This window comes from Xiphophorus couchianus, chromosome 8, assembly GCF_001444195.1.
Source record: "Xiphophorus couchianus chromosome 8, X_couchianus-1.0, whole genome shotgun sequence".
Classification (NCBI taxonomy): domain Eukaryota; kingdom Metazoa; phylum Chordata; class Actinopteri; order Cyprinodontiformes; family Poeciliidae; genus Xiphophorus; species Xiphophorus couchianus.
The window spans coordinates 2,416,573-2,488,661 of record NC_040235.1 but is presented as its reverse complement, the minus strand read 5'-3'; the positions used below and the strand labels follow the sequence as shown (position 1 = coordinate 2,488,661).

Below are 72,089 nucleotides of genomic sequence, written 5' to 3'. Positions count from 1 at the left end.
TAAGAATATGTTGGTCACTTTTATTTCCTTAATTCATTAAATGCTAATGAAATGCAGGCAAACAGTAGACTGCAGCTAAGCTAATTATGCTAAATGGTTGATAATCTCACACAGTCTACTCAACTCTCTTGGAGAAAAACTGGGTGACAACTTGACACTCTTGTCTTTTTCTTTCTCTTTTTTTGAAAACCTGACTTTATCATTTTTCTTAGCACCATAGTAACAGCCACAGTCTTTCCTGTCTTCTACTGACTGCTGCTGAACACTGTCGCTGTCAAGCGGGCTAAGCAGGAACAAACCATTTCATGCAGATCCAGAGGGGTGTTCAGTGCAAATATGGATGTGGGCTTTTTGGTCTGGGAGGGGTAACATCTAAACTATTTTTAAAAGCACAATATGATTAATTTCGTGGGGTTTTTTTATTTCTATGAACACAAAAAAAGCTATTTTGAACAAAATAGTTGAATGCCCTGTCGGTCAGAAACCCTTGGAATTGTCCTAACTTTTCCCCCCTATATGGCGCTGCTGACTTGGACAGTTCAGAATCTATAAGAAATTAGAAAAAAAAAACTATTTATAAACAAATTAACTCATGTTTTAGACTGCCTATTGCTAGCAGATCTATTTTGACTCAAAGTGCAGCCGTTCTGAATGACGGCCTAATTGCAGCCATTCTCCCGGTACTGTGTAGCGGCTCTTTTACCTGTATGCAGTACTTTTACCCCTGGGTAGAAGGAAATTATCAAGTCTAAAAGGGACAAAATGAACACCGACATTGAATCAAAAGATGCTTTGACATAGTTTTAGCACAAGCGCTGCAAAAACATAGGTTTTTTTAATTTATTATTCAGATATCTTTATTAGCTTCATGATTTCTCTATGTTTATCTAATTTTTGTGGCAAAGCAATGTCCTCAAAGGAATTTCTAAACCCTGAGGAACACCTTTGATGCAGTGATTAATAGGATTAATCACTGATAATAGCAGTAGTGTGAGGTTGGAAAGCTGCACGAAGATATATATAAGTCAGGCCACCCAGTGTCCGGAGTTTTAGTCGTATGTTTGAATATGAAGCCAGTGCAGATGTTTTAACCAGGGATTGTTCTTTTTACACAGACAATGGAAAAAGTTCTGAAGTAGTGAGGAAACTAGAGAGTGTACTAATGAGACTGCTCATTAGTCTTAAGAGACTGCTCAATATGAGCAGTCTCTTAAGATCATGTAATGCTCAGTACAGCCTCATGGGTAGTAATGAGACTGTACTGCTCATTAGTACAGTCTCCAGTTTCCTTGCTGGATTTGACAAGGTCTTTGTTTTAACAAAGACATAATAGCAGGAAATATCTGGGTTTCTAGAATGTAGTCTACTTTTTTGAGTAGTAAAAAATTTTAGCATACAACCAAACACAGAGGGAGCGGCCATGATTGTCCAAAAGAATGGAAATATTCTAACTGCTTTGCTGTTAACAAGTGACACTTTTTTAAATCAAACCAACAGATTAAAAGAAGTGTGGTCACAAACAGGCCTAAAAGTCTTTCTGACTTGTGTCTATGGAAATAAGAGAGACTAAATCTTTTACTCTTTTAATTTTTAAACAACTAAAGATTGACTGCATCAACAAATAGCAAAATGCAGAACTGTGTCCATAAGAAAAAGACCATTAAAAGGTTTTCCTTACAAAGGTTAGGAGATTTCTAAAGTAGATAACAAAGTAGAGATATTAATAAAAGTAGAGTTTCTGTCTGGTGCATCTGCTCAAAAATGTTTTATTTCACATACTTACAAGAGCTTCCTGGATTCTGATAAAGGGAGGAAGGAGTTGGTACTGGATCAGGACCCTCCATGACATTCTGTAAAAGCATCACCTAAAACACGGACGATCGTTGCAGAGTCTGTGGAAGGTCCCCAGAGGAACACATGTACCTCTCAATTGACATGTTAGTCAAGGTAGAAAAATCATTGTGGTTCCTAAGTGGAATAGCAGCTTCTGGGGCCCTGGGTGGAGCATAGAGGAGTGTGGAGGTTGAGCTTTCTTCGCACCCTTAAAATGCATAGATGAAGCTATTAGGTCTACTTTCTCATCGCAAACATCTTATATTTACATTTATACCCCACATTAGCAGTGGTGTATAAAAGAAACATTTTTGCAAATGTTCTACTTTTAAGACTCGAGGAGACAGATCTTTTAAAGCTGTGGCGCCTCGCCTCTGGAATGAGCTACCTTGTACCATTCGATCTCTGGATTGTAAAGACACTTTTAGGAAACAACTTAAGACACACTTTTTTAAACTTGCTTTTTAGCTTAATACTGTGTTTTATTGTTTTGTATGTTGCTTTTAATTTATTTTATTTTTTACACTTTGTGCAGCACTTTGTGACCCTGGTCTGTGAAAAGCGCTATAGAAATAAAGTTTACTTACTGCTGCTAGTGGAGCAATGCATTGTGGAATACATTGCTAGCTCTTACAGACTTAAGTCCACAGAAGGTAACAGGTGCCCACATTAGAGATCTCCAATCATGGTTTACATAAACAACGACCACACACAAAAAACACTCCCTTCTTTATTGCAGAGACAAATACTAGTTAAAATGGGACCTATGTTAACTGGACTGGGTTGGTTGTTGACAATTTGATGCTAGCATGATACTACCCATCATGGTAGCATCATTCAGGGGGATGAAGCGGTGGAAAAGGGGTGGAGCCAGTCTATATAGTGGGTTTTTACTTATATTTGTTTTCAATTAGTTTTTGTGTGCTCTCTCCTTTTTGTGTCCTTGTGAACTGGTCAGCCAGGATTTAAGCTTCCCCTTTCTCTCACTTAGATAGGTCTGTTTGTGCTGTTAGTGCTGTTGGTTTTTTTTTGTTGTTTTTTTTGTCAGTTCAATAATGTTGACCTCTTTTATGGGTCAACGTTACATTGTATTATTTGTTTCTTTGGGTTAATTAAAAACATTTTTGGACTTAAACCTGGGCCTGACTGTCCTTTTGCTGCTCGGTCCATCACAGATGTTCTTCATGGTTGCATTGTGAGCCGGTCCAAGGAAGTTGTGGTGTTTTGGAGGAACATGTTGCTGCCAGCAGAGTTGAAAAAAAAGCATGCAGAAAAGACAAAGGAATTCCTGTGTGGCTTTTACAAGCATTTTGATGGCCTTTACCCAAATGGTTTTCCACAACACCTTAATCTAATCATATCTAGGCTGTGAAGAGTGTAGATCCATTTTTTTTCTGGAAGATAGTTTTATTGAAAGAGTTTCTCTGCAACTACTTGGTCCTTGATCTGTAAATAGAAAACTACTGATTGTATGGCCATAAGCTTACAATCAGTCAAAGATTTTAGGCACCTACCAACAAGTGTTACCTGAGGAAGTCTAACCTCAGACATATTATTGGATGCATAAGGACACAGTCACCTGGGGTATGATAAAATCTTAATAGGCAGGTGTCACCAGAAGAAATGTCTCTAAATGTTATTCAGCTTCTCTGATGCGATGCAGAGCATGATAAAAAGCAAATGTGGGATGGTATGACATGAAGTGAGGCCTGCAAAATTGAAAAAGAATATGCACAAAGCAAATTGATGTACAATGTGTGGTCCATTAGCCATGGGCACTCTGGGGGCCTGATGCTGGCAGAGCTGATTTCCAGATGTGTCTTCAGGCTCTGACTTATGGCAGTGTGTCTGCACAGTTGGGGCTGCTTTGGCTATCTGTTTGTATGACTGAAGAAGTTTAAATGTTGACTCAGTCTCAGTTTCCAAAGCACTTCTCTTTTCACTATAGCAGGCATCACTGACCCTCTGTTCATTCCTCTTATGCACAAGCTTAGAGAACTTCACATCATCTATTTGCTCTCCAAACCGCGCTCATAAATGAAAACATATAGTTTCATAATCACTATGTTTCATAACTTATTGGCACATACTGTATGTGTCAGCATGTCTACCTCAATTTATTTGTTGTGAAAAGGCAAGAAAAGGCAAACATATCAATCGACTTCCCTTTGTCCATAATCTGACACAAAGAATTACTAGAAAAAAGGCCAGAGTTGACCATAAATCACTTCTTTATGTACAATGTCTTCATTCAGCAGCCTTCAAATGTTTTTCAACAGGTGCCTCTGGGGTTCAGGGTTACTGTTGGTGCAATGTACGAATAAGGATTATTTACTTTATAAGGACCCACTATGAATAGCTGCAAACATTATGCAAATTGTCCAATATTGGAATATCACAAAGTAGATTTCAGATCTTATTGGTAACTCTACATTTCAATGACAGTTTAGATTTGTCAAACAGACTTATGAAGGATAAGTAGTGGAGAATTAATTCTTGGCTTGATTTGATTAGCAAAAATAATGGCAAGACATCATCCCAGAGGAGCACAACTTCTTTGATGAGCAAATGGTATCCCTTTAGGGACACACAACTCAATATGGCACAATGTGAGGGGCTACCCCCATCTCTGGAGATCTGCGCCTGTTACTCATTGTACACTCAAAAAAATTAACTTTGGGGGTTATTACATTAACAAAAGAATATCATGTACTTTTAACACAATAATTTCATGTTTCAAACAAAAATGTGATAAAATCATGTTGGATAAACAAGAAATTCAACAACTTAACGTTTATGAAATGTAATCATGTTGAAATAACATGATTCATTATAGACAGACTGATCTTGTGCTGAAGACCAGTGGTCCCCAACCTTTTTGCCACCACTGACCGGGTCACATGGCATAATTTTTTATTTTCTGCCCCGATTTTCCCGTTATGACAATCTTAGAACGTTCCAAGTTCTATTGACGCTGCGATAATCCTAACTGATAATCCTGCTGTGTAGTGTGTTACGTAAAACGTCAGGACCACACTGATCTAAAATCAGGCCTGTCGCAGCGTGTGGGTTTTTCCCTGACTGGCAGAGAGAACACAGCCTGTTGAATGTGACAGTTAGCCAATCAGAAAGTGCGGTGACCTAAGCACAGAAGGGAATCCCAAACAAACAACAGCTAACATGGCACAACTGAGATTCCGGTGGACATGGAGATTATATGTGGAAACAACGTCACTATTTATTAAACATTTCATAAAAGGAATATCCATAGAAATGATAACGAGAGGAGTAGGAGCGAAATTGCAACCGCAATTGGTAAACCCGTTAGCTTTTCAGTTATTTATTATTAACATAACATAATTAGATGATAATGATAAGGTTATTTATTCAGTCCGGGCTTGATGCTGACACTAGCCACATGCATTGCAGGTAGATTGTGACTAGTAAAACATTGATTAATGACTGGTTTTAAAATTAGTTAACTGGACTTGTGTTCGTTATTTTGTGCTCATTGTTCTCAATGTAATTGTAAACATTAAAACAGCAAATACTGTAATAACAAGCCATGGGGAGACAGTGGGAACATTCTCATAAGTTGGAGCTGTGACTTCCTGATCTTGCGGCTTGATGGTATCTAGGAATATTGCAGCATAGGTCATCTGGAGATGTTGTTTTTTACTAGGCCTATGGTGCATTCCACCACTCCATTGGCTTGTGGAGTGTATGGTGATGAGTAGATTCGCATTACTCCAAACCTCTGTCACCATTGGTCAACCTGTGAGTTACGGAAATGAGTCCCATTATCCGTATGCAGTTCTCTCGGGATCCCCTGGGCACTGCATACTTGCTCCAGCATGCCGACAATGCTGTTGCCATTTGTTTTCCTGGCTCCCTTCACGGTTTGAAATACTGACATGGAGTCCACCAGCACCAAGAGGTACTTCTCACCTCTTTTTCCTGTTATTACCATGGGGCCCACCACATTCATGCAGACTGAGCCCCAGGGAACCGTGCTGTTGATGGTCAACCCTTCCATCCGCTGCCCTCGGCAGCCTGCGTTGTATTGACCACACACCTCGCAATCCCTCAGCACGGGTTGGACTTGTTTCACTGGGATCCAAAGTTGTTGCTTTTCCAGTTCCTTACGGGTAGGTCGTACGCCTGTTTGTCCTAGGACCTCATGCACACACCGTACGACCTCATCCACGTACTCTTCTGGGACCTCCCGTCCTCTAGGAGTGCTGTCCCACTCCTTGAAAGACGATTTTCCTTTGTTGGACGTAACAGTCCACTTTATCAATTCCACGCCAATGAGCTCCCTCATGCGTGTGTGCTCTCTGATGCTTGACCTCAAGCTCTAGATGCAGTTTTATCTCAGCAATCTTCTTCCACAAGTCTCTGTGTGCCACTGGCTTGCCCTTAGCTGTCTCAAACCCATTTTCTTCCCAAATGGACAAATCTTCTCTAAGGACTTGGGCACAATAATAGCTGTCTGTGACTAACCTGGCACTTTTGATTCTTCTTTTCACCAGTTACAGTAGTCCTTCCAGGATTGGAGTTACTTCTCCTGCTTGGGCACTGCCAGGGGCTTTTCCTTTTTGTTGACATCTCTCTTTACCGTCCTGCTTCAGGATGAACCCCCAGAATGCAATTTGGCCTGATCTCTTTCTTGATCCGTCTGTGTAGAGCAGTGTTGTATAGTAACGAAGTAAAAATACTTCACTACTTTACTTAAGTATATTTTGGAGTACTTCATACTTTCCTCGAGTATGAAAATTTTTGATGACTTTCACTTTTACTTCACTATATTTCCGAACTTAATTGCGTACTTTTACTCCGATACATTTTCAATGTGTGGTTTAGTTACTCGTTACAAAAAAGCGAGAGAGAAACAAAGTGTTTTGACCCCACCTACTGATTAGCAAGTAGCAAGCAGGCTACAGAACAAAGTTGGTAGCCTGCTTGCCTGGGCTTGTTCATCACCTCCAATAGGATACACCTGTTTCGCTTCTCCCATTAAACACAAAGCAAGTCTCGCAATCAGCAGCAGCCACATGGAGGAGGAGACGGAGACCACAACGACTGCAACTATGTCGGACACGGCTCCAGGGGAACCACCAGCTGGTGACGAGAGCCCATGGCCTTATTTAAACACAATATACTCTTTCGTGGGTGTTAAAGATTCGTCGTACCGCATGCAGTTTATGTTATTCCTGCCCGAAGATGTGGAAATTCTATCTTAGAAAAACTCCCCGTCCAACTTGAAGAAACACATCGAGGTAACGTCTTATGAAATGGTTATAATCCTCCTGTTTCAGTAACTATAGCTTGGTCACTAGACACTATTGTGAAATCTTGACCATAACATTACCTGTATAAATGAACTTTGTTTGGCATCGTTTCAGTTCCACGCGCGGTGTATTTAGCTTAGGCCTAATGTTGACTGTAGCAGGCTACCTAGACTCCTCTGTTCAAGGGGGGACAGAAACCATAGCGATAGCAATTTAGACTAAATTTAACGAATATAGGAAAGGCATGCAAGTTCAAAACCAGGTTTACAGATGCTAATAAGCTGCATTTCCCTCCCAATTCTTTTTTTCTTTTCCATAATGACCAGTTGTGTGCACCACCTACTGACTGTAGGATTGACTGATTCACTGATTTGTGAAGTAGAGTAATCGTAACAGATCTTTTTCTTCATGTTGGCCGCATTTTCTGTACTATTTATTTTTCTCATTTTCAGCACTGACCTTACTTGAAGGGAAAACTTAAGGTTTACAAAAACTTTGTATTTTCTGTCCTGGAGGGTATACTAAGAAGCTGGTTCAGTTGTAAAGCAGGTTAAGTTAACCTTGTGGTATAGGTAAAGCACCTAATTTTCTTAACTAAATGATGCCTGCAGGTATATCTATTAACAGGTTTAATTTTGCCTGTACTTGGTTGTGTACATTATTTTAAGTGTATTTGACAAGTTTACCAAAATATAAAAAATGTCATTCAAACTGCATTTGCTTTGTTTTACTTTTTACTTGTACTTTTCATTACATTACTTGAGTACATCCATTTTTACAGTAATTTCCATACTTGAGTACAAGAAGTTTCAGATACTTTAAGACTTTAACTCAAGTAACATTTCAGTCAGTGACTTGGACTTTTACCAAAGTCATATTTTGGAGACGTACTTGTACTTTTACTTGACTCTGAGATTTCAGTACTTTATACAACACTGGTTTTCACAGTAGGTCAACCTGTATTGGTTAAAAATTACAGGGGAGCGGAGAAGTGGTTGAATGGAGTTGTACAAGGAATGTTGGGTCCTGTAACTGACAGTGTGGAAGTGAACGGGAAGTGTGTTAAAAAACATGTAAATCAGATTCTGGGTGTAAATGGAAATTCAGCTCATTTTACACAAACAGACTCTTGTGCTGGAAACTTTTGGATGATGATGATCTTGATACAACCAAAGTCGTGGATCAACAGATGGAAGAAAAAACTGTTGGGAATCAACCAATAGACTTGCCATCATCTACAGTACAGTCGAAAGGAACATTTGTCCAGTGAGGAACTGGCGACCTCCTGATAGACTGAACTTGAAATTGCAACTCTAAATGAGGATAAGAAAAAAAAGTGTTTCTTGATTTCAGTTATATTCATAAAAAAAACTGAAAAAATGTTTAGTTGATTGAGAAGTACCAGTATTGATTTTACAGGGGAGGAGCTGTGGTGTACCAGACACAGGAATAATTGAACCTCTGGATTAAGATTGTTGAGACACTATTGGTCTGATTATGTTCCTATGTGTTGGAGGCTGTTTGGTTGTATAATCTGAAGGTAAATGAAATATAACAATTCGCCATTGGTGGCGCTCTTGCTCTGCACAAGAGAGGTGAGCTGTCCTGTGAAGAAGAAGAGATGTTCCCTGTTCGAAAATAAACCATGCCATGTGCTACTTCCAGTTATCTGCTTGAACATTATTTTATTTGACCTAATGTATCATACACAACACAGGGGACCACTCCTAAAGCAGGAAGTGGACTGCAGCACAGGGCATTCTGGGTAACTACAACCAAAGCAAACATGCAAATGCGGTCTAGTGGGAGAAATGGCTTGTGGTCTTTTACAAATGACAAAAGAGAAATCCTCCAACCACTAAAATCTAATTCCACTCAATTTTTGTTTACATTTCATGAAGAAGGAAGTTGCGGTCAGTTTGTTCTTCAAAGGTTTTCAAGTCATTTTGTTCAGTGGTTCTTGGCGCAGAGTCACCACAGGCGAGGAGGTCAGCAGGATGTTCATAGGTTTTGGATTCATTTGCCACAGTGCAGTGAGAGCAGCAGAAAATATAGTAAATGTTGCAAATTTAATTCCCAATTGAAACAAGGTTATTGGACTATCAGGTGTGAAAAAGATATAATTATCCAGTTTTTCTGATCTAGTATTAAATCTGATGGGTAAATTGTTCAAATTAAAACATCCTACCTTACCTGTTTTTTTCCTATAAGATGGCTGTTCTGCATTCCAGGCTCAGGGGCCCCATAGAGGGGGAGAAGGTTAGGACAATTCCAAGGGCCCCTGACTGACAGGGTGCACCCCACAAAAAAGGGATTTTATTCTTTTAAAAATAGAAATAGAATTTTAAAAAATTGGGGTCCTGTCCATAATAAAATGAACAATATAATTTTTTAACTTGTTTTCGCAGTAAACAATAAATGTTACCCCTCCCAGACCAAAAAGCAAATATCCATATTTGAACAGAACACCCTCTTGATCTGCATGAAATGTTTCGTTCCTGCTTGGCGCTCCTGATGTTGATGGTGTTCAGCAGCAGTCAGTACAACACAAGAAGGACTGCAAGTCACTGTGCTGCCAAGAAAAATAATGTTATTGATAAAATGATTGTGTTTTTTATCTCTTTTATCTGCTTACACATACACTGCTGCTGTTTACATAACCATAACACATAAGACCGACAGTCACACAGAAACAGAATGGACTGATTACACTGCCCTTTAGGGAGGGTACCGAATGAGGAGAAGATAAAAGCAGAACTACAATCTACTGTACAGTACAAGCTACAGTCTTTACTTCAATTGGTGTCACGCCTGAGGTGAGCTAAGTGTGGCCCAGCGCTGGACGGTGAATGGGCTGTATCTGTTCAATTTGTATGACATGTAACATTTGATAATTTTTGCAATAGATAGATAGATAGATAGATTGAGAGGTGGTTTTTAGCACTGTTAATCACAATCTTGTATGGTGCCGCTTATCCCTCCTTCCCTTTACCCCTCGCTCTGTTCTGTTGGGAATGCTCAGTCTAGTTAGCATAGCTACTATTGACAGCAGATAAATGGTTTTCCTGTAAAGGTAAGTTAGCAGTGAGTGAATGACATTGATTAACAACGCTATGACCCTCCTCCTGGTTCTGATTAGTTGTTTTTGGTCAGAACGGGGCATTACTTTAGCTAGCAATAGTAGTTCAGGGAGGATTTTTTTCACAGATTAACTTTAACAAATTGGGAAAAATATATTCTTTGTGAAACTTATATTCAGTAGCTTTAACAAAATGCAACAACATAGGATTTTTTGAGAAGTCTGGATTACTTTATTTATATTTTGCACATTGCCTATGACTGTTGCTGGTGGAGAGAGACATTTCAGTAATCTAAAACTAATTTTTTTTTTTTAAAAAAGAACCTATTCGCACACTGTATTTAGACTGTTGCATGTAAAATTCACTAACATTAAATATTGTGCAAGTATCAGTATTTTATCAAAGAAAACCGGGTAGTTGCAAGCCTTTAAAATTGTGTGATGCTTCTGATGGGTCACATAGACTCAAGAAATTGTAACAGCAGCTGCAATTCCTGGCCATTTCTGGCAGCGCCCTGCCCAGGCTCCTCCTGACGTCAGCACTTTTGGAGAAGAGCATGACTGCATTCCAGAGAGGAGTACTCCAGCCCTGGTCTCACCACTGCTCTCATTTATCAGCAGAGACAGCAAGCAAAGTTCTTTGCAGACAGGCTGATTGATTGGGAGAAAACCTACAAGTTCTTAGTGTGTTTGCTTTTTTTTTTTTTTTTTAGATTTTGGATAGAAACAAAAAGTATTTTCTGAGCAAGTTTATTTTTCAAAATTCAACAGAGAATGACATGAACTGGAGGCCACATGACGAACAAAAATATTTATGAGGTACATCTGCTGAACAAGAATCCCAGATACAAACATGCACTAGTGGAGGACTGGTGTGGAATGTGAGTTATCCACCTCATGGATCTTGTTCAAAATGACTCATTATGCAAAATCTTTACACCAACCTTATTTATGACACAGCTGTTTTGGTGAGAAAAGGTTTTTTCCACTTCAATTCCTTCATCCATGTTCATATTGAATATGTATGCTGTCTGGGACTACAAATGTTTTGTTTGTACCTGATTTTGCCTGCAGGACTTTACGGTTAAGAAAAGCAAAGCATTGCATCTGTTGTGTCTTTCTTCAGCATATAATGGCACAAACTTTGACCAATAAATGTGCCTGTAAATACTCCTAACGTAAAGGTAATTTTATCTATATAGCAACAAGGCAATACAAGGCAATGCTTTACAGGAATTAAAAGGAAATAAAATAACAAACAAGCCAAAGGAAAGAAAAATAATCTAATGTTGATCTAAACTAGATACTCCTATTCAGGGTTGGTAGATAAGTATAAGTAAGTTTCCTCTGGTCTAATTGCTTTTCTGGGTTGGAAGAATAAGAGTCTAAAACGTAGTTGCTCAGGTAGTTTTTCTGGATTCTAATTTTGTTCTAATCCCTGTTCTGGGTTGCTAAATAAGTGTAAGTTAGTATTCTCTGGACTTTCTAAGTGTGCTCTAAATTTGTAAAAGTAATGAGTACTCCACAGTTTCTAAGTAATAACAAAAACTAAATGTTCCTGTTCTGGAAGAATTCTTTTCTGGATTCTAAGTTTGTTCTAATTCCTTTTCTCTGTTGCTAAATAAGTGTAAGTAAGTATCCTCAGGATAAGTATAAGTATTCTCTGGACTTTCTAAGAACGCTCTAAATTTGTAAATGTATTTTGTAAATTTGTAAATTTATTATTACAGTTTCTCAGTAATAATAAAAGCTACATATTCCTGTTCTGGGAGAATTTTTTCTAGATTCTGAGTTTGTTCTAATTAATGTTCTTTGCTGCAATAATAGGAGTCTCTTTGCATAATAATCTAAAAATGTATCTAAGATGATATCGGTCTAGATCAGTGGTTCCCAAAGATTTTCTGGCCCCCCCTATGGATTGCAATAAAATCCCCCCAAAAAAGACAAAAAAATCAACTGGTCACATGTCGTTCAACCAGACATAAACCTATACACATATTTTATTTTCAAACTCCACTGAAGATTACTTCACACTTCAGGTTGCAACAAAACAAACTACACACCATCTTTACAGTCAAACAGTACTGTTTTTTTTTTTTTTTTTCATCCATACCGCTTCCCACTCTCCCCTGGCAACGGCACTGCGCCCCCCCAAGGGGGCGCGCCCACACTTTGGGAACCACTGGAATAAATAGTGAGTACGCTATAGTTTCTAAAATATAAGCTAAAGCTAAAGACTAATAAATTAGAGATTCTGGATTCCAGGTTTGTTCTAATTTCTTTTCTGGGTTAAAAGTGAGTAAAAGTGAAATAAAAAAAGGAAATGACACATTAGGGCAAATGGCAACATTCAGACAAAACAAAGGGCAAAACAAAGAAAAAGCCCAAACTTTCTCTGTTATCTCTGCAACTGGAAAATACATGTTAAGCTACCTGATTATTGGTCAGAACGTGATATTAATCACTTTGGAAGTAAATATTTTTGATTTAATTACTTGTTCGGCTTGAATTTGTACTAGCTGTACAAATAAATGAATTGCATTTTTCTTTTTCAGGCAGATTACAAATTAACCAAATGTTCTTATGGTATAGTGATAATAATTGTGATAAATCAAATTTAATATTTATTTAATATTCTCAGATATGAGAATATAGAGTTTAACTACCAGGTGTAGTAAGTCATTTAAATGCAAAAGTTTCTTCTTATAAGGAGACAAAAAACTTGCCATAACTTGAAACATTTTCATTTTAACAATATTACTTTGTCACTCAATGCTGAAATCCATTTCTCTGACGGATTATGACTTGTTATGACTTTTATAGTTATTCATATTAATATATCATGTTATTATACAACTTTTTTGAGAAAACATCCATCCATCCATCTTCTTCCGCTTATCCAGGGTCGGGTCGCGGGGGCAGCAGCTTCAGAAGGGAGGCCCAGACTTCCCTCTCCCCGGCCACTTCTTCCAGCTCTTCCGGGGGAATCCCGAGGCATTCCCAGGCCTGCCGAGAGACATAGTCCCTCCAGCGTGTCCTGGGTCTTCCCCAGGGCCTCCTCCCGGTGGGACGTGCCCGGAACACCTCACCAGGGAGGCGTCCAGGAGGCATCCTGACCGAGCCACCTCAACTGGCTCCTCTCGATGTGAAGGAGTAGCAGCTCTACTCCGAGACCCTCCCGGATGACTGAGCTTCTCACCCCATCTCTAAGGGAGAGCCCAGACTCCCTACGGAGAAAACCCATTTTGGCGGCTTGTATCCGCAATCTCGTTCTTTTGGTCATGACCCAAAGCTCATGACCATAGATGAGGGTGGGAACGTAGATCGACCGGTAAATCGAGAGCTTTGCTTTTTGGCTCAGCTCTCTCTTCACGACGACGGACCGGTATAGCGCCCGCTTGACGGCAGACCCTGCGCCAATCCGCCTGTCGATCTCCCGCTCCCTTCTTCCCCCATTCGTGAACAAGATCCCGAGATGCTTGAACTCCTCCACTTGGGGCAGGACACCCCCCCTGACCCGGAGAAGGCACTCTACCCTTTTCCGGCTCAAGACCATGGCCTCGGATTTGGAGGCACTGATCCTCATCCCGGCCGCTTCACACTCGGCTGCGAACCGCTCCAGCGAGAGCTGCAGATCACGACCTGATGAAGCGAAAAGGACCACATCGTCTGCAAAAAGCAGAGATGAGATCCCAAGGCCACCAAATCGGATCCCCTCAACACCTTGGCTGTGCCTAGAAATTCTGTCCATGAAAGTGATGAACAGAATCGGTGACAAAGGGCAGCCCTGGCGGAGTCCAACTCTCACCGGAAACGAGCCCGACTTACTGCCGGCAATGCGGACCAGACACCGGTCATACAGGGACCTGACAGCCCGTATCAAAGGGCCTGGTACCCCATACTCCCGGAGAACCCCCCACAGGGCTCCCCGAGGGACACGGTCGAACGCCATCTCCAAGTCCACAAAACACATGTAGACTGGTTGGGCGAACTCCCAACTGACAACCTTGCGGCCACAGCTCCGATCGGCCGCCTCAACAATGGAGGCACGGAACACGGTCCACTCAGACTCCATGTCCCCTACCTCCCCGGGACGTGTTCGAAGTTTTGCCGGAGATGGGAGTTAAAGCTCCATCTCACAGGGGATTTTGCCAGACGTTCCCAGCAGACCCTCACAACACGTTTGGGCCTGCCAGGTCTGACCGGCTTCCTCCCCCACCACCACAGCCAACTCACCACCAGGTAGTGGTTAGTGGATAGCTCCGCACCTCTCTTCACCCAAGTGTCCAAGACATACGGCCGCAGATCCGATGAAACGATGACAAAGTCGATCATCGAACTGCAGCCTAGGGTGTCCTGGTGCCAAGTGCACATATGGACACCCTTATGCTTGAACATGGTGTTCGATATGGACAATCCATGATGAGCACAGAAGTCCAACAACAGAACAACGCTCAAGTTCAGATCGGGGGGACCGTTCCTCCCAACCACGCCCCTCCAGGTCTCACTGTCATTGCCCACGTGAGCGTTGAAGTCCCCCAGCAGAACAAGGGAGTCCCCAGGAGGAGTACTCTCCAGTACCCCCTCTAAGGACTCCAAAAAGGGTGGGTAATCTGAACTGTCGTTGAGCCTGTAAGCACAAACGACAGTCAGGACTTGTCCACCCACCCGTAGGCGGAGGGAGGCTACCCTCTTGTTCACCGGGGTAAACCCCAATGTACAGGCGCCGAGATGGGGAGCAACAAGTATACCCACCCCTGCCCGACGCCTCTCACCTTGGGCAACTCCAGAGTGGAAGTATGTCCAGCCCCTCTCAAGGAGACTGGTTCCAGAACCAGAGCCATGTGTCGAGGTGAGATCGACTATTTCTAGCCGGAACCTCTCGACCTCACACACTAGCTCCGGCTCCTTCGCCACCAGAGAGGTGACATTCCACGTCCCACGAGCCAGCTTCTGCAACCGAGGAACGGAGTGCCAGGGTCCCCTCTCTCAGCCGCCACCCATCACACAATGCACCCGACCCCTTTGGCCCCTCTCACGGGTAGTGGGCCCATGGGAGAGGGGGCCCATGTTTCCTCTTCGGGCTGAGCCCGGTCGGGCTCCATGGGTAAAAGCCCGGCCACCAGGCGCTCGCCATCGTGCCCCCGCCCCAGGCCTGGCTACAGAGTGGGGCCCCGGTGACCCGTGTCCGGGCAAGGGAACACGGAGTCCAATGGTACTGTTCATCATTGGGATCTTCGGGCTGCTCTTTGTCTGGTCCCTCACCTAGGACCTGTCTGCCTTGGGTGACCCTACCAGGGGCATGAAGCCCCAGACAGCATAGCTCCTAGGATCATTGGGGCACTCAAACCCCTCCACCACGATAAGGTGGCAGCCCAAGGAGAGGAACATTTAAAATATAAAAATACTTTTAATGTAAATTCACAACCAAATATCATTCAGAATCTGACCACTAGATGGTCCCAAAGCACCTTGATCTTGATCTTTGCTGGGTAGAATATGCATCAACATACAACATCCTGGATGACCAGCTGAAGTTGGATGTGATTTAGTGGCAAAGGTTTAAATATTTAAGATTCGAGATGCGAATGATGATAGAAATTTAAAATTGTAATTAACTGGAGCCTTTAATCAATCAATCAAATTTTATTTCTATAGCATTTTCAGGCAGCAAGGCATTTCAAAGTGCTTTACATCATAAAAACACAAAGTCATGTAACATAGAAACAACAATCAAAACATGACATTAAGTCAATTGTCGTCATTAAATTTGTAGTTGATTATGTTTCAAATAAAACTCTAAACAGGTGGGTTTGTAGTCGAGATTTGAAGGCACTCAGTGTTTCAGCTGTTTTACAGTTTTCTGGAAGTTTGTTCCAAATTTGTGGAGCATAGATGCTGAAAGCTGCTTCTCCATGTTTGGTTCTGGGGATGCAGGGCAGAACCAGAACCAGAACCAGAAGACCTGAGAGGTCTGGAAGGTTGATACAACAACAGCAGATCGTTAACGTATTGTGGTGCTAAGCTGTTCAGTGATTTGTAAACTAACAACAGTATTTTAAAGTCTATTCTCTGAGCTACTGGGAGCCACAGAAGAAGGACTTTAAAACTGGTGTCATGTGCTCTATCTTCCTGGTTTTAGTGAGAACATCAGCAGCAGCATTCTGGACCAGCTGCAGCTGGAGGCTTGATTTGTTGGACAGACCTGTGAAGACTCTGTTGCAGTGATCAATGCCACTAAAGATAAACACCTGGATGAGTTTCTCTAGATCTCACTGAGACATTAGTCCTCTAGATGTTCGTCAGGTGATAGAAGGCCGACTTTGAGACTGACCAGAACCTTCAGAGCCACATAAAGACAGAGTCCATCACTACTCCCAGATTTCACTAGTTTTAGTTGTAATAACTGAAGCTGTGCATTGACTCTAGATCTATAACTCTAGATCGTTTCTCTTTAGGTCCAAAAATAATAACTTCAGTTTTGTTTCTGTTCAGCTGGAGAAAGTTTTGGCTCATCCACACATTTATCTGTTCTAAGCATCTTTTCAGTGATTGAATGGGCTCTGAGTCACCTGGTGACATCGTAATGTAGAGCTGTGTGTCATCTGCATAGTTATGGTAGCTAATATTATTTCCTGTTATTACCTGAGCTAGTGGGAGTATATAAATATTGAATAATAGGGGTCCTAGGATTGAACCTTGGGGTACCCCACGTGACCCTTGACCTCTTTGATGAGAAGTTTCCAATGGAAACAAAGAAATCCCTGTTCTTTATGTAAGATTCTAGCCAGTTAAGCACTGGACCAGAGAGTCTGACCCAACTCTCCAGTCGATTCAGTAAAATGTCATGATCAACACTAAGGTCCAACAGAACCAGAGCCAGCTCTGTGGTTCTCCCACAGTCCGTATTTATATGGATGTCACTGAACACTTTGACTAGGCCAGTCTCTGTGCTGTGATGAGATCGGAAACCAGAGTGAAAGACATCCAAGCTGTTGGTTATCGTTAGGAAGCTATTTAATTCTTTAAACAGCTTTTTCAATAACTTTGCTGATGAACAGAAGGTCAGAGGTCAGAGGAAGGACTGTAGTTCTGCACTAGTGATTTTATCAGTGGTTTGATTACTGCTGTTTTCAAAGCCTGGGGGAAAACACCTGATGAGAGCCATGAGTTACTATTTGGATCAGATCAGTAACAATAACAGGCAGGACTTTCTTAAAGAAATGTGTGAGTAAAACATCCAGACAGCAGGAACTTGAACTTAGTTGACTTATAATTTCCTGTAGGGTTTTATAATTAAGTAGTTGGAATTGGGTCATTTTTCCTGTATTTGTTTTGTTTGGGTTCAGCATTGGTACTGGCTTTATAGTGGATCTGCAGATTAATGCTCTGATTTTTTGAATTTTCTCTGAAAAGCTGGAAAACTTGTTGCAGGCAGCATTAGATTGAAATTCAGGTGGCAGCATAATAGGAGGGTTTGTGAGCCTGTCAACTGTTGCAAATAAAGCTCCAGCATTGTTATTGTTTTTGTTTATTACATCTGCAAAGAAAGCCTCTCTTGCATGTTTTATTGTTAAATGATAGTTACGTAGACTTTCTTTATAGATGTCACAATTAACGTGGAGTTGAGTTTTACTCCATTTTCATTCTGCCCTACAACAGAGTTGTCTTGCAGATCTAACTGTTTGTGTATTTCTCCATGGAGATTTCTTTTTACCAGACACAACCTTCATTTTAATTGGGGCAATGGAATCAATGATATCTGAAACTTTAGACTGAAAATCATTTACCAACTTATCTACATCATTACAGCTTAAGGGTGAGGAAGAAGAGTAGATTCGATTAAATGTTTCTGCTGTGTTTTCTGTGAGAGAACGTTTTGTGATGGTTGCTGTTTGTCCAAGTGGGTTAAAAGATAAAGAACTTTCAAAGATAACAGGAAGTGATGCGACAGGGCGACATCAGTTACAGAGACATTGGAAATATTCACACCCTTACTGATAACCAGGTCCAGTGTGTGTCCTTGAGTGTGTGTTGCTTGTTTGACATGTTGTGTTAAACCAAAGTTCTTTAATATATTCAAGAGCTTTTTTTGCCCCTCTGTCTTGGGGGTTGTCAACATGAATGTTGAAATCACCAACAATTATTAAACAATCATAATCAATACATATGAGAGATAGAAGCTCATTCAAGTCAGTAAAGAAATTTTCCATGTTTTAGTTTTGTATAAAGTTAGTGTCAAAGTTCATTTGTGGCCTTTAACCTCAATTCCAAGATACTCAAAAGAGGTGAAGTGACCCAAGGAAATTTTACTACAATTTATGGTATTCTTAAATGTTGAAGCCACGCCTCCTCCTTTTATATGTTTTCTATCCTCACTTAAAAAATTGTAGTTAGGAGGCAGGTCAGGCTTTTTAAAGATCGGAAACCAGGGATCGGCTAGAAAACTGCAATCGGTGCAGCTCTACACACATATTTATGACATTCTTTGATTAAATATATTTCTCTTCAGTGTTACTCCAATAGCTGAAAATGTAATTTATACCAGATGAGTCTTTCTCTCCTGAGAACAGGTACTGGACTGATTCTGTGCATTTAAATGACTTTAACAGAAGTTTCTCATAACTTAGAAGTTGATGTAAAAATAATGTTTGTTTTAGCCACTAAATGATTTTGCTGAGTAGCAAACAACAAATCCCAACTGCAGCTTAGAGCAGCTCATCCATGTAGCAGCCATGTAGCCTGACGTAAAAACATTTATTTAGACAATGTCAAACATTGAGAAGTTTGAATTATTCTTATCAAACACGGTGTTTTGAAGCCAAAAATACCTCAGAAATATCCAGAGCCATCATGAGAATCGACTCATTTACAGTTTAAACTCAGTTTCACACAAACACAAAGACCCTAGCATAAATGTTTGACTGTTGAACCGTTCAAGCTAATTTTCTATTAGCAGCTTTACTAATCTCTTACATTACATTACCAAGACATATTAAAACAAACCTTTATCTTGGCTTTTTCTATTCTTCCTCTTTCTTTTCTCCCTCCCTGAAGGATAAATCCTTTTTTGAGACACAGTTTTGCTAACTTAACTTTGGATATTTGGATTCTCTGAACGGCAGCTCATGTTACCACGAAGCGTGCGGTACCTACCACGGCCACCAGGGGCCCCCAAGAGCAATAAACTTTTTTCATTTTACCCGTAAAATATTTATTTCTACATACATTATCAAAATATATATATATTTATATATTATTGTAAAAACAAATTGCTTCATAGTGAAATTGTGTGTTTTTGATATTATAATGACATAGAAATTATTACAAAAAAAAAAAATCAGCTCGACTTTAGTGGTCTTGGGGCCCTAAGTGGCTGCTTAGTTTGCTTATGCCTTGGGCCGGCCCTGTCATCTTGTTCCCTAAAACTGTAATGCAGGTCCTGGCTTCAATGAGCTGTCCGCATGTGCTGGCTGACACAAGGACTACTGGAAAATGTCACAGGTGTCACAGAGTTTTTACTGTCACTTCTGTCAGTCCACTTTTCCATGACTTTCCACAAATGCAATGGAAACATTGTGTAATGTACGAACAGGAAAAAAATCTGCAGCGGACCCTTTTCTGATGATTGGTTGGTGGGTTGGAAATCACAACATGCCATTTAAGAAATCCGTTGTGCTCTCTGAACACTACTTCTTCTGGTCTGATATGAATTTCAACTCTCCTCTATGCTGAATTCAAAGCCATCACAGACATTACGTAATGAGGGAAAAAGTGAAAGCATGCCTTCAAAGTGTGCTGCACGTGTCGAACGTCAGCCATGTCATCTGAAGAGGTTTCTTTCAGCACTTAAGTGCACAGGATGAATTGTTCTCAGCCAGGTTAAAGAAATGCACGAGAAAAGGAGACAAAAAGTCCATGTGAAACATTCCTTAGGGGTTAAGCCTAGCTTTGCTCTGCTGAAGCAACGCTGTTTGCAGAAACACTAAAATCTCTAAGAAGATTCCTAAGAAAGGTAAGATGGATTTTTGATGTCAGGTTCCCTGTCAGACAGAGATAGTGTCCTTAGCAACATTCAAAAACAATACAGCACAACTTGGATCTGGGCGTCCAGCAGCCAGCACTGTTGCAATCATAATTCTTGCTTTGAAATAATGGAATAGCTCAGTAGTGAGACATCAGCTTTTTTAACTAAAGCTGATGTCTCACTGCAGAGGCATTAGCAGAGATGTCATCACCAAAACCTCTGCTGGTCACAGACAAATGCAAGCAAGACCCTTCCATTGGGTTAAGTAATTTCTGTACCTCTTTTAGAAGCATGTCATGATGTATTCTTTAATGCTGATCGCTCACAGCCTGTGATGTCATCCACATTGCTACAGTACTGTTGTTTTCCAGAAAGCATAATGGAATAACTATTGAATGACAAAGGCAACACAACAAAGTATCTCTACATCAGAGATGTGATGTCTCATCTGTACCAACTGATGTTCCTCCAACTGGCTTTTACAAAACAATTCCATCACGGCAAAGAACCTAAAGATGAGTCTTTAAACTGGCTTAGCAGTTCATAAATCACCAGGAGGAAAGAGATTGAGCTCAGCTGATTAGATCCAAATTAATTTAAAAAATGTTTTATTCATCCCGAAAGGAAATTAAATGTTGTCATAACTCATATCATCCAAGTATCTTCAAAGAGTCGTTGTGGATGGTGATGCTGTTTGCTGGAAGGATCTCTCTAAATCTGTGTGTGGCCATATAGAAATCTGGGCAGAGAAACGTTGGGAGTCAGAGATATAATTATTTTTGGAAGAGTTGCTTTGAACTTCCTCTTTCGGTCTCTGCTCCCCGGTCCTGCTCTGCATCCAGGAACTCCTCAGTTTCCACTCCTTTGTTATTGTAGTTCTGGTATTATCTGAGCTTTAAGGGATGCTAATCAGCAGCACATTAACAACACATTGTTGCCATGATTCCAATTCATAACAGCTGTCTGAAAGTAAAAAAGTAAGAGCAAAAATATGTTAAGCTGCAGAACATCTAAAACCAGAGGCAAACCAAATCTATGCATTTTCACACTTTAGAAGTGAAATAAAGTGCTAATGGAACTAGCAGTTTTTATATATATTAAAAAAAGGATTTTAGAACAAGCTCCTATATTTTGTTGAAAAGTTTCTTATAAGTTAGTTTTGTCCTATTTCAAGTCCACTGAAATAGAATAAAATTATTACTTGTACTACAAACTAGACACAAATACTTGGGTATAATTTTGTGTTTTTGCAGGCTGCAAAAAATTTGAGTCTGGGACAAATTAACCTCACAACTGGACGACACACACCACTGAAGCTGCATTGGAATGGCTTAGATCAAATAATATGTTCCAGACTAAACAAATCAAAGTCCAGACATAAATGTAATCGGAAATCTGTGGTAGGACTTGAAATTTGCAGTTCCTTATCCAGTCTGGTTCAGTTTGAGCTATTTTGCAAAGAATGGGTGAAAAATTGAGGTTGCACAGCTGTAATTGCTGTGAATGTGGGCTCTAATTTATCCATGAGTCTTTGTATTTCCTCAGTGGGGCTGCAGACTGAAGCACACCACACTTTCCGGGTCTTAGGGTGTGTGACAACCACAAAATAATGTTTTTTTCTACTATGCAAGAGGTGTCAGACCTCTGAACACCATGATGCAACACTCCATCAAGTTTTACTGTTTTGAAGAGTCACCGGTACTGAAAAAGCTCCACATAAGCAACGTCCAGTAATCTGTTTTGTCTTCATCATGGCTTGTGCGTTGTCTGTTGATCAGCAATCAGCAAAAATGTGTTACAAGGTCAATAGCAGAGAATAAAGAAACATTTGTTCTGGAAGTGATATGTGTTGCACTAATATGCCCAAAATATCATACTTGTTACACCTGGAAAAAAAGATTGCATCAAGTGTGTGGATGACAAGGATAAAAATGGGTTAAATGTGGGGATAAAGACAAACATGTTTCTAATTATGCTGTCATGTTGGTATTTAAGTTCATTAAAATTCAGCTTGGATTCTTTTGTATCAACTTTTCTCTTTGCCATTACCAGTGCTTGATTGAAACCACTCTGTGGTGTGGAAGCTGAATTAAAAGGCATAGTTTGGGATTCTGAAGTGGGATTACCTAAAATATCTACACTACAGTGATGTCTGACAGTGTCTGACCTGCTTCCCATATAGCAAAATGTGAGTAAATCAACACTGAAATATACTGTAGCTAGGCAGAAACATTGAAAATACTTTGAAGCCTGACATTGAAACAAAATTGAAAGTGACTCACATGTTAAATCAATGTTAGGGTTTCAACCATAACTGACACCATATCAATGTTGATTCAACCATCATATAAATTTGGATCCACATGTGTTACTTTTATATTGAATCAAAGTTAAGGAATAACTATTGATTCATGTACACGTTTTAGTCTGATATGTCTACATCATAACATACCATGAAAAGTTTCTTCACTGATGTTAAACACACCATTTTACTGGCAGACGATGGGGATATAATACCCATTGTCTGTATTATCTTGTATTGCCATATTTCCAAAAATGTGTTTACAAGCTTAAAAATGATAACATGGCATTAATATAACATTTTGTTTAAGAAAACAGGGATAGATCTGTAAACATATTTGACTCCGTTTTGACTGTCAGAACAACATATAGCACAACATACATTGTGCTGTATGAACCAGGGAAACAGTATGCGTTGGGGTAACCCAAGTTTCACTCTGGTTGGCGTCATGTCGGTTCCTTTATGCCTCACTCTCTCTCTGGTGTGTAATGTAGCCACTTCTTGACTGTTTCGCTGTAGGACTTATCAGTCAGCTTTGGGTCAAACTGCTCAGCAGCAGCTGAAAAATACAGAAATAAGAGAAAGGAAGGTGCTGGTTTGGGCCAGTTAAAAAGACGATATAGACAGGAGGACAAAATTGTTTTTACCCCTCGGTTAATGAAAGAAATTTCTGTGACCACAAAGGTCACAGAAATAACTTGAATCTGACAAAGGTAATAATGAATAAAAATTCTATGAAAATTAGCAAATGAAAGTAAGACATTGCTTTTCAAACATGCTTTGACAAAATTATTAAAGAAAACAAACTCAGGAAACAGACCTGGACAAAAATGATGGTACCCCTGAATATAAGGTGACCAAAGGGACCATGTTAAATCAAGGTGTGTCCACTAATTAACATCACAGGTGTCTACATTCTTGTAAGCAGTCAGTGGGCCTATATGTAGGGCTACAAGTAGTCACTGTGCTGTTTGGTGACATAATGTGTACCACACTCAACATAGACCAGAGGACGCAAAGGAAAGAGATGTCTCAAGAGATTAGAAAGACAATTAAAGCTGCGCGCAGCCTCTCAGCCAAGCGCTGCTCCAGCCTATTGGCCACCGCGGGGGTTCGCGCACCGCCGCCCGCCAGCCACCGCAGACGGTGTCACGCCTTTCAGTTTTTGAATATGATAAAGCCCCCTCTTTAGGGGAGCAGAAAAATAATAAGAAACAGTACGATTACAATAGGCCTTCGCAGCGCTTTGCTGCTCAGGCCTAATTATAAACAAGTGCGTTAAAGGTAAAGGTTATAAGACCATCTCCAAGCAGCTTGATGTTTGTGACTACAGACACAAAATATTCAAAGATCCATGGGACTGTAGCCAACCTCCCAGGACATGGCTGCAGGAAGAAAATTGACAACAAAACCAAGACAGATAATATAAACGGTAGCAAAAGAGCCTTAGAAAACTTCTAAAGAAATTAAAGGTGAACTTCAAGCCCAAGGAACATCAGTGTAAGATCACACTATCCAATGCTGTTTGAGTCAAAGTGGACTGGGAGATGACCAAAGAGAACACCTTTGTTAAAAACAAATCATAAAAAAGCCAGACTGGAATTTGCCAAGCTACATGTTGACAAGCCACAATGTTGGGTCTATTTTGGCTCCCAACCTGCAAGGAATCAACCAAGAACACCAGTTGCTTTTCTGCAGAAAAGGGGAGAGAAGCCAGACATGGAGAGCAGCCGTCAAACCACTGTCTGGGATCAACTCCGCCGGCTCTCAGTCCTCAACTACCTTTTATTGAAACAGAGTATGACCTAATCACATGCACATTGTAGCTCTAAAAACTGCAACGTGGCCTAATTGATTACACATCATTTAAATACAAGCTCTTTTCTTTAAGACTGAGCGTGACTATTGACGTGGCATTGTTTCCTGTGTCTCTGCGTATATCATCTCAGCGAGTCACAAGCTTCTGGTCACCATGTCCTGGAACAGTTAATGTACCATGAAAGAAAAGAAGCCTAATAAAAAACATGAAAGAATAATAATATGAAAACATAACGTTTCAGATAAACTCATTTTCCCAACACACAAAGCTTATGGGAGAATGTCCTATGAACAGATGAGACAAAAAATTAACCTTTTAGTAAGGCACATTAGCTCTATGTTGGCAGACAGAAAAATGAAGCATATCAAGAAAAGAACATTGTCCCTACTATGAAACATGGAAGAGGCTCTGGGGCTGCTTTGCTGCATCCAGCACAGGGTGTCTTGAATCTGTGCTGCATATAACAAAATCTCAAGACTATTGTTAAGGAAAAATGATTATTTTTGGTGCTTAATACAGTTAATCTTACGACATGTGTAAAGGTATAGCCAACACTCTTATTTGGAATAGTTTTGTGTTGAGCATTTGGGAAGGAGCTGAAATAGCAGGCATTCAGCCAAGCAGGGGCCTCCCCCACAGACAGAGCAATAAAATTTACATTCAAATGGGGAGAACTAAGGAAGTTTGGGGGAAGAGACGTCAGAGGTGTCTGTGAAATCTCATCTTAGGACTTTTGGCATCAGGGATCTGCTCGTACCAGACAGAGATGAGCACTAAGTGGTCCGCCCTTTTGCTTAGACAAAAACCAGACACCTTTGCCATAAATGAGGGGAGTTTCCAAGTTTCTCTGAGGGCTAAGGGAGTTTCTAGTTGGTCAATGGGAGGAACGCCTTGGCTGCATAAATTAAATAGGGAAACACCTATTTGGTATAAAATTACGTACACGGAGCACACCAAGAGAGAGAGACAGCGGCCGCTAATTTTTGCCTTTTTTTGTCTTTGTTTTATGTTTGTTTGTCTTCCCCTTGTGTGTCGTTATTTGTATGAGAAAAATGCATATCTCTGTTTCTCTGCAGCTTTGTTAATTGATTCATGCGTTGCTTTGTGTGAGATTAAACTCTGTGATCTGTGACGTCAACACGCTTTGTTGTTGTTTCGTTTTAGCAGAACGCTGCCGCTCGTCGAGGATCCCGGAAAAAAAATTAAAGAGGAAAGAGCCAAACGTTTTGTCCAAAGCTAGCATTAAATTACCTCTTTTTTAACAATTGGGGGCTTCGTCCGGTTCTGACATCTTGGCGGGCAGATCGGCCTGTTTCGGCTCGACGGCTTGATGCGGTAAGATACTATTTGATTATTTTTTGGTCGTCTGTAGCACCGTGTGGTCGGGCGGAGTGGCTTGTCGCGGCTAGTTGCAGCCACGCGAGTTTCGAAGCTGCAGGGGTGGATAGATTTGCTCCTAAAAGAGTCTGTTGTTTAGTAATTGGTCAGGAAAAATACACACTACAGGGAATCGTGGCGGGTTCAGACAGAGGATTTTGCGCTAACTCTGCCGTAAAAATGCTGGGTTTATTAATTATGTTCTTTGCCCTGGGAATTCATTGCTGTGTCCCTGAAAAAGCAATTTGGGAATTGTGTATCAATTTGGTAGTTTGGGCTTGAATCGGCCCGGAGATTTGACTCTGCTCCAGCGGACTTATATTGGCCTACATCGGTTAAATCTTGAAAAGTATGTTTAAATTAATTTTTCTCTGGTGAAACATTGAAAAGGAGTTGAATCACTCTTGAAATAGGACTTATATTGGACACGAGCTGAATCGCTCTATTATATAGACTTATATTGGGTTTCGAGTTGTATCACTCGGAGGACTAAGTTTTATTAAGGAAGAATTATTGTTAAAACTTTGAACAAAACGTTTGGCTCGTCTCTTCCTTAACACAGCCGGGTTCTTCTCGGCGAGCAGCGGCCAGCTGTAAAACGAAACTAACAAGGCGTGTTGACGTCACAGATCACAGAGTTTAATTCATAAACAAAGCAATGAACAACAAAGCTGCAGAGATACAGAGATATGCATTTTCTCACAAAATAACAACACACAAGGAGAGACAAAAAACAAACACAAAACACACAGACAGACAAAGGCGCCCACGTGGAGAAAAGATGGAAAAAACTCTCTTTTCTTTCTCTTTACATGTCCTCTTAATACAAAGGGGTGTTTCCGTATTTTAATTTATGCAACGAAGGCGTTCCGTTGTTCAACCAATCAGAGAGCCACCTTGGAAAAACGTCAACCTTCCCCTAAGTTTTAATGACCAAACTCAAGAGTCATTTTAGTTGTTAAAGTTATAAGTTAATTTCACAAAACCTATTTTACTCTTTTGGACTCAGCATCTCCCAAGATTTGAATCTTTGCCTTATCACGAACAATATTTAAAAGGTGTATCCGAAATTAAACATAGATGTTTCCAAGATTCGAAATCTGTGATCAACTCCAGATGCAGCTCAGAGCCCCTGGGAAACCCCCAACCTCCGACCTCTAGGCAGGGGAAGATATTATTTATGGCCTGCTAATTTAAAGCCTTTCAAGAGAATAGTGTTTTGTGGCTGCTCTAAGTTACAGCCCTGCCAGGAGAATGTTTATCTCTGCTTAACATTTGTCCAAATAGGAATGTTTATCTCTTAAACGCACATGGCATGAGATTAGCCATATTAAACACTCAACAATATCCATATTTCCTTAACAGTTTACAAGTTGAAAAATTCACAGGATTAGGCCGAGTTGCATCACTCGCGGAGAATATAGGACTAAGTTTATAAGTTTGGAAATTAATGCAGTTTTTAGCCGGCATTTTATTTTTTTTCCCCTCTGTCTCTTCCGTTTGTCTGAAACCGTGTTTGTGTTCTCTGTATTTCTCTGTGTGTGCGGGCTGCCGTGGAAGTGTGTGTGTGTCTGTGTGTTTCTGTGTGTATCTGTGCGTGTGTATGCACTAATTGTCTGTGCGGAACGCTGTGTTTGAAAAGCACTGTTTGTGTGAATTTGCGTTGCTTTTGCTGCGTTTTATTGTGAAGTTATTATGGACACTGAGTTGACAAACGATGCTATATGCCATTCATGTAATCTGGCTCCGCGGATAAGTCTGCGGGACCAGATTGCGGACTTAATTAACATATATGATCAACAGCTTGGTCTGGATTCGCTTAATGTGAAGGAAGTAAATTAAACTGGGACCAGATAACGGGAAATTATTGGTTGCTGTTAAATTTTAACATAGGTTTGACATGTCTCTTTTTAAACGTGCACGGGATTTAAAAAGATTCCTGAAGATTGGAGTTTAAAATTAATTAAACCAGACTCATGAAAATATGTTAATAAAACATTGGACAATTTATGAAGCTTCAGTAAATTTGATATAAATTACAGACAATTTGTTAAAAATTACAGTAAAATTTGATAGAATAATGACCACAGACTGACACTTGGGGACTGATGAAATTTTGACTGACTATAAAACCTGGCCAGATGTTTTGTGTTTTGTGTTTTTGTATTGTGTTGCAATTCATGTTGGTGTGAAAGATTGTGTGATTGGAGATAAAATACCACTGGGTATTTTATGTCATATAAATACAGAATTTTTGTGCTGTTACGTGGTGCAACATTTCCAGTTTTTAGAACGCCCTCTGTGTTAAATTGGACTAAATTATTAAAATTAAGCAATAACAGCAGTAAGTGTGACCTGCAGTGTAAAGATTGGAAGGTGATTAAAGGATAGAATCTTGATAAAATAAATCATCTGAACAAATTGAAAATAAATTATGGGTTCTAAGGTTAAATAAATAAATAAAGAAAGAAAGAATAAGCCAAGAAAATTAGGTCACAGAGGATTGTAGAAATGCTGTCTTGGCAATTTAATAGATAAATACATACATGATTAGGTAGAGAAATAAATAAAATAAAAAGTATATAGCATTGACAACTAAAATATTAGCTTAAATGTTAAGTATTCCTTTTAGGCTGACGAGGTAGGAGGAAAATAGAATAAAATACAATGAGTAAAATAGGACTTTTTTCATGAGTTGAGGATAAGGAAAAACGAAGATTTTTAGAGAAACAGGCTCTAACTGTGAGAGGAATTGCTCAGATAACAACAAACTGCAGTATGCAACCGATTCTAGATAGTTTCACAATCAGTCTTTTTAAAACTGACCAAAACTTTAGCATAGATAAAATATTATTAAATCTAGAGGACTTATTGATAATTAAGGCAGAATAAAATAGAAGTAACTCTCTTGTTAAATAGCAATTGATTAAATACAGAAAAGTTTGCTAAAATTGACAAGATTTGTTGTTGAAGGATAACATTGAGTTAGAAATAACTTATGGGTTAATGAAAGAGGATCTGGTGGAATTATTGTAGAAAATAATGTCGATCAGGGGGACTTGCAGCCCCCCTTGCAACGGTTCAGCAGGAGAGCCACAGGGCTGTGCTGTTACTTTTACCCCACTAGATTCAACTAATTAACATGTGAAGCCTCTTTGCTTGGCACTGTAGATTATAGGAAGTTGTAGAGAGTCTTTATCATTACATTAGGCAGGATTTTGATGTAGTTTGGTTTCCTAGATTAAGTGAAACATTTTCTCTTTAGAGTAGATAGTTTAAACATGCAAATACATAGTGAGCAAGGAATAATGTGGAAAATGTTAAATATAAGTTTTTAGCATCCAAACACTGAGTCTGTGACAGCTGTCCTGACTGTCACACACGGATACTCTTGGTAATGATTTTCTGTTTTCCTTTCATATTACTTTATATATTGAGTAGTGAGTAGTTTAGATTTGTATCTTTAAATTTGTTTTCATTAGTCTGACTCTTTAGTTAGCTATTTGTGTCAGTTCTTTGTCTATTTTGTTAAATATAACAAATTAATTTCTTTCTTTTGAGTTACCAGTTTCCTCTGGACCTGTTCACCAGGGGACAGGGAAATTTGGTCCTTAGTTTAATTGTTTTCATTTGTTGATTTGGTAATATTCTGACCAGTATTTGTCAAAATTTATCATTTTTGGATTTTCTTAATTAAGACTATATTTTGAATTTTTTCTTCAACGTCTCTCTGGCTGGTTTATGCAAAACCTTCACAGAGTCTTAATTGGTAAACATGCTTTGTCAAATGCTAGTGAAAATTTTTGAGAAGTTGGTAAAATGATTTATTTGAGAATCATAACAGTAATATGAAATAATGAGTTTTACAACTGTAATGTGAAATATTTTGGGAAAATAGTAATCTTGAAGGTTTAAAGCAGGGGTCCCCAAACTTTCTCCTGTGAGGGCCACATAACTTGTCCCTTCTCTGATGGGGGGCCGGGGTCAGTTTGTAACAGAAAAAGTCTGACGATTGTAAGAGTGCTAAACATAAAAATGTATTGTTTTTCAGAAAGCACAATCAAATAACCTTTTCTGGATTCTTCAGAGAACAAAAGTCAGGAAATAACACTATTTATGAAATAAATAATAACCAAATAACACTGGGTTCTCCACATAAAAAAAAGTCCATGGAACATAAACTTTCTGTTGTGCTGGTCACAATCTTAAAAGGTCCAAGTTCAGCTTAGTTGTCAGAGCAGAATCTCTTACTTCAATGGCTCATATGAGCAGGCTCTCAAAGTTCTTGTGTTCCTTCCTTATAACCTTTTTGTAGGTTCCAATAGCTTGTAGACATCGCTGTTTGTAGCTCATCAACTTCCCTGTGAAACCCACAAAGCAAGCAGGCTGAGAAACTGAACTAAGTGATACAGCACCTCCACAGCACAATCAGTACTACTACCAGTATGGTTGTGGAGATGGATTTTATCCCAGTAGATTTTATTATGATTATATTTTTATACTCAGAATGACTCATCTCATTCAAATCAGAAAAATGACCTTACCTTTGTTCATCAATGTGAACTGTGGGCGTGCATCTGACTGGTGAGAAGTTGAATGTCAGGTTCCATTCTAGTCACTGCCAGTCTCAAACACTGATGCAGATGTTCATCTGTCAATCTTGATCTCATTGACGTTTTCAACAGTTTCATACGTGAAAAGGTTTGCTCGCAGATATACGTGCTGCCAAAAAGTGTGGACATCTTCATTGCGTGTTTTCTGATGTTAGGGTACGTGTCGTTTGGGAGGGCGGCATAGAAGTCAATGAGACTGTTGGGCTTGAACGCATCTTTCAGAACATCACAGTTCTGTAACTCGGCCAACTCAAACTGATAAGAAGGCTGGGCTTCATCAATGTCGGCAACAAAGGGGTTCTGGAAAAGACGTATTTCTTTTGCATAAATATGTAGTTCACGGAATCGCACACCGAACTCCACCTTTAGCATTTCCAGTGCTTCCACACACTTTTCAGCTGGAAAAGGGACCGCTGGGTTCTCTGCAGAGAGATTTTGTGTAGCAGGGAGATGGATGAAACGGTGCTTTTTCACTTGTCCCAAAAGTAGCTCTAGTTTCACCTCAAATGCTTTGATGTGGGAATACATTTCACAAATGAGTTTCCCCTGGCCTTGTAGCTGCAAGTTAAAGCTGTTCAGCATTTCTGTCATGTCTGTTAAAAATGCGAGATGCCATTTCCATTCTGGGTCTTTCAGCTCTGGCACAGTTTTGTTTTGTGAATGAAGAAATGCGTTAATTTCAGGTAGCAGCTCGTAAAAACGCTTCAGAACTCTGCCCCGGCTCAACCATCGGACCTCTGTGTAGTACAGCACATCCCTGTGCGCAGATTCCAGTTCAGACAGGAATTCTTGGAACTGCCTGTGTTTAAGACTCTTTGCTCTGATGAAGTTTATGCACGACACCACAACCTTCATGACAGAATTCCACGTCAACACTTTGCAGCACAGTGCTTGCTGGTGAATTAGGCAGTGGACTTGTAGCGGTGCGGTGAGACTTCGTTCTTCAAACTCCCGGTTCATGCGTCCTATTAGACCCCGAGACATGCCCACCATATTGGGAGCCCCGTCAATTGTGATGCTGGCCAGCTTTGACCAGTCCAGGTCCAACTCTTCCATGGTTTGGTACACTTTTCCGAAAATATCCTCCCCGGTTGTAGTCCCTTTGAGACTTTGGAGGGCTGCCAGCTCCTCGCACATCTCAAATTTTGCAGTAACTCCACGAATAAAAATGAGCAGCTGCGCGGTGTCCTGCACGTCCGTGCTCTCATCCAGTGCTAACGAAAAAAATTCAAACTCTTTCGCCTTCTGCTGCAGCTGGGTATATATATTACCGCCGATTTCTTCAATGCGTCTGGTGATTGTACTGGCTGATAGACTCACGGCATTAAAGACGTCTTTCTTCTCGGGACACACCTCCTCCGCTACAGCTCTCATGCATTTCTTGACAAATTCTCCGTCAGTGAAAGGTTTACCGCTGCTTGCTATCAGTTGAGCAACCCGAAAGCTGGCCCGAACAAATGACTGGTTCAGCTGAACTTGGCGTACAAATGTATTCTGCTGAGCTAACAATCCACTTTTTAGCTTTGAGAGTTTGTCTGCTCGCATTTGGCCTTGCAAGCTATCATACTTGTCTTTATGATGGGATTCATAGTGTCTCCGCAGATTGTATTCTTTGAATACCGCCACCGCCTCTTGACAGATGAGACAGACAGCCTTTTCTTTGCATTGGACAAAAAAATAATCGTTTGTCCTTTGCAGGTTAAATGCCCTGCATTCTGAATCAATTTTTCTCTTACCTAATCTTTTCGCCATTATTCTGTTTGCTCTTTGAGAGGGGCGGGTTTAAGATTTTTTGATGGGGGTTGCCAGATAGGCAACAACCATCCACCCTTCTGGGGTCTGTTATATGTTACGCATATATGTTGTTATACGTTATATGTCATGCATATAACTGATATATGTCAATTATATGCATGTATAAAATAGTTACTAACTAATAGTTAATAATAAATAAAGCTCATTACTAAGGAACATTTTATTGCAAAAGTCCAACTTATCAAATAAAAATGCACATATATGAAAATACTCTGGTATTGTTCAGGGGGCCGGACCAAATGTGGAGGCGGGCCGCATCTGGCCCGCGGGCCGTAGTTTGGGGACCACTGCTCTAACCCTCCAGCTGTCTCTCGCTCTCTCTCTCTCTCTCTCTCCCCTCCTCCCTCTTGCAGCTTGTAGTTTTCGTCAGCATCCTTCAAAGTGTTCTCTGCTATGCTTAATGTCTGCCTGTTTATCACAAAATGTCCCAATTAAAAGCAAAATGAGAGTATCATGTTGTGTTTCATGTTACTTCATGTTATTTTGCTCAATTAAAACAAAACAGCACACCTCAAAAACAACTGCTTATTAACTTATGACCAGAGATTTTACTGGTATTAAGTGATAGAACTAGTACGCATGGCTTCTTGTAAAAGACAGTGGTTGCTGGTCGAACTGTTGCATTTGATTTATAATCTGGGACATTTTACACAAGTGGTCCAGACATTAAAAAAAAAAAGCCACTTGCATTGGGACAGGATGAACAAAAAATTGCGTATCATTTATAGACTTTAAAATAAAAATTGTTTATTCAATGTTTCTAAATGCCAGCAGAGCTGGAAAGAGGACAATTAGGCTACCCAAGTTAGTTTTGATAAAAATTTGCACTTAGTACCTCATTAAAATTTTGCTTTATGAGCAAAACAGCTCGTAAAGGAAAAGAGAACATGTTGGTGTCAAGCTATTTTTATTTAAAGGAGCACATTTATAAATAAAATAGAAACACAACATATTACATGTATTTTTAATGGGACATTAATTTCCAATATTTTATGTCAGCTGCTGTTTGTTCCTTAATCAACTCTAAACTAAGCACCTGATTATCTGTTTTCAGTTTTAGGGGAGGGTTAGGGTTAGAGATTAAACTCTTGCCTTTCTCATAGTTACAATTAAACTAATGCCTTAAGTACAGCAAGATATTTTCTTTTTCTCAGAAGTTAACTTGAACCACACTTGATAGGTTTTCCTTACTCTGTCTTTCATTTGATGCAACACCATGAGATCTTAATATAAACCTAGCTGAAAGATCAATGCCATTTTTTCTGGTATTTCTTTGTTTTATCTTTACTCATTAATGATATGATATGAAATGTAACATAGTAACTTTACTCAAAACAAATTCAAGTAAAAGTAAAAGTTCAGATTTGGTAAACAACTTAAAGGACAAATTGGACAAACTGTAATTACATCAGTATGAATAAAAGTAACTAATTACTTTCCACCCTGTATGGTAGAAAATATATATTTTTCACATTGTAAAGTGCTTCTACTTTCTGTGTTATCCATACAGGGAGTCTATAGTACAGTAAAAGAGTAATGTTTTTATTTGTTTTGGTTTGCACTGATGATTTTTGTCATAGTACCGGCAAGAATTTAAAACTACTTTCACCCCTGCCTCTAGCCAGTAAAAGTTCTCCAACTTTAATGACATATCTAGTCCACAGATCTCTTCAGCTGAATCAATATTAAAATCCCGGGTTGTTTTGTTGGGTTTTAGATGTTGTTCATTTCTCTATTTTAGTTTCTTCTTTTTCTTTTTAGATCAGCTATGTTTTTGTTTTACTTTAATTCAGTCCTTTCTTAGTTATTATAGTTTATTATGCATTGTCTCTAGTCATTACTTGCACTCCAGTTCTATTATGTCCTTTAGGTCCAGTTATTCTATATATTAGATTAATTTTCTAGTCCTCAGTGTTATCTCCCTCGGCCCCTGCCTCTCTTTCCTCAGTCTGCTATCTGCTCTCTCCCATGATATTTGTGACCAGTTAGTCAATTACCTGGTCCTTTGTTTCAGCATTAAACCTCCCAGTACTTAATAAACCCTTGTCTTTCAGTTACTCTTAGCTGGTTCCTTCCATTGCTTCCTTTTTGGCTCTTTTTCTCCTCATGTCTCTGTGTTCATAATTCTTTGGAATTATTATTTGTTTTCTGCCCTGGCCTCTTGTGGATTTTGGAAGTTTTTGTTCCTTACTTTTTCATTAAACATTTTCATCATCACCTCCACTGTTGTGCATTTGGGTCCACCACCAACCAACAAACAAATCATGACAGTTTCAGTTCAGGACTCTTCCAAGGACTTTGATAGTCTTTAATTTTTGTCTGGTAACATCATTTCTTCTTTTGACTTTAGATGCATTGAGACGGTGAAAAGTAAAATCTCCAGCTTTTTTTTGCAGGCACATGAAGACTTTGTCAAAACTGACAGATATTTATTCTGTTCACAACTTCCCTCACCTGCAAAATCTGAATTTCATCCTTGTAAGCTCCTTGCAATAAATAATTTCAAATTAGGTTTTATATGTCTGGTAGTCTGATACTCTGTTCTCCATATATTTGTCTGCTAGCGGGAGCTAATGTCTATGAGAGCTATGCTACTTTAGCTGTTGTTAGATGAGTCCATGTAACATAAGTTAACATTTTGTAATATAAGTTACAAAACTTATGTTTCGTAACTTTTGTGAATGAAATCTGCTGACTCTACATATGTATCATATGGAAATAAAAGAAGCTTTAAATTCAGATTGTTTTCAATCCTGTTTATGTATAGTGTACAGTGAAATTTAAATTTTTTTTTTTTACCCAAATATAGTGGTATAATAACCCTTGTGTTGATTTGGAGTTTCAACCCAATTTTGGGTCAATTTAACCCAACCTTTGGTTAGTTGCCATAACCTAATGTGTTGGGTCAAACCATCAACCCATCCCAGTTAAGTTAAAACACCCCAGCTTTGGATCGGTCCATATTTGACCCAGCACTGGGTTACGAATTGGGTTGTTTTTAACCCAGCAACTTTTACTGTGTTTGTTGGGTTAGTTTGACCCATAGCTATTTACCCATAGCTTGACCACATAATTCAATTTATACTGTAGAAAGAAGAAGATGACAAAAGTGTTTCCTGAATTAACTTTAATGTTTGCTTCATTGCACACAAAGGACAGATGGAATATTTAAGATCGCCCTAATCTGTTGAAACTTTAACAAAATAGACTCACATTTGTGGTTTCACAGTTATCTAAAGTTAACAATTACACGTCTTAAAAATTACATGGATGTTCAAATATTTACTATAATCAATTAACAAAAGAAAACACCATAAAGCTGTGTATTCAAAGACAACCAAGGATTGGTTGGTTAAGGATAAACCATGATGTCTACCAACAGAGCAAGTTAACTACTGTAGTTATTTTGAAGGCAGGCGCCCTGATCTGGTGGACAGCTCAGTTTGAAGTTTAAGGTTTTGGTGTTGAACCTCTCAGAATCTGATCTGCTGCAGATTGTCTGAATATGCAGAGAAAAGTACAACTAGACAGCTAGTGTTAGAAAATATATGTTGATTTTCCTGTACAACTGATACATTGATTAACCTGACTTTGACAAAACATTACTGAACCTGAAAAGTGCTTGTATCTTCATAATGTAAATGTAGAAATTGTTATTTTTATGTTGGTCAAATGTGTATGCATTAAATGTTTTGCTGTCAAGGCTATTTTTGCAGTGATACTTACAATAAATGCATAACATTTATGTTTTTAACTATGTGTTTATTAGCTGTTTATTGTGTTAAAATATCAATTGAAAAATAAATTTGCTGTCCTGTGAAAATCTGAGTCATCTGAATATATTTTGAATTCTACATTAATCAACGTACAATGAAGACAAACAGGAACACAAGGTTTGTCCTGGTTTGCAGATGAGGGGGCCAATAAAATGGGGTCTTTGTAGATTTCACACAGATCCAGACACAAATACAGTTTAATCTAAAGATTCTGGAGGCTGTGTGAACATTAGACTAAACCATTACTTACGCTGAGAAGTCAACATAAATAAGGAAAGTTTCTTCTGGTGAATAAGGTCAGCTGCACATAATGTTCCTCCCTGCAGGTCCAGATCTACCTTCATTACTGCTGAAGCACCAACATATGGTTTCAGTGATAGTGACCAACATCCAGCTATATCATCCTATCAAGGGTAGTGTCCATTTGGAAATATCTGATTAAGGATTAATTGGTAAATTAACTGTAGCTAAATAGCTGTCTTCTTGTTTTATCTGATGTATTTGCCCTATTTAGCCAAACACAAAGTCAATTTATATACAGAGATGTATGTCAATAAGGTATTGACAGGACAGATAAATAATGCAAAACATGAAAACATAAAAAAAAGTTTTGCGTTTGCCAGCATGCAGAGCCAACATTAAGACGTGAACTATCTTGCCATTATCTGGTACAGGCCAAAGCTATTTTAACCATATTCATGGTATCACAGATGGATTTCTCTGACTGCCTTCATCTGACAATAAATAGAGCAGATGATCCACAACACTGCAATAAATTGTATGTTTATGCTGCAAGTTGAGGGTCACTAAAGATACAAGGACTTATCTGACAGCTAAAGTAGCATAGCTCACATAAACATTACCTCCCACGAACAGAAAAATATGAGGACAGATGTTCAAACTACTAGATATATAAAACATAATCTGAAATTATTTAAAATTATTTATGTTTCACTATAATCGGAGAGCAAAGCTTGCATATTTAACCTGTACTTACTTCTGAGGACAGACCACCTTGTTGCTTCTTGTATGACAGCCTGTTTTTCCACCCACCGAATCATTCAACTACCTAGTGGTTGTTTTTTAAACTATGTAATCACAACTGTACAGCTCAAAAATAAACAATATGTCTACAAATAATTTTATTATAAAGAAGTCCTGATGTATTTTGTTTTAAAAATCAAATAACATATTTGCCACTTCGGCACAAGCACAGTGATAAATGTTCAGAGGATTAAAACACAGGAATCAAAAATCAGATGACCCAGCTTTCCAGCAGCATTTAAATGAACCACTTACGAACAATCTGAGGCTGTCTGAAGCGTGAAATGAGTCTCAAAAATCCTCATGTACTTGTAACCATATCTGAGCTTAAATGCAGTTTTGTCTGTGTACATCAGGCGACTTATTTAACTTATTTAATGTTTGTAGGCGTAGGAGAAGGTTTGAATTCGTAATTATCAGATTTGTGAGGTTGAAGTAAAATCTGTGTGTAGAAATGTAATGTTTGTGGAAATTGTATTTGTGTGTGTATACCTTTATTTTGTATTAAATTTCTTCATATTTGTGCATGTGTGGCCTACGTGGATCTGGTGGCTTCTTGGTGCAGAAATGAACGACTAGGAGCTCAATCTGGCATCAGTTGTTTTCTTTATTTCATACCTGCATTTCACACATGGGCACCGAGGTAAAGTCAGTCTCTGGCATGAAAGAAACTCCTCGACAGTGATCCTCATGGCTCTGAGGATTACCCATAATACAGTAAGCAAAATAAAATAATTGAAAATTACAGTGATCGTATAGTGGATTTGGTTTACATCAACGGAACAACCAGTGAGTGTCCTTTTTAAAGAAAGTAACACAATTAATTAAAATGCTCTGAAAAATAAAATAAAATGCTGACATTTAATTCACTAGATGCCATTTTTATATTTTAGCTTATACGAACTTGCATCTTGGAACAATGCAAAAACATTAACCATATCTACATAAAACTATTAATATAAAATTGCCTTATATAAGCCATCTGCTACAGAGATTTAGTAAAACATACCTGCATTTCACACATGGGCACCGAGGTAAAGTCAGTCTCTGGCATGAAAGAAACTCCTGCCAGGAGGAGCCATAATGTTAACGTGTGGGAAATTCCCGCCACACTTTCTCACGAACTAAACATTTCTATAACGCAACAAAAACAATATAATAGCAAAGCTAACATAACATGGATTAAACATATTTCAATAATATGCAAAAACGAAAACCATAAACATATTTATAAATAATATTTCTTCATCACATCGCAGAGACATGTTACCTCGACAGTGATCCTCATGGCTCTGAGGATTACCCATAATACCCCGCTCTTTCTAGGGTGAATGCAATACCCCGTTTTACCAGCAGATGGTGCATTTTAGCAGGATTTAACCTGAACCATTTCAACTATGTTACATACACCCCCTGTAAATTCTGCTAAAATGGGGTTCTATCAAACAAGTACACACAGCACTAAAATAAAAGTGCAATAAAAAGAGCACATAGTAGTCACATCAGTTCAAAACTATCCATGAGGAATAATGTTAGCAAAAGTGCGGCCATTACTCTTACCAACACAGACCCAAAAGATGCCATTTACACCTTTTGACATACAACCATTGCTCTACAAAGCAGTCACTGAGGAAAAAAAACAAAACAAAAAAACTTTGAAACAACACAAATCTACCCTGCAAACATGGTCCTTACAAAGGAAAACAGAGAGTCCACAGTTGACATTGAATCATCCACAACCTGTTCATTCATTTCACATATAAGTCTGGCTGGAGGCTTAACAGGCCTACCCGACCTAGTGCAAAGCCGAGACGGCTGAGTGCAAACAACATCAGTCGCAGGCAAGTCCAGTTTTGTGTCAGTACTATGTTCAGCTGAAAGATCATGCTGAATGGGCTCAGAGAGGACAGCTGCAGTTGTAAGGTTGGAAACTGGTTCAGGAGAGTCTGACAGTGCAACAGATCCAGGGAGATCAGGTTCAGGCAAATCCTTGGTCACATCACTTGAGGTAGGACACACAATGTCCAGTGAAGAACCACGTACTGGAATGTCAGAAGCACAGTCAGGGTGATTTACAACTTCATCCATACAACTATTGTCCTCCATTTGCAAAAGCCAGTTCACAGTTTTAGTTTCATTGTCCTGTACTTCATCAGGCACAATAGGGTCAGAGAGTCCACTTCCCGCTGTGGAAGGGCAAGGGGAATGGTCTGCAACAGCAGAAACGGCAGCAGCAGTGAGAAAGTTGACAGGAAGTAGAAGGTTTCTGTGGAGAACCTTTGTCCTTGATGTGACAGGATCTTTGATGCAATACACATTTATATCAGGCTTCACAGACACCACTTCATATACTGTTGATTCCCATTTGTCTGCAATTTTCCTCTTCCCTCGCTCACCACGATTAGCAACCAAAACTCTGTCACCCACATCGAGAGGAGAACCTTTAGCTTTGCGGTTGTAGTACATTGCTTGGTGGGCTTGTTCAGATGAACTGTTTTGTTGAGCAATGCGGGCAGCCACAGAGAGGTCATGTTTGAGGCGGGAGACAAACTCATGATGGTCTACAACTGGGCCATTTGACAGAGCGTGCTGGAAAACCACATCAATGGGCAGGCGCGGGATCCTGCCAAACATAAGGAAAAACGGTGCAAACCCAGTTGTTTCATGCTCAGTGCAGTTGTAGCAGAATGTTAGCATTCGGAGCATCTGAGGCCATCTTGACTTGGACTGGGGAGGAAGTGCTCGTATCATGTTACCTAAGGTTCTGTTGTAACGTTCAACAATGCCATTCCCCATCGGTGTGGTGTGAGATTTTTGTATGCCAGCCATGTCCAGCAGTTCTTTGATGAGAAGACTTTCAAAATTTGCTCCTTGATCTGAATGAATGCGTTTAGGAAAGCCATATATGCAAAAGAAGTCATCCCACAGACGACGAGCAACTTGTTTGGCTGACTGATTTTTGCATGGAAACGCATGTGCCATCTTGGAAAAGTGGTCTGTTACAACTAGAACATCGACACAGCGCCTGTCTGAGAGCTCAGCTGTCCAAAAGTCAATACAGACCAGTTCCATTGGCTCAGAGGTGTGAATACTTTCAAGGGGAGCTCGGTCATTAGGTTCTGGAGTTTTACCAACCACACATCGAAAACAGCACTTCACATGGTTAATAATGTCTCGTTCCATCCCAATCCAAAAGAATCTCTGTCTGGCGAGAGACAGTGTGCGGGCCTGGCCCTGATGACCAGCTGAGTCATGCACCCCTTGGAGGACCTTGGGTTTTAAAGAGTCAGGGACAAAAAACTGTTGAGTTGTCATGTTCATTTGTTTGTCTTTCTTAACTCTGTACATCAGGCCATCTTTAATGACAAGCTTAGGCCAATGTCTCAGCAGGTTTAGAACACCAGGTGACTCACTTGCACGTTCACGTCTGGTGGGTCTCCTGTGACGCTGCACATAATAGAAAAGTCGGCCCAACACACCATCCTGACCTTGTAAACTAGCAAGTTCACTCTTTGGCATCAAGGCAGATTGATCAATGTCACTGAGTTGCAAGACAACTGGATCAGTGGCTCTTGTCTGACTGAAACCTCCAGACTCATGTGCCTCAAGAACAGCTGACACATCTTGTGATGTTAATATCTGGGGAGTCGGTGAGGGAACCTCAGCATTGTCATCTGTGCTCTCAACAACCAGCTGACAGTTGTTCGTACAACGAAACGCATCTTGGACCGTTTTGTCCATCATACCGTTCACCTGGTTAAGCAGTGCGGTATATGGTTCAGTTACAATGCGATGGCTCATGCATGACTGAACAAATGGTTCTCTACTCAAGGCATCAGCGACAACATTTTTGCTACCAGGAACATAATTCAGATCGAAACTATAGGCAGCGAGCCTGGAAACCCACCGTTGTTCACACGCATCTAACCTTGGCTTGGTTAGTATGTATGTTAATGGGTTGTTGTCTGTCCAGACTGTGAAATGACGCCCTTTTAGCCAGTGGCTAAACTTGTTGCATATTGCCCATTTAAGAGCAAGAAATTCCAAGCGATGTGCTGGATAGTTTAGCTGTGAGCGTGAGAGAGTCCTACTGGCAAAAGCCACTGGTCTAGCCACCCTTCCATCAGGGGGAAGCTGTGACAAAACAGCTCCAATGCCATCAAAAGAGGCATCAACCGCAAGGATGAATGGAGCATTAAAATCCGGATGAGCCAAGGTAACACTACTTATCAAATCGTTTTTCAAAGTTTTAAATGCTTCCTTGCACTCGTCAGTCCAGTCAGATGGGGACAGTTTAACCTGACCCTTTTTGAATTTGGGTTTGTTGCCTCGCCCTTTTTTGTTTGTCGCTCCAGGCTCAGCTACAAGGCCAAAGAGTGGTTTGGCTTTGACAGAGCACTTCCCAATAAAGTGATGATAATAAAGGACCATCCCAAGAAAGGATCTAATTTTCCTGGCACATGGTGTCTCACCATCATGCTCCATGAGATCAGTTTCCTGTACCTCACTAATAGCCTCAACTTTACTAGGATCAGTGCTTACACCGTCCTCACTTATCACATGACCCAAAAATTTCACTGACCTACAAAGGAAGTGACACTTTTTTGGAGACAGTTTTAAGTTATTTGCAGCCAGACGAGAGAAAACCATCTGGAGCCGATCAAGCGCAACCTGTTCAGATGGGGCAAAGACCATCAGGTCATCCAAATAACATAGCAAACTAGTGAAATTTTGGTCCCCAAAAATAGACATCATCATTCGCATGAAAGTTGCAGGGCTATTGGTCAAGCCTTGAGGCATCCTATTGTACTCATGCAGGCCAAATGGAGATGAAAAGGCAGTAAACCTTTTGTCATCCTCGTGTAGCCTCACATTATAGAACCCTGAAGTCAGGTCCATGGTGGAAAAGAATACATTCCCACCAAGTGCGGCGAGGGCATCTGTTTGATGAGGCAATGGATGCGCATCTTTAACGGTTCGCGCATTCAGCCATCTGAAATCATTGCAGATGCGGAGGTCTCCATTAGGCTTAACAACCAGAACCAAAGGAGAGGAGTATTCGCTTTGTGATTTACGAATAATTCCTAACTCCTCCATTTCACTCAGAGCAGTGCGCAGTTTTTCATAATGGCAGGGCGGAACACGCCTGTATGGTAGTCTAAAGGGTTTGTCATCCACAAGTCGTATTCTGTGCACAAAATCTGTAGCATCCCCACAGTCCATTTTATGCCGAGAAAAGATGTATTCATACTGCTGAATGACTTGCACTAACTTATTTTTCCACTCAAGGGAGACTTCACAGGATGAGAGGTCCAAGTCCTGGAGTCCAATGTCACTCAGAATATGAGACATCTCCTTGTCAGATACTGGTGTCTTTACAGGGTCTTTGGTGTACTGTGTGTTGGATTGGATGAGCTCAGGCTTGGGGAAGTCCTGTACAGAAACACAAGTGGACACATCGGCAACTTTTGCATTTCTTCTCAGAGTGAGAGGTTTTTCAGTTGGATTTGCAATCTTGACAGGAACACACCCGTCACCGTACAATGACGCCACAACTCTCCCCACTAGGATTTGTCTGGGTCTGCATTTGGACTGAGTTGGTTCAATGATGACTGAACATCCAACTAAAGAAACATCTGATGTAGGCAGTTTGGCCCAAACTAAATGTTCAGTTAGGGGCTGGAGAGTTACAGACCTTTTGAGTTTGGCTGTGCCCACTTTGATGGGTTTCATGCCTGGGTCACAGGATATTGAGTCTGACAGCAGAGACATTAAACAGGGCAAATTGTCTTTGTGAATGCCTCTCTGAGAGGAACAGTCAGTTGCCCCATCAAAAGAGGTTTTTATTCGTGAAATCAGCCATCTGATAGCATTACTGCCCAATATCATTTCATCAGTTTGGCCTGGAACTACTAAAACAGGGATTATGACAGTAAGGTCAAAAACTTAGAGTGAGTTCATACAATGCAGAAGGTGTGACGACATGACCTCCACATCCAACAATAACAAAATCAGCAGCTGGTTTCTTATCCAGGTTTGTGAGACAGCTTGAAAGTTTTGCTTCAGCCTCCTCACTTATGGTGCATGCCATTGATCCACTATCAACCAAGGCTTTGAGAGAATGCTTTCCTCCAACAGTCACATCTGTGTAGAACAAGCTGTCAGTCTTTGAAAGTCTCTGAGAGGCTTGCACAATTAGTGTCTTTTGTGGTGGAACTTTGCTGCTGTAATTAATGTACAGTGTCTCACAGTCATCATCAGAAGAATCCAAGGTGGGAGTGTCACTAAGATGATCTGCGCTGTCCTCCCCTCCACGCAGATCTTTCAGTTTTCCTGCTGGTTGTGGGAAGGCAGCTGCTCTCTCTGACGGCAGTTTCGACTTGAATGGCCAGGAAGATGGCAGAAGAAGCACAGATTATGCTGACGGCAGTGTGTACGAGCAGTGTGAGAATTATCATTACACACAGAACATGGTATGTCGTTCAGTCCTTTAATATTCGGCAAACGGTTTTTAACAGGTTGCCTTCTGCCGGACTGGGAGTTACCTTGGGCCTGAAGTAGGACTTTCTCCAACATGCTAATCAGCCTGTCCATAGTGGAATTGTCTGGGGCTACACATTGTTGCAGTTCCTGCTTCTGAACAGATGTGGGCGCTGTGCAGTCCACCTCCGCACGGTTCACACTGATTCTGCTTTCTTTCCGAGCAGACCGCAGTCCCTTTTCCATATGATACTCATCCAACACCTCCTGAACATCTTGTGCTGACCATTTTTCTATGGTCTTAGATCTGAAGGTGATAGCTAAATCTTTACATGGACAGTTTCTGATGAACATGCGAGTAACTTCAACACTTGGATTGTCAAAGGTCTTACCCTGTTCTTGAAGACGGCTAACAGCAACATCAGCTGCTCCATTCAATCTTAGCCAATATTCGAATGGATCCTCGTTCTCTTTTGGCCGGGTGGAGTAAAAATCAGCAAGTGGTACGGGGGAGCACTGATCGGACCCAAAGTGCTTGCGAAGAAGAGAATAGATGGCTTGTGGGTTGTGCTGAACATCAATTCCACAGTTGCGTATTCCACACCTCACAACATCCCTTGCTCTGCCTCTAAGATGGATCAGGATTTCTTCAGCTAGGTGTTCTTGCTGTACACCACTCTTTTTGATGTAACTTTTCATTGAGTCCTCCCATTCATCAACTGTAACTGTATCAGAACTCTCCCCTTTAAAAATAGGTGGTTCTCTCACCTGGCTTCTGGAGACGAGCTGGATCTGAGAAAGATCTAATGAGCTGAATGGAACTTGATGGCTCTCATTTTGAGTATTCTTTATTGCAGTACCACTTGGGGTGCTTGAGTTCAGGTGTGCCATAACACTATCAGCCAGCTGTTGCCCTATTTGTTGGACAATAGTGCTCATCTGATCAACTAGCCCAGCATTATTAACATGAGAATCTGGGGTAGATGTGCTAGAACACTGACGAGGTTGAATATTAGGACAGGTCTGACTACTGGGTGTAACAGCTTCCCCAGTCACAAATGAGTCATCTTCAGTATTTACATCAAGTAATGCCCCACCCAACACTTTATCACCCATTGAAAATGGAACAGGGGTGTTAAAGAACCCTCTACCTCTACCCCTACAGAGTGGAGTCATGTTTGATTGTCCAAAATTACTGAAACTCATTTTGACAAAAGTCCAAAAGCATTCAAAAGAAAATATCCTTTCCCAAGGATTTATAAACACTCAGATGTGCTACTTAGACTATTGTTGAAAACCCAGATGGTACAGTGGAGCTCCAGCGACGTGAAGATCAGAAGTCACCAGCCCGGTCCGATGTAGTTCTGGACGAGTCACGGCACCAATGTGGCCTACGTGGATCTGGTGGCTTCTTGGTGCAGAAATGAACGACTAGGAGCTCAATCTGGCATCAGTTGTTTTCTTTATTTCATACCTGCATTTCACACATGGGCACCGAGGTAAAGTCAGTCTCTGGCATGAAAGAAACTCCTCGACAGTGATCCTCATGGCTCTGAGGATTACCCATAATACAGTAAGCAAAATAAAATAATTGAAAATTACAGTGATCGTATAGTGGATTTGGTTTACATCAACGGAACAACCAGTGAGTGTCCTTTTTAAAGAAAGTAAAGCAATTAATTAAAATGCTCTGAAAAATAAAATAAAATGCTGACATTTAATTCACTAGATGCCATTTTTATATTTTAGCTTATACGAACTTGCATCTTGGAACAATGCAAAAACATTAACCATATCTACATAAAACTATTAATATAAAATTGCCTTATATAAGCCATCTGCTACAGAGATTTAGTAAAACATACCTGCATTTCACACATGGGCACCGAGGTAAAGTCAGTCTCTGGCATGAAAGAAACTCCTGCCAGGAGGAGCCATAATGTTAACGTGTGGGAAATTCCCGCCACACTTTCTCACGAACTAAACATTTCTATAACGCAACAAAAACAATATAATAGCAAAGCTAACATAACATGGATTAAACATATTTCAATAATATGCAAAAACGAAAACCATAAACATATTTTATAAATAATATTTCTTCATCACATCGCAGAGACACGTTACCTCGACAGTGATCCTCATGGCTCTGAGGATTACCCATAATACCCCGCTCTTTCTAGGGTGAATGCAATACCCCGTTTTACCAGCAGATGGTGCATTTTAGCAGGATTTAACCTGAACCATTTCAACTATGTTACACATGCATTTGACCACAAATTTACAAGTACCCGGAGTTATGCACAAATGTTCTTTTTACGGTTTACAAATCATATTTCACAGATACAACTATCTAAAGTTATACACAAAGATGCTTATGGATTATAAATCCACTATTACACACTCATAGGTATTTTGAGACTATTTTCACTCCATAGAAGCTGCATCTCGTTTGGTATTCTATTTTGGCTGTGATTCCTTCCTGAAGGAGAGCATCAGCTCGCACCAATAGCTCCCTCTTGTGGGAGCCAGGTCATGTCACCCCTCTGTGCCTGCATCATCTCTCTGAAGGTTTTCCAGCTCTTATCCACCATCATTTCACTCCTGACCAGGCTTCACAAAATCCCTGTGCACACCCTTTCATCCTTCCATCTCTTCTTCTACTCTTCCTTCTGCATATCAGTCTAGTTTGGCTCCTGCTTCTCCAGCTCAGCCAAATGCTTCAGAACTTCCTCTTCCACTTCATTCTGATCTATTCTTTCTGCTTTACTGCCCATTCCTGAATGTGTTTCCTAATGTCAATAATCCTTACAATTTCACCACCACAGTTCCTCCTGTCCCGCCTTCCTCATCAGTCCAGTGCCCGTCTCCCGTTTCACATTCCTTACACCAACAAATTCTAAATGGTAAGTATGTAGAGTTAGCCTTACTACTTCAGCCTTCTCTAAGTAGCTTAAGTCAGCCTAGTGAATTACATTGTTGTCTGGCATTTATGCAGCTAAGCAATCATTCAGGTTCTTATTCTGAAGACCTAACTCCCACCAAATTTGATCTGGTGTTGTCACTTTTCAGGAATAAGCTCAGTGTATCCAGATCGCAGGCCCAAACTCGATAACTATTTCCATCATTCTCAACTTGGCTCTTTGATTTGGAGGCACACGCTTCTATCAATATCACATTCTGTTTGTTACCTAGGCGACAGGCTGCTTACAACAATTCAATCACAGGACATACTGGGGTTCCCTCGACTCCAAATTGTACTGCTGCATTTTTGCTGCGCATCTGGTTCTTGCAGTCTTCCTCCCCCCACAAGCCTGCTAACATAACAGACTATGAATATGCAAACCTCCGTAGCTCTGGTCTGGGCTGTTATAAGGTGAATCGTTTACCGCATCTAGGTGTTTCTGCAGGATTGCCCTACATTCAATGTTTTGTATGTTGGTTTTACTTAGGGTAACAGAGTAAAGGGGATTTAATATATGCACACCACGCCTTTTATGGGCGTGGTAGCTATATATGTAAATACTATTTACTGAATAGTAAATCCTATTCAGTACTTTATATTCATCTATCACATGAAACCCAAAAAGATTCATGAAAGTTTGTGGTCGCTACCAAATGTGACCAGGTTCAATTGGTGTGAGTAGTTTTTGCAATGCTAACCATTTTTCCCTCAAAGGTTAGCCAGAGTAATGTATCAATGTAAAGTGAGAGTACACTAGTTTATAGGTGTTGGTTCCTTTAGTTTATGAAGGTGATGAAATCTGTTATTGGGTTCAAAGTGCATTCACATTCATTTACTGAAGGAGTGAGCTGAAATGAAAAAAACAGAACAATGCTGATCTTTAAATTGACTCCAAATGGAAACCGCATTGTGCTCAAGGATAAAGTATTCCTCTGAGGAACTTGTTCGTAGGAGCTGTCTTCTTTGTGCCAGAGCGACATGAATCTTTGTGCTCGCACAGCTTGAGTAAACATTTATATTACCCCACTCAGCTTAATATGTCTTTCCAGACTTTCTGAAGAATCTGAAGTATTTCTCTCAAGTGTTACAAAGCACTATAACTTCCAAGAAAGAGCCAGAGGCTGAGGCCTGGAGCCATACCAACATTTTTAAAAGCTAGAAGTTGGTTTTATGAGCATAATCCTTTTATGTGCAAGATATACAAAAGGAACCCAAAGAGAATCCCGTCCAATTAAGCTTCCTCCTTCTGCAGAGGTGGAATACTTTGTCCTCTGGAAAATTCCACTCCACTTTGCAAGAGCTGTGCTGAGATAAGCAACATATTATTCCTGATGGTACAAGAGAAAACAGAGAACTGGAATTGTCTGTATGAGGTTGAGAATACAACATGACTCAGACAGTTTATGAGGGCCTTTTGCTTTTCTTGATAAATGTGACTGTTGTGTTTGAAATGACTTGACTTTTCAGACTGTCTGGTCCAGTCTGGTCTTGAGTGGTTCTTACAACTTTAAGGACAACTTTAACACTTAATGAAATACACATTGCTTTATGACCAAACTCTGTCAACTCAATCTTATGCAGTAGCAGTCTGAAGTGAGGAGGACTACCGCCTCCTGACAAAGGAGTTTATAATGTTAACAGACTGAAGCTCAATATTCAAGGTAATGTTTATATTTTAAGCTGGAAAATATTTCCAGTTTATTAAATAAAATGACTGCAGAAAAGTGATAAAGAGCTCTGAGAAAAGCATTGGATAGAAGTAATCTATCTGGGTATGATCTTGAGCAGTTGGTGTTGGGGAGAGAGTAGATCTTCAAAACCAGGTCAGATAAATGTATCTAAACTAAGAATAGCTTCAGTTATTACAGCCAGGAAATAGTGAGCAGGCCTGAAATCTGGGTGTACTAATGGACTCTGACCCGAACCTTGAAAGCCACATAAAGATAGTTACAAAGTCAACCTTCTATCACCTCAAGAACATTTCTAGGATTAAAGGACTAATGTCCCATTAAGATGTACAGAAAGTCATTCAGGTGTTTATCTTTAGTCCCATTTATTACTGCAACCGAACACTGCTTGCTGCTAGGGCTCGAGGTGAGCACGAAAGCTCCTCCACGGGCTGAACCACCGGTCCAATAACCCATCAGCTAACTGGAAACTCAAACTTTACCAGCACAGACTGAGTCAGCATGTTGAGAAGTAAGAAATATTCTTACTGCACAACGCAGTAAGTGTGTTCCTGTGAGCATTTAGTGCAGCTCAATGTGAACCGCAAATGTTCACACTGAACTGCCTGAGCAGAGCAAACGTGGTAGGTTTACGATTGACTCCTACAGTACCTTGATTAATCCTACAAAGAAACATGGATCCTCATCCTCACAGTGGGTTGATATAAATGTCCGTAGGTGAGTTTATATGAGTGATTTGCGTCGAGGTAAACCTCAGAGATCAAGCCATGGCAGCGAGCACAAAGCAATCAACACACAGAGGTGCCATCTGTCTGATTGGTGAGCGCTCCCTGTTCAATGCAACAACTATAAAAAATATAAACCCATCTTTCTTTCAGGAATAATTCTGCCCTGCCAGTAAAATGCTCACCACAGAAGAGATGCTTGCAGACCAGCTTATTAAAAAAAAAAGTTTTAATAAGATCGAACAAGGCTTAGCCTGGCGGTAGGTGGGGGTCACAATACACAAGATGTCAAGTTCTTTTCTAATTTGTGCAGCTTCCCCACTTGAAAAGGGATGGATAAATCGATGCAGACTTTCGTCAACAGGGTTTTACTCAAAGGACCAAAGAGTTTTCTTCATTTTTATCCTCCATTTATTTAATGTGTGTCAGGACATTTTCATGACTGGTCCAGAAGCAGGTAAAAACCGGCTGCCTCTTAATCAAGAGTCCCCAAACTCCAGTCCTCTTTGTTTGGCTTTCTCTTCCACTTTTTTTTTTCATTGTCCATCCCTCTTTTAGGTCCATGTGGAACACAGTGAGCACATGTGTGTTTTTTTTCCTTTTCTTTTTCTGATTTGACTTCACACAAGAGCTAATAAATCACTGAACGGCTTAGGACCACAACATATGAAAGACCTGCTGTTGGATCAAAAAAAGATATGATTAACTTATTGACTTAAGAATTAAGTGGCAAATAATAAATACACATCTTTAGCAGTTCTTTTTTTGTGGAATAATAAAATGACACTAAAAGCACAAGTAATGTTTGATTAAATCTATTTTCTTATCATTAGATTGAGAACTTTGTGTTCTACAGCATTTTCCACAACGTCAACATCCCACTGAGGAAAATATCTGTTTGCAAAAGTTTAGTTTTTCTTTAATGGATGGTGGATATTAAAAATAACAAATTTTGGATGACTTTGGACTCTGATTTTAAGTTTGATAAGTAGATCAACTCTGTCTTAAAGAAGAGTTTCTTTCAGTTGAGCTAAACTTAAGTCCGTCTTAACCAGAATTTGGGAAAAAAGTTCATGCTTTCATTACAGCCAGCCTGGATTTTTGTAATGCACTTTATGTTGGGTCTCCCTTTTATGTTGCAGATTGTTCAAAATGCTGCAACTTGACTCTTTACAGGAACTTGTATAGTTTTGAACACATTTCACCAGTTTTATCCTCCCTTCAATGGCTTCCTTTGTGCCATAGAAAAGATTTTAAAATGCTTTTGATGACTTATAAATGCCTAAATGGGTTTGCACCACCACATCTCTTTGACCTACTTCAGTTCCTTCTCGGGTACAGAGATCATCTGATCAGCTGCTTTTGGCTATCCCAAAAACAAGGATGAAGCTCAGAAGAGATCTGGCTCTTGATTCTGGCTCCTAAAGTTTGGAACAACTGCCCTTTGACCTTAGAGAGACACCTTCACTTCCACTTATTAACTATCCTTTAAAAACACATCCCTTTTCACTGGCTTTGAATGCAGCTTGAGTTGTAGTTTTTCTGATACTTTTACTCAACTTCTTTTTGTTAATATCTGTTTTTTCTGTTTCAATCTTTCTTTTATGTTAAGATGGTTGGATAAAATTGTGAAGCACTTTGGTCAACTGCTGCTGTTTTAAAATCTGACACTGACATCTTTATATTTCTTTAGATAGACTGGAACCAGATCATAGAATATCTGGAGTCATGTCTTTGGTTCTTGGATGAGTTTGGATGTCATTGTTACCTGTTATCACCACCAACTCTCCTTAGTTATCCGTCATCTTGCTTCCAGTTTAGAGTGTCACACTCTGTTTCAGTGAGAAACAGAGTGTCTTAGATCTAAGAACTCTTACTAAAATGCTCCAAAGAATTTCTTAGTTAGTGCCAGATTCTCAGCTGGCACTAACTAAGTGCCAGCTGAGAGTCAACAAGGAATGTTTCCTTGTTGACTCGTTCACTTTGCCTCTTAGCAGATGATTTAGTCATTTTTAAATGGTTTTTGTTGGGTAAATTATATTTTTAGTATTATCAAATATTTGTTGTATTATGTAGCCTTGTAGTTACATTTAGATAATGTTTCTGTGTGTTCATTAATTCTGATTTCTTCCTAATCCCTCCTTGGAAGAGGGAGGTTCCAAGCTGAGTTTTACAACCCTGGAGGAAACTCTGCTTTGTTCTTTGTAATACAAAGCCGTTGCTTTGAAGCTATACAACGTGTCCTATTCGACGCCGTGCTTGGAGGCTTTGAAGCTATACAACGTGTCCCATTCGACGCCGTGCTTGGAGGCTTTGAAGCTATACAACGTGTCCCATTCGACGCCGTGCTTGGAGGCTTTGAAGCTATACAACGTGTCCCATTCGACGCCGTGCTTGGAGGCTTTGAAGCTATACAACGTGTCCCATTCGACGCCGTGCTTGGAGGCTTTGAAGCTATACAACGTGTCCTATTCGACGCCGTGCCTGGAGCAGGAAGGATTTAGATTGTAGATACCATGTGTTTAGTTTAGTGATTGTCTTGTAGCACTGCAAATAAAATGCTTTGACCCCACCCCCTAGAGTTGCAGCGCCCCGTGTGGCAGGGTTCCTAAAATCAATAAAACAGAGGAGCGGGAGATGTGTTTTTCAGAGCGGTAGGAGATTTGTAACTGAAAGCACATCTCTGTCCGTTCTCCTCGCGAGAAACAAAGAATCTAACTCTCTTGTCTTTCCTGTGTTTGTGTAAAATTGTCTCTAATAGGTATTTAGACCTGACATTTATATGGTCCTTCGCAGCCGGAAGTCAAGACACCGAACGGATCCCGGCAGGTCTGGTCGACTCCGGTAAAAGTCCGTGCGCACGGCAAGTTTCTTATTGGAAACTTCTCAAAACCTGTTGAAGGGCTGGTGTCGGCCTACCTGTTGGAATCTGACGGTTGACGACTCCGAGGGGAAGACAGAGGGTGAGTGGATTCTTGGTTAAAAGTGTGGCGAATGACTGAGGGTCATTGCGCGAATACAAAACCCTGTAAATTCTAGACTCTAACAGGTAAAAATAGAGCACAGAAATCCGTGAAGGGCGTACGAAGTCCTTGCGCAAAATTTCGTGGAAACAGGTGCACGGAGCCTGGTGCAAACCTGCTGTAAGATTTAATTAATTAGGCGATAAAAAAAAAAAAAAAAACAGACAGTTTAAAAATAAATGACTGGAAATATGTTGAAAATCAGGATCCGCATAAAATAAAACATTTAGATAAATGAATAACAAACTATAACTTTGACGGCCGTCTAAATAAATAAATAAAAAAAAAAAAAAAAAAAACTAACAGTACTGCAGGATAAAATGAAATCAAAAAACCTGATGTTCTATAGAAGGGAGGATGATGAGACAGGGCCTAGGAGTGTGAAAAGGCAGGCAGCGGAGCAACAAGCAGCAGGAGGGGGAGGGGAAGTAGATGAAGTTAACAGATACCAAAATAACAAAACAGAAGGGGAGAAACAAATAGTACAAACTACAAAACTATATCCCGACTTACCCTCACCCCCACAATATTTTATCAAGAAAGGAGAGGAAGAGGAAGCTTCAGGGGTAGAGGTCAAAACCCCAGAGGACAGAAAGGGAGAATGGGAAGAGGGAACTACAGACAAAATAATTTCAGACAAAATAATTTTAAACAAAACGACTTAGGATGTTGGTGTTGTGGGAAGGAAGGACACATAGCCAGAAATTGCCCAGAAAAATACACAGATCAGTCAGCATGACTAGAATCAGAAAGTTTAGAGAGTGAAGAGGTAAAGATTAGTGGGGAAACTGTCGTCGTGAGGTCAGCTGGGGGAAAATTAACACAAGTCAATGAATCAGAGCCAGTCTGGCTTAGAGATCCACAGGGACAAGCTTGTCAGTTGTCCATTTTGATGCTCCCAGAATGCCCAGTAAACTTATTAGGCAGAGATGGCCCTATACAGCTAGGATTAGCTTTGATTCCAACCACTGATGAGCACATAGCAGTTAAAAGGCAGTCAGAAATAAAAAAGGGAGATTTCTTTGTTGTTAAGGGAAATGCAAATCCACACTATTGTTATACATTAGATGTGCCCGACAGACCCCACATAACTTTGCTCAGGCACTCCTGACTGAGGGAGGTAAAGCCATCTCTGCCCCGCAGGATCAAAAGCCTCCTGACAATTTACACATAACTCTTTGGTTCAAGAATGCGGCTGGGCCTGACAAGAATTATGAAGACAGGCTCAACAAGGTCACTCCAGCTAAGATCACAGTGACCTATCTGTATACAAATACAGAACACACAGCCGTTGCAGCTGTTGCTCTTCCTGATGATTTAAAATCTTTAGACAGAACGTGGACCTCCCCGCATGTATCTCTGTTTAAACAAAGAAATGAGCAGTGGAATCAATTAGGTAATCTTGTTGAAGAAGGAGAAGCAGCTACCGATTGGGTGACTACTTCCTCAAACATAGAAACTAGTGCTTCCACTGGGTTAACTAGAAAAGCATTGTTCTGGACGACATGGGTGCAAAAGGGACAACATTTGTACTCCAAACAAAACTGACAAATGTTACTTACAGCAGTAATTAAAGACCTTATTGAGGCAGGAGTCATAGTGCAGTGTGAAAATTCTCCATGTAACACTCCTATTTTTCCTGTTAAAAAACAACCACCTTCTGTTGGATGGCGCATGGTTCAAGATTTACAAGCAGTAAACAATGCCGTCATTCAAAGGGCGCCGTGTGTACCTGATCCATATACATTGTTAAACTCCCTTAGATCAGATGCAAAAGTATTTACGGTCATAGATATTAGTAATGCCTTTTTCTCAATACCAGTAGATAAGGAGAGTCAATTTTGGTTTGCATTTACTTTTGAAGGGAACAGGTACGCATACACCAGGCTGCCCCAGGGTTATTGTGAGAGCCCCACAATTTATTCTCAAGTGATGAGTGCAAGCATGTCAACATTTCAACCTCCAGGAGGGAGCCAAGTCTTGTTGTATGTAGATGATGCTTTATTAGCATCTCCTAACATGGAAATCTGTAAACAAGACACTTTAGCACTTCTAAAACATCTAGCTGAGGAAGGTCATAAGGTCAATAAAAATAAACTCCAACTGTGTAAAGAACAAGTAAAATATTTGGGTCATAATTTAAGTGTAGGAGGGCGGACCATAATGGAGGATAGAAAAACAACGATTCTCCAAGCACCTAAACCGCAAACAAATAAACAGATGATGTCTTTTCTAGGGTTAACTAATTATTGTCGAAACTGGGTGCCTAATTATGCAGAAATTGTGGCCCCTTTCAGTAAACTAATGTATGAAAAAGATCTAAAAATGTCTTCCTTTTTGGAATGGACAGAGGAAGCAGAAAAAGCACTGTGTGAAATAAAACAGGCCCTTGTGTCAAGTGCTGCGCTCGCCTTACCAGACTATAAGAAACCTTTTTTCCAGATGGTGGATTGCAAAGGTCAGTTTATGACCTCGGTACTGGTTCAACAACATGGTGATAAAATGAGACCAATAGCATATTTTTCTTCCAAACTTAATAGTGTGGCGTGTGCCTTGCCTTACGGTGTGAGAGCCGTGATTGCTGCTTCTATGGCAGTAGACGTTAGTGCTCCTATTGTACTGTTTTATCAGTTAACATTAAAAATGCCACATGCGGTTTTAGACAAACAAATATGACTTTTTTTCGTCTGCAAGGCATCTCTCCTGTATGAGCACATTCTTATAGCAACTCATGCAGACCTATTAAAAGATTTACTACAAGCTGTGCAGCTACCAAAACAACTAGCAATCTGTAAATGTGCCGCACACACCACAGGGACAGATAAAGTGTCTCTAGGGAACGCCTTCGCTGATAAGATGGCAAAAAAAGCAGCGGAGGGGCAAATAAAGGTCTTACATATGGTAGAAGAATCAAACATATGACATAAGATCCTAAAAGACATGCAACAATTAAGTCCTGAAAACGGAAAAGATCTTTAGATTATATCTGCAGGCAAAAATAGAAGATCAAATCTATAAGTGACCTGCAAATAAGCCTATCTTGCCGACAAATTTGTATAGGTGGGCTGTAATGTTGAGCCATGGCGGTTTTGCATGTCTCAACTGGGGGGATGGTAAGACAGATACATTAACATTACTCTATTTATGGATTTATTTCTTTTTTTTAAGAACTTTTAATGCATTACAAAAGGTCATTTCATTTCAAAAAATGCCTACAGAAAGAAGAGAGGGCTGCAAATGAAATAAGGAAATAAAGTGAATAAATAAATAGAAACAGGCTCTAACTGTAAGAGGCATTGCTCAGATAACAACAAACTGCAGTATGCAACCGATTCTAGATAGTTTCACAATCAGTCTTTTTAAACTGACCAAAACTTTAGGATAGATAAAATATTATTAAATCTACAGGAATTATGGATGATTAAGACAGAATAAAATAGAAGTAACTCACTTGTTGACTAGAAATTGATTGAATATAGAAAAAGTTTGCTACACTGTACAAATTTGTTGTTGACGGATAATATTAAGTTAGAAATAACTTATGGGTTAATCAAAGAGGATCTGGTGGAACTTTTGTAGAGAATAATGTAGATCAGGGGACTTGCAGCCCCCCCTTGCAGCAGCTCCGCAGGGGGGCCACAGAGTTGGGCTGTAACTGCTACCCCACTAGATTCAACTAATTAACATGTGAAGCCTTTTTGCATACCACTATTTTTTAAGTGTGAAGTAACCCCCACTTGCAGTAGCTCTGCAAGACAGAACGAGAAGGTGTGATGTAAATCACTTTCTCTCCCATCATCTAAAAGTACCTCCTGACAAAATATCAGAATATAAGTTACAATTTTAGTGGTGGAACGCCGAAAGGTACCCCAAAAAGGTTTTAAGTTCAAATTTTAAAATTAGAAGAAACTAAAACATATCTGATGACTCGAGTGTCAAAGCCTAATAAAGCAGTAGAAAAATTAAGAGTTCCTCCTAAAATCCTTATTAATTCTCATTGAGTAGTGAGTAGTTTGGATTTTTATTTTTGAATTGTTTTCGTTGGTCTGACTCTTTGGTTGGCTATTTGTTGGGCACTCATTTAGTTAACTTTAAGTATCAGTGCTTTTATTTTGTTAAATATTACTAATTACTTTCTTTCATTTGTAGATTTAGTCATATACTGACCAGTATTTGTTAGGGTTTTGTGTGTTTAATTACCCCTTAGTGTGTGTTAATGGTCTGATCAGCCATTATCTAATGTCCCCTCATGTCTGTGTTAGGTCAGTTTGTGTTTGAGTTGTTCTGTTACTACCTGTATTGTGTTTTTGTTATGTTGATTTCAGTATGGGCCCAATTTATCATTTTTGGATTTTCTTTGTAGACTATATTTTGAATTTTCTTCAATGTCTCTCTGGCTGGTTTATGCAAAACCTTCACAGAGTCTTAATTGGTAAACATGCTTTGTCAAACACTAGTGAAAATTTTTGAGGAGTTTGTAAAATGAATTATCTGACAATCATAAGAGTAAAATGAGATAAGGAGCTTTAAAACTGTAACGTGAAGTGTTTTGGGAAAATAGTAATCTTGAAGATTTAAAGCATGCTAAAATAAATTGTTTTGTTTGTTTTGACGAGTTTCCCTTTTGGGAAAAAGGCAGCATTGAATTTGGTAGAATTTCTCAGGGAACATCATAAACCTGTTTCATAAACATTGTTATTTAAAGTAGTAGAAATTGTGATGCGTTAGAAACTTAATGCATCATCAGGGGGGAGAATATGTTATAGGTTTATCTTTTATATACTTAAATAAAAAATTTTATTTGAAGAACATGTTTGATCTGTGTTACACATAAAAAAGTGAAAGGAAAGATATGGTCTGGTGAAATATGTTTCTTTTGAATGGATTTGAGTCGTTCTCCATTGAAAGATGTTCTGACAATGGGCTAAAGTATTTTGAAACGATAGACAAATTTATAGCGATTAATGAAGCATATTTTGGTAAATTAACTTGGGAAAACAATTATAGAAATTAAAAATATTATTGTGTTAGCCATTTTCAGAGCATTAATTTCATGGAGCAAGAATGTTTTAAGAAATGTTTTGAAGAATCTGTTATTGATTAAAGTTATCACTAATCAGTAAAAGTACTCAGGTGGATTTGAGATGTGGGATTATAATGATTTTTCTAAACTTGATTTTTGTTTTGATTTATATCCATTTAAAACGTTTTGAATAAAACTTTAAATTCAACGACAAGTAAAAGACCTAGGTAAAATTGGTATATTTTGAAAGTGTCTAGATTTGTTAAGTTGACATTATAATTTCTCCGGGTTTAACTCTTTTGAATTTTGTTTAAGGAAAGCATGTTGAATGTTTTAGACAAAAACAACCAGTAAGATCTAGTTTGTACTATAAAAGTAATTTAAACTGGACTGTCTAATTCACATTGATATTCATTGTTTTGATGATAAATATAAACTGTACAACTGCGGCGAATTTTAAGCTTTTGTTTATTGTTTTGTTTTGTTTATTTAGTTCTATTTTATAAGATTGGTTTAAGAGGAAGATCTGCATATGTTTAACATTTTGGCAAAATAATACTTTGGAAACATGTCTTTTGAAGCTGGTGATTACAGGGTTTTGGTATTTTCCATCGGTTGGAGTTGTGATATACATATATAATTGAAGCATAGATTGAATAGATTACATCCACCATTTAATGAGCAGAACTGGACAAAGTAGGAGATAAGGCTTCACGTGATGAGTTGCTCATGGCTAACTACATACAGACTGGCTTGGAGTTCTGAGCTCCAAGCCTGACTCTGAACTCTGCAACACAAGCTGTTGTCTCTGAGGCAGAGTGCCACTGCTTGGAGAAGCGGTTTCACACTTATTTCGACGATAGCAGCCACAGAGCCACGAGCGTTGGAGAATTCACTCGGACACAGTGAATTGAAGATATTTGTGATGACTACACGAATGAATTGATGCCTTTGGAGAATCTGATCTCTGTTTTGTCATAACAGTTTTGCAGTTCCTGGTGCCCTGCGGATGTGGTCTCATTCAAAGTCTGCTTCTTTGATAAAAAGGATTAAAGTAATTCCCTTGATGGAAAATGACAAAGCAAATTTACTTTCTTTAAGTTAAGCCATTGTTTGATTATGCTGACACTGATAATGACGATGACACTAGAGAATGTTGTGTTGTGCTTATGTTTATGATGCTAATGAAAACTCCTGTCGATGATGTAATGTCTGTTTTAACAACTTGTGATAGGTGATGGCACAGATGTATCCTTTGTTAGAGAAAAAATCTGACGTTGACAAAGGATACTCTGATGAGGATTCTTCTGACAGGTATCCAGATCCTGGCTTTTGGACTGGGTGTGACCTCTGAGTGTATACATGTTTGCTTTCCAAAACATGATCTCCCAGCTGAAAATCATTTGAAGTGACTGTTTTTAGAGGGATAAGGGGCATGGAACGGAAATATTCGATAAACAGGAGGGAAATGTTGGGTAAATTATATTTTTAGTATTATCAAATATTTGTTGTATTATGTAGCCTTGTAGTTACATTTAGATAATGTTTCTGTGTGTTCATTAATTCTGATTTCTTCCTAATCCCTCCTTGGAAGAGGGAGGTTCCAAGCTGAGTTTTACAACCCTGGAGGAAACTCTGCTTTGTTCTTTGTGCTACAAAGCCGTTGCTTTGAAGCTATACAACGTGTCCCATTCGACGCCGTGCTTGGAGGCTTTGAAGCTATACAACGTGTCCTATTCGACTCCGTGCCTGGAGCAGGAAGGATTTAGATTGTAGATACCATGTGTTTAGTTTAGTGATTGTCTTGTAGCACTGCAACTAAAATGCTTTGACCCCACCCCCTAGAGTTGCAGTGCCCCGTGTGGCAGGGTTCCTAAAATCAATAAAACAGAGGAGCGGGAGATGTGTTTTTCAGAGCGGTTGGAGATTTGTAACTGAAAGCACATCTCTGTCTGCTCTCCTCGCGAGAAACAAAGAATCTAACTCTCTTGTCTTTCCTGTGTTTGTGTAAAATTGTCTCTAATAGGTATTTAGACCTGACAGTTTTGTTGGCTCTAGAGGCCTTAATTTGACAGTTGTCAGACAGGAAATTGGGTTGTAAGAGAAGAGAAAGACATGCAGCAAGGTCATCAGCCCAGGACTCGAACACATGACGGCCACGTCTAAGGCCTTGTTGTGAAACCTGGTGTAGAGTGGTGAGATCTTTCCAGGTTAACGCAGAAAACAAAATATAAAGGCCTGAGAGACATAAGTGATCTTTCATTTTTATTTACTGATAATTAAAATATATATATTCTTGCATTTTGAATACTGATTAATTATAAAAATTGTATTCTTGTATTTTGATTTATTAATGATGATAAAAATAAGTTTTTTTTGTACTTTGATCTACTGATGATTATGCAGAGTTGATGTAATAAAGAGCAGATCAAGAAATTAATAACATGATGGATAAATGGTGAATAGAATTAAACTCAGATGATTATTATAATAAGTTGTTTGAATTAAAACAGAAAGATTATTATGTTTAATGATTTATGATGAGCGCACAGAATTTTAACTGAAGTAATAATACATCGTGTGAAGCAAAGTGACATGCTATTCCCAGACTGTGTTATAATTAGAGCAGAAGTCAGGGCCAGAGCTGAGCGGAAAGGCAGGGTAGTTCCCAAGAGGAAGTAAAGTGTTTTCTTTTAAACTAAATTCGGGAAGTGAATCCAGATGGTCAGTGGACAAACAGCAAAAGGTGTTGCCTGCTGTGGGAAGGTTTGGTTGTACTTTTCCATGGCACCATCAAACATTCGAGAAGTCACGTAAGCCATCACCCATACACAACTATGGGTTAAGAGAGTATAAAAACCCATGAAAAGAGGAACAAAGTGTTCTTAGTCCACGGTGCTGAAGTCAAATCACTAAGAGGATGCAGATAGAAGATTAGCAGAGGACTGCACCCTGGAGCCACGGGGAAGTTGAGACTCCTCACTGCTAGAAGGGACAAGATCCATTGACCCTCAGCCCTGGTTCCTGATTCGACCGCCGCTCTGTGCTCAACCCAAAGATCTCAACCCCAATCTTGGAAAAGTCTAGAATTGCCCCCCCTCAAAAGAAATCATTGAAGAAACGTTTGCATTTAAATAATATCAATATGAAAAGACAAACAAAAGAAACCAAAAAACCAAATAAATCTGCCATTTATCTCAGAAAAAAATAAGAATACATTTTTAGGTCCCCCCTACCGATTATTTGGTTCAGTCCAAAGTGTAGGAGGAGCAACAGCGGCTCTGAACAGCTCAGGCTGGTCAGAGCCGCTGAAGTGAGGAGCTAACTGTTAGCTGTGGCTCTGCAGCACAAAAAAACCTCCAATAAGTAAATACTTAAAGCAAAAGACATGTAAACATTTTATTTACTTTCACTGCTCAATAGAGTGAAACACATTAACAATAAAAATCAGACTGCAGCTTGTTGTTTCATTACTTTGATTGAATCATGATAAGCTGCTTTACTTGCAAAACTGCTACACTGCTTTCATAGACTTAAGCTTTTTTGTCAAAGGTAGCAAACATTCATATTGAGATTCTTTAACTTTAAGTTAATTAGAAGAGTTTGAAACAGGAGGGAGGGGCTGAGCAAGAGGTCGACAGTTCTGTGTAGGAGCCGAGAACAGAAGAGAGAACAGATAGAAAAAACAGAAAGCTCTCTTTATTTCTCACTGTCTTCAACATAGAGAGCCTTTAGACCCACAAAATAAAATCTGAATATATTTCAATAAAAACCCTGGTGCTTTAAGTGTTACGTTTAAGTCATGATACTCCCCAGATATTCATTTCTACCTACTTGTTTGTTATCAGTTACCCAGGACATGACAAAACTAAAAAAGGCATAAAAATTAAGCAACTGAACAAGTTATTATTTAAATAGCCCATAACTTGTATTGGGAGCCATTTCAATAAATCAATGTTAATGAAGAATTTTATTAAGAGCAGTTACTCAGTAAAGCTTTTGTATTTAGAACCTTAAATTTTTGTAAAGGTGAAGCAGAGATTAGATCAGTCAGGCTGAACAAAACTTGTATCTAAGCAACATTTGAATTTTAGTTTTACTTCTCCTCAAAATAAAACATGTTTGATGTGCATTACTAGTCATTTTTGGTCCCGCAGTTTCAATATGGTTTAAAAACTTTTTAAACCATATTTTACGTTACATTTCACTGTAACTTCGCCGACGCCCACAAAATTGCTCTTAAGAAATTTTCCTGCTTATGGTCCCCCCCAATAATGAGATGGGATTTACGCCGTTGGCTACAGTCATGCATTACGCCTCCTCTTTGGCTAAATAGTGAAATTTAGTCAAATATATAGAATATTCAGCAGAAGCAGAAGTTTGTATGCAACCTGAAATAGTTGAAAAAGTGGAAAAGTAAAACATAGCAAAATAAATAGCATAGATTGGCAGAAGCAGAAATTTGAATTCAACTTGAAGTATTTGAAAAAGTACAATAGTAAAATATAGTGAAAGATATAGCATAGATTAGAAGAAACAGAAGTTTGTATGCAACCTGAAATAGTTGAAAAAATATGGCGGTAAAATATAGCAAAAGATATAGCATAAATTAGCAGAAGAAGCAGAACATTTTGATATATGAATTGCTAAAATTGATTAAAGTTTGCAGAAGACCTTTGTAGACAATAAAACCAGTTAAGGCAAAAGGTATCTGCCAAAAGGCAGACAAGCAGAATACTGACACAAATAGAAACAGAGCACAACAGAGAAATACATTGAAGAAATAGGAGAAGGTGTGACATGTTAAAGTTAGCAGAACTATTGAAAATTTTAGATATTTTAGGTGCTCAGTAGCTGCCATTTGCTTTTGCAACTGTCACATGTGACAACCATCCTATCACTGACTTCTTTGTTCGCATTTGTGCTAACTAGCATATGTAGTTACCGATGTACTTTTGAGGAATAATTTGAAATCCATTGTTTAAAGACAATTGGAACAGAATATGTGATATCGTGATATAAAAAATCCAAATACCTTTGACCTCTATGTGAAATTGCTAAAATAAAGACATACTTATTCCTTGACAATTATTTGGAAATTCACACACAAACATTTTTCAACAACTAAGGGACGAGATTTACCGACTGTGACAACCAACCCATGTGTTGACAACTTAGCCCATTTTCCTCTATCAGTAGACTCTGACTGGTTTCATCACGCTGCTGGTTGATAAGCTAAAGGTGCATGGCAGATACTTGAGAGGCATATCTCCTTTCATGGCTGCTCGTCACTTCTCTCTGATGACCTGTGTGCGTGCGGGCGGGCGTGAGTGGGTGTGTGTGTACTGTTTACGTCCTTTGAGTATGAGATTTTAAATATTGTAAATTGCTCTCTTCAGATGGGATTCTTCCCCACTCCCTTCAAAATGGCAGTGGTGAAGCCCCTTCTGAAGAAGAGTAATCTGGATCCTAGTGTTTTTAATAATTACAGACCTGTATCCAGCTTACCGTTTTAAGCAAAATTTTAGAAAAGCTTGCTTTTATTCAATTAAATACTTTAAATACTTTTTTAAATGACACTGGCATTTTAGAAAATTATCAATCTGTTTTTAGGACAAACCACAGTACAGAGACAGCCCTTTTAAAAATTGTAAATGATGGGGCGTGCTGTGGTGGCGCAGCGGGTTAGCACGCCCCACGTTTGGAGGCCTTAGTCCTCGACACGGACGTCGCGGGTTCGACTCCCGGTCCCGACGACCTTTGCCGCAGGTCTTCCCCCTCTACTCACCCTCCTTCCTGTCTGCCTACTGTTGAAAAAATACGAGCCACTAGCGCCGCAAAAAAAAAATTGTAAATGATTTTAGGTGTAATCTATATTCACACAAGCTCTCAGTCATTGTGCTGTTGAATCTGTGTGACGGCTTTGATACAATGGATCACCATCCATCCATTTTCTAATGCCCTAGTCCCTAACGGGGTCGGAAGGGGTGCCGGTGTCTATCTCCAGCAAACGTTTCGGGCGAGAGGCGGGGTACACCCTGGACAGGTCGCCAGTCCCCAGCCACTTGTTCCTGTGTTGCAGGGCTACACAGAGACAGACAGGACAAACACACATGCACACACATAGGCCCACCCCCACACACACTCACACCTAGGGAGAATTTAGAGAGACCAATTAACCTGACAGTCATGTTTTTGGACTGTGGGACAGTGGATCACCAAATTTTTTTGAATAGTTTACAGTGTTGTTGCGCAACACCCCCCTCACCCCCCTCCTTTCTCTATTCTCTCACTCTCGTGCTTCCTCTTCTGAGAGGGGAGATGTGCTACCAGCTCTCCTTCTAACGGGTTAATTGAGTTTCCTAAATCTGCTGGGATTTACCCTGTCCAGAACTGAAGTAAACTCTGTTTAAGCTGGTTTCGAGAAACGATTCGCCTGGTTATCTGACGGCCTACATCCAGGTGTCCCACCCTTCTTCCCCCTGTGAATTAGCCAGACTGAGCAGCCTACAGCCAACTAGTTTCACAGAGCACACCTGTTAACGGTCGCTCGTTCTCTATTTTACAACTTGCATTTGTTATTGAACCAGGTAGGTTTTAGTGACTCGGACGAGTCCCAAGAATTATGTTTTACTATGGGCTACCAGCAACCTAAAAACATTTTCCACTTTTTCCTCTCCAGAATCAAACATCACAGCTATTTTACAACCATCAAAGAACTTTAAGGTGACTCATTAACTGAATGTCCACAACATCTTTTAGATTTTCTTTATGCTAAATATTTTATTAGTAAGGCATTTTTGCAAGGGTCAGTACAGCTTAATTCAGTAGCAGAAATAATCAAATAAGTAAAATCAATCATCTAGTCTATCTTTCCCTACTGCTGACACTGAGAACTAAAAAAGGGAACCTTTGAGAGAGACGGACGGAGTTTGGCGTTTCGAACCCCAGACCTGGCCTGATGATGAAGAAGGTGCTGCAGCAGGAGGAGGAAGACGATCGGCGAAGGCAGGGATCTCTGTAGGTCTGATGAGCTTCTTCTCCGCATGGATGGTGAGGTCACACAGGACTTGGTGCTGGCAGGAAAAAAGGCACCAGTTCTTCTTCTTTGTCTTTGTCTTCATCTTTGTCTTTGGGGTCTGAACCCAGCCGATGAGAGAAGTGCGATTCGAAGCCACAGGTTGTGGGCCTGACGGGTTGGTCTCCATGAGCAGGACAGTCTCCGGCTCCGTGGCCCCGGCTCTTCTTCAGCTGCAGAGTTCTTTGTCCATCTCGATCTTGGCTCGAAGCTGCCCGGAGGATCCAACAAAAGGTTCCTCTTTTGCACCCACCTTTATAACCATAACTTATTAATTATACTTATTATAATCTTAATGTGAGTTATTACAGATGTTTTCTGAAAAGAAACCAAGAATAATCCATGATTCTAATTATTTGATACCAAAGTTACAGTTACTTGTTTTTCTTGTAAGTGTTCTCACAAATGTAAGTGTAAGTATTATTACAAGTAAACCAATATTAATATAAGTATTTTACTTTGAATCTTATCAAATTACTCAAAATGTTTAGATTTAATTTTTAAACTTTCATGCTTTAAAATAGTCTCAGCTATTTTTATAAATCTGCAGGCTGGAAACTTACTTCCTCTTTTTCCAGGAAACCTGCTTTTCCTGTTTAATGACTCTCTCTGACTGACTATGATTTCTTATGATTAAATAGAAAAAGTAGAATTAAAGCAAAGTTTGCATGAGACAAAAACAACACACACAACCAGATTTATTTTATTGACACTTAAGTCTACTGTTGGGCCTTGATGTCACTTGAGTGATTCATTTTAAAGATAACTTTATTTATTATTACTGTTAAACTAAAATCTCCAGCATGGGGAAGTGGGATGAGCTCAGATTTTCCTGACAACAGCATATGGTTGGTCTTTCTGGTATTGGCTCTGGGCTGCCCAATAAAAGTGTCATAATGGACACAGGCAGAGTTTAAACCCTTAAATCTCAGCCCGGCAAATTACAATGGAAAAACGGCATTCGGGCGTTCCAGTCCAGTGCAAGAACTCCGAGCAAATCTCATCTACCCCCGGGGTCTTAACAACGAGAATCTCTTTAACCACCTCGGCGACCTCATTCCCAGAGATTGGAGAGCCCAACCCAGAGTCCCCAGGCTCAGCTTCCTCAATGGAAGGCATGTTGGTGGGATTGAGGAGGTCTTCAAAGTATTCTGCCCATCGGCCCACAACATCTCGAGTTGAGGTCCGCAGCACACCATCCCCACTATAAACAGGGTTGGTGCTGTACTGCTTCCTCCTCCTGAGACACCGGATGGCAGACCAGAATCACCTCGAAGCCGTGCGGAAGAGTCTTTCTCCATGGCCTCTCCAAACTCCAAACTGCCATGCCCGAGTTTTTGCCTCAGCAACCACCCGAGCCACATGCCACTTCGCCTGCCGGTACCCATGAGCTGCTTCTGGAGTCCCACAGGCCAAAAAGGCCCAATAGGACTCCTTCTTCAGCCTGACAGCATCCCTCACCGAAGGTGTCCACCAACGGGTTCGAGGGTTGCTGCCGTGACAGGCACCAACAACCTTGTGGCCACAGCTCCAATAAGCTACTTCGACAATGGAGGCACGGAACATGGTCCACTCAGACTCAATGTTCCCCACCTCCTCGGGAATGTGTTCAAAGTTCTGCTGGAGATGGGAGTTAAAGCTCTGTCACACAGGGCATTCAGTCAGACGTTCCCAACAGACCCTCTGGGCCTGCCAGATCTGACCGGCATCCTCCCCCACCACCGGAGCCAACTCACCACCAGGTAGTGGTCAGTGGACAGCTCCGCACCTCTCTTCACCCGAGTGTCCAAGACATAGGGCCGCAGATCCGATGAAACGATGACAAAGTCGATCATCAAACTGCTGCCTAGTGTGTCCTGGTGCCAAGTGCACATATGGACACCCTTATGCCTGAACATGGTGTTGTTATGGACAATCCATGACGAGCACAGAAGTAAAACAACAGAACACTGCTCGAGTTCAGAGCGGGGGGGGGCATTCTTCCCAACCACACCCCTCCAGGTCTCACTGTCATTGCCCATGTGACCGTTGGAGTCCCCCAGCAGAACAAGGAAGACCCCAGGAAGGGCACTCTCCAGTACCCCCTCTAAGGACTCAAAGAAGGATGGGTAATCTGAACTGTCGTTCAGCCCGTAAGCACAAACAACAGTCAGAACTTGTCCCCCCGCAAACAGGCGGAGGGAGGCTACCCTCTCATTCATCGGGGTAAACCCCAATGTACAGGTGTGAGACCGACTATTTCTAGCCGGAACCTCTCAAACCTCACACACTAGCTCCAGCTCCTTCCCCACCAGAGAGGTGACATTCAACGTCCCAAGAGCCAGCTTCTGCAACTGAGGATCGGACTGCCAAGGCCCCCTCCTTCAGTCGCCACCCATCACACATCGCACCCGACCCCTTTGGCCCCTCTCGTAGGTGGTGGGCCCATGGGAGGGGGGACCCACGTTTCCTCTTCGAGCTGAGCCCGGCCGGGCTCCATGGGTAAAAGCCCAGCCACCAAGCGCTCGCCATCGTGCCCCCCCTCCAGGCCTGGCTCCAGAGTGGGGTCCCGGTGACCCACGAGGGAACACCACGTCCAAAGTTCTTGTCCATCAAAAGGGGTCTTCAGGCTGTGCTTTGTCTGGTCCCTCACCTGTCTGCCTTGGGTGACCCTACCAGGGGCATGAAGCCCCAGACAGCATAGCTCCTATAGGATCATTGGGGCACTCAAACCCCTCCACCACGATAAGGTGGCAGCCCAAGGAGAGGCTATTTTAGGTCTACTACTTTTTAATTTGTACATGTTTCAACTTGTTGGAGTCATCAGGAACCATGAAATCAGCTTCCACAGTCATACTGATGACACTCAGCTATACATCTCGTCTCATGACAATCCCCAGCGAATCACTCCACTTTTTAATTGCATTTCAGACATAAAGACCTGCATGACACAGAATTTTCTCCAGCTCATCCAGGACAAAACAGAAGTTTTAATCAGTGGACCAGAGGATCAGAAAGAAATTATAATTCAAAAATTACAAACTGCATCTTTTAAACCTTCAAAACAAGTCAGAAGCCTTGGTGTTCTTCTTGACTGTGAGCTCACTTTTATTCCGCATATTACACGAATAGTTAAAACAGGATTTTATCATCTAAAAAATATAGCCAGAGTTTGCCCTATTCTCTTCTTGCTATTACTGAGACTCTGATGCTTTTAATTCCAGCCATATAGACTATTGTAATGCCCTGCTTTCTCATCTCCCTAAAAAACGCTACACAGCCTTCAGCTGTTTCAAAACTTTGCTGCTCCAATGCTAACCAATACCAGAAGGCAGGCTCACATCACACCTGTTTTAAAATCATTGTATTGGTTCCCAGTATGTCTCAGGATTGATTTAAGATTTTTTTTACTGGTTTTTAAATGTCTTAATGGTCTTGCACCATCTTAACTTGCAGAGCTGCTATTACCTTATGAACTTCTGTGGACCCTGAAGTCCTCTGGCACCGGACTACTAACAGTTAAAAGAGTCAGAACACGTTGATGGTGAAGCTTCTTTCCAGTATAATGGACCCTGTTTGTGGAACAGTCTGCCAGAGAACCTGAGGGCTGCAGAAAATGTTGCTGTCTTTAAGAGCAGCTCAAGACCTGACCTTTAACCATATTTCCTGATTTCAATCATTTCTATTTCTGCTGAGTCTTGCAGATGTGTGTTTTTCCATGTGGGGTGGGGGTGGGTAATTGTTTGAATTGGTTTGTTTTTATTGATCTGTACAGCACTTTGAGCTGATTTTAGTATGAAGGGTGCTCTATAAATAAAATTGATTGATTGATATATCAATTTATTTTTGTTCATTTGTGTTTTCATTATGTCACAAGTCTTTATTCACTTATCTCTTACTGCCCTCTAGTGGGTAAAAGGCTGGAGGACGTCAATTGATTTGACTAAAAAATTCCACTAGAGGTCACTCTAGTGGAAATATGCAAGGAGAGCTCCCAAAGAGATCTGAGTTCTCGTGGGAACGCAGGAGTTTATAAATGCAACAAATTTCACATAGTCATGCAGATAGATCTTTATATCACACAAAGAGTCATTATATAAATAAAAATAAAGCATCTTCGAAGAGCTGTACAATGAACAAAAATGGTCTATTTTGTGGTCTTAAAACATTTCTTTACACAGTAGGAGAGATGTACCCATCCATCCATCCATCCATCCATCCATTCATCCATCCATCCATCCATCACTGTTTGTAATATGTGAGAATTGCTAGAAACTTCCCAGAATTAGTAAAATATATCAGATGAGCCCATCCACTTCACCTGAGCATCAGTTCAGCCTTGCTTTTAGCATTTCAGGAGAGAAGTACTAAAAGGCTCAACTTTGCATATCCAGTTTGTCCACCCAGAGCTACTTCCATCCATCCATTGTCTGTTCAGTCCCTAATGGGGTCGGGAGGGTTGCTGGTGCCCATCTCCAGCTACGTTCCAGGCGGGAGGCGGGGTACGCCCTGGACAGGTCGCCAGTCTGTCGCAGGGCAACACAAAGACATACAGGACAAACAACCATTCACACACACACCCACACCTAGGGAGAATTTAGATAGACCAGAGCTACTTATAAAAATAATATTTAATATTAACCCTTTCTATTGACTATTGTTGCTGAATTGGCTGGAACGACTTTGGCTTCTAAAAGAGCTCAGATACCTATTAAAGTTGCAATATGTAGTTTGTTTGTTTTTTTCTCCCCTCCAGGGGGTCTTTTGTGGGCTCTAGTGTCCCTTATATGAAAGTAGGCTGACAGGAAAGGGGGAAGGACATGCGGCAAATGTCGCCGGGTCCGGGAATCGAACCGCGTTGAGGACTCAAGGCCTCCAAACATGGGTCGCGTTTGGAGGCCACCACAGCATGCCCTGCAATATGTTGTTTTTAATAAAAAATACACATTTTCTTTACATATTTGTCAAAACTGTCAATATGTCATGATATTCTTAGCATTAATCAATTACAATATCTAACACAAGTGCAACATTAACATTTAAATTTAGGATTTAATTGAGTGCCTATTTTGATTTTTACATTATCATAGCTATAATGTGATGCTACGAGTTTATCTTTGTGTTGAGTTCAGTTTGTTCACAAATACATCTTAAAGCTGCAGTCATCTTCAGTAACGGAGCCTTTCATGCGCCTTTTTGAGACTGTTTTTTTTGTGTATAATCCTTTCCCTTTATTGCCTCCTCTAAGAGAAATATAGTGTTCATGCTTCAAATCAGACAACAAAAGTCTGATAAGTGGATTTCTGAAAAGAAATTGCCCAGGAAGAAAACAACACAGAGACTGAATGTAGTTAATGTGATCAAATGGAAATCTGTCTTTTCTTAAATGCACAAAAAATGATTAGATGCATAACCCAGAAACACATGGAGACTGTCCAGTCCCAGTCAGAAACAGTTAGGTCTATTCCTTCCTCTTCTGCCTCACATGTCCGTTGTAGAGGAGAGCCCTCTTATCTCTGACTCATTAACTGATAAAAACCCCACGCTGCAGTCAGCACACATAACATCACCTTGTCATAAAAAACATATAGGCAGTGTGAACATGGGAACTGACCAGGAAGTGAGTTTCTGTAATTCACTGGAAGCTCCAGGCAAGACTGACACGTTGTTTTGGAAAGCACAAAACTTCATATTAATATTAAATCTTATGTACTTTGTATACAGTAGGTTCATTTTTTTATGTGGTACATGTTTAAGCTAATTTAAAGAACTTAGTAATGTATTATTACTATTATTTATTGTTATTGTTAAATTAAATGTGTAGTCAACAGATCTAGTGATAGCTGATTTTGACAGGTGAGTTTGGCAGACACTTATTTCATGGCGATGCTAGAGGAACAGGAACCATGGAATAGTTAAACATTCCATGGTTTATGTTTATCAGCGCTAGTGCCCTTTATTGCAAAGTAGGTTGTGAAATGCAGTACAGGTCATCAGATTGGGGCTTGAACCTGTCACAGCTGTGTTAAAAGGATCCACGACTAGTTGAACATGTTGGCCTATATATGTTGCAATTTTCCTATTACCTAAAAAATTATATTTTTGATATGCCAAAACTCATAATTACTTCAAAAATGTACATCTTTTGTTATTTTTCACACATGGAGGTCGCCATTTTTTTCACCAATGGGTTGATGTCGCATAATGGTTCATTCTGTACTGGAGTCTACAGAGTAAACACAGGAAGGCCAACTTTTTCTGAGTAGTTGTTTATCATATTGCGTTTGACTGGTGTCATTTTAGATAATGCCACACTGTGTCACTATCGGCTACACAATGTTGTCGATAATATGTTTTATTTAAAAAAATAAAATTAAATAAAAATAAAACTTGATGGGAATCTGGATAATTTTCCATATGGTAGAAATCAGAGCACAGTGCGAGAGCTGGAGTGGAACACAACTTCCAAAGGACCTAATTTGGACCCTGGACATTTCTCCAGAACACTTTGAGTCATTTATACCAGCAGAACCAACAAAGACTCTAACAGGTGATCGTTACCTTAACGAGCTAAAAATAAACGTCGCGCTGCTGAGACAGGCAGAGCTGGATGCTCTTTGAGATGCTAACAGGAGATAGCTCCTGCGGTACTGACATTACCGGGTCCGTGGAGGCCCAATGTCGGTGGTAACAAAGTCCGGAGTGGCTGTTAGAATAGAATAGGATAGAATATACTTTATTGATCCCCAAGGGGAAATTGCTTATTTGTTGAAAGCTACTCCATCTTAGGTAATAATTACAAAGTTTGTAAAAATATACTGTATATACTGTATATATATATACCCAAGAGTGATAAATTCAAAATGACTAGATATTAACAAATAAATAAATATATATTAATATATCATATATATTAAAATATATTGTATCACATACAATATATTAATCAATAAATAACCTATAAATGAGTGTAGAAAACATTTTAATCAATTAGCACAGACTTGGGCATTGTAAAACCTGATGGCAACAAGCAGAAACGACTTTCTGTTCTCTGTGGTTCACTTTGGCAAAATGAGTCTGGCTGAAGGTGCTCCTGTATCCGGCCAACACGTCATGCAGTGGATGAGACTCGTTGTCCAAGATGGCCTGCATCCTTCTCTCTGACACCACTGTCAGAGAGTCCAGCTCCACTCCGTCAACGCTACTGGCCTTCTGGATCAGTTTGTTCAGTCTGTTGGTGTCCTCCACCTTCAGCCTGCTGCCCCAGAACACCACAGCATACAGGATGGCACTGGCAACCACAGCATCATAAAACATCCTGAGCAAAGTCCAAGAGCTGTTGAATGACCTCAGCCGCCTCAGAAAGTAGAGACAACTTTGTCCCTTCCTGTACACAGCATCAGTGCAGTCCAGTTTTTTTTATCAATGTGGACACCCAGATATTTATAGTCCTCCACAATGTCCACACTGATTATTGTTAAATTAATTGTGTAGTCAACAGGATGGTAACAGGGGTCACCGGTCAAAGGTCTCCTGATCCTCCTCCTCAGATCCACCACCAGTTCCTTGGTGTTTGCCACACCTGAATGCATCCTTTACGTTAGCATACAGCAGGTTCAGAGTTCTGTCCTCTCAGGTGGGACAGCTAACATACTGGGTGAAGCTGGGCAGGGTTTTGTCCATAGTGACATGATTAATATCACCCAAGAAAACCATGAATGCAGTTGGATGTTCAGTCTGCAAGCGATCTACAGCAGAGTGGATGACATCACAGGGCACATGGGGCTAGCAGAGAGAGGAATGTAAACAGTCACCATGACAACATGGGAATATTTACGGGGTAGGTAAAACGGACGGAGACCAACCGCCAACAGTTCAACGTCTGGGCAGCAGATTCTCTCCTTTACCATTACATGAGCAGGATTGGACCAACGGTTGTTTAATAGAACGGCGAGCCCGCCTCCTTTCCGCTTACCACTCTCGGTGCAACCCCCATCAGCCCAAACAGTCCTGTAGCCCTTGATGGTAACACTGGCATCAGGAATGTTTAATGTGTCTCTGTAAAACACATTAAACTACATTCTCGGTATTCCTTCTGGCTCCTGGACAGCGATGTTAATTCATCCATCTTGTTAGCCATCAATCTAACGTT

The 72,089-nt window shown here is 40.1% G+C and overlaps 2 protein-coding genes across 4 annotated transcripts; both read right to left on the bottom strand.

Annotated features, from left to right (window-relative positions):
• Window positions 1–37,499: 37,499 nt before the first annotated feature.
• On the bottom strand, window positions 37,500–39,769 carry LOC114149183 (uncharacterized). 3 transcript variants are annotated; one of them, XM_028024832.1, is made up of 3 exons: window positions 38,247–39,769; window positions 37,986–38,041; window positions 37,500–37,594 (listed from the first exon to the last, which is right to left on the bottom strand). In XM_028024832.1, the coding sequence occupies exon 1, from the start codon at window positions 39,725–39,727 to the stop codon at window positions 38,648–38,650; it is 1,080 nt and encodes a 359-aa protein (XP_027880633.1). In that variant the 5' UTR covers window positions 39,728–39,769; the 3' UTR covers window positions 37,500–37,594; window positions 37,986–38,041; window positions 38,247–38,647. The 3 variants fall into 3 exon arrangements, with proteins under 3 accessions (XP_027880633.1, XP_027880632.1, XP_027880631.1); XM_028024831.1 differs by having other exon boundaries at window positions 37,566–37,672; XM_028024830.1 differs by lacking the exon at window positions 37,500–37,594 and having other exon boundaries at window positions 37,981–38,041.
• Window positions 39,770–39,779: 10 nt separating this feature from the next.
• Window positions 39,780–45,717, bottom strand: LOC114149182 (uncharacterized). Its single transcript, XM_028024829.1, has 3 exons — window positions 45,584–45,717; window positions 45,322–45,377; window positions 39,780–45,008 (listed from the first exon to the last, which is right to left on the bottom strand). The coding sequence occupies exon 3, from the start codon at window positions 44,660–44,662 to the stop codon at window positions 43,301–43,303; it is 1,362 nt and encodes a 453-aa protein (XP_027880630.1). The 5' UTR covers window positions 44,663–45,008; window positions 45,322–45,377; window positions 45,584–45,717; the 3' UTR covers window positions 39,780–43,300.
• Window positions 45,718–72,089: the final 26,372 nt, after the last annotated feature.

What these genes read in the sequence shown, in the direction of transcription:
- LOC114149183 (XM_028024832.1), bottom strand. Translation starts at nt 39,727, where the DNA reads ATGATACGAGCACTTCCTCCCCAGTCCAAGTCAAGATGGCCTCAGATG.
- LOC114149182 (XM_028024829.1), bottom strand. Translation starts at nt 44,662, where the DNA reads ATGAGTTTCAGTAATTTTGGACAATCAAACATGACTCCACTCTGTAGG.